Here is a 68,418-nt window from a genome sequence, read left to right as displayed (position 1 = left end):
AAAACCATCAGTAAATGATTCATTGGAACAAATGTAAAATATAGGTTTCCCCAATCTGTAAACATGACTTTATATCTGTAATTTTGTTTTAAAAATTGCATATTTTACTCACTAAAGCTTCTCTACATAAAAAAAAACCTTCATTAGGAATATATGAGCTGTGTACAAACATAATTACAGTACTAGACCCTGAAATTACAAAGAAAGTTGAATTCTAGTGCGGTCCAAGATTTTTGTTAAATGTTTCAATATGATTTTGGAGACTGAAGATAGTTTAACATCAGCATCCCTGTGTAAATGCAGACCAGGACTGTGTGTTCTACCTTTGTGTAAAGGCGATGATGAAGGACGGCGTCTGATAGCCACGGATGTCTTAAGGCCTCAGATGCCCCCATCCTCCAACTGATGACAAACACAGTCACACATTAATATTATTCATATGTTCAAAATCAACACGTGTTAACCTCAGCACACAGAAAGAGTGAGAAGGTGGATACCTTTTGTTAACAACGAGGAGTCTGGAGATGAAATCTTTGGCTTCTTCTGACGTATCTATAAACTCTTGTTCCTCAAAGTTCCACTTACAGGCCAAGATGTTATTCAGAGTCTCGTTGTCATCGTCACCCAGGAAGGGGCAGAGACCACTCAGACTAACGGGAAGAGACAGACGATCATTAACGTTGTTTGAGGTTTGTGTGTGTGCGCATGTGTTTGTGCATTTACTTACAGCATGTAGGTGATGACGCCGAGGCTCCACATGTCTGTGTTGAACGACACAAAGTCGTAGTTGATGACTTCCGGTGCAAGAAACTCTGGAGTGCCAAAATTCACACGCAGTTTCTCCCGAGGTTTATATCTGTGTGGGATACAATTTAAACTCATATCAATGACATTTACATTTTGTATGATTAAAGCGCTCGATAAAACTGCCAATAAAACAGAAGCAAATACCGGCACTTACATCCTCGCGAGACCAAAGTCGATGATTTTGATCTTATTTGTGACTCTGCTCACACACAGAATGTTTTCTGGCTGAAATTTAAAACAAAACAAAACAATATAACTTCAGTTATTGATTGATTAAACTACGAGAAAACGCAACGTCAGAACAAATACAAGCGGCTTTGTTACCTTTAAGTCCAGGTGTAGGATGTACATTTTGTGCATGTGCTGCAGGCCCTCGCAGATCTGCCTGATGAACACCACGGCGTCCAGCTCCATTAAAGTGTAGTTTTCATCAATGATCCTGTCAAACAGCTCCCCTCCACCAACACTAAGGTTCAAGACAAATGCATAAAAAAAACAACACTTAAACACCCCAAATTTAAAGCATTTTAAATCTAAAGTATTGTTTTATTTTAGCATAATTAAGTAATACTACTGCCCAAGACAAATATCCCCTCGAGGATAATATAGTATATCTTATAATTATCCACACTATCAAGAATACATTTGTCAAATAATAATATATAAATTAATTAATCAAAATTCTGCTGTGCATTGTTGAAGTAACTCTAGTTTAAAATCTATGAAAGACAACTACTTGGTATAAGGCATTAACAATAGGCTGTTCTGAAAGAAATAAACATATGTGCTGAAAATATAAAAGAAGGAGCATACTATTCAAGTACAAGGATGATGTCATTCCTTGACTCATAAGCTGCATAGAGCTGGATCAGGTTGGCATGGTCCAGATTATTCATGACCTGGATCTCATTCTTCACCACCTCCTACCAAAAACACAGGCGCAGACAGACAGACAGCCCGATGCAGAAGCAGACAAACACACACAGATGCGGACAAACACGGACACACAAACACACAGACACACACACACACACACGGACACGATGAGAGGTGTCAGCTGTTCTTCGCTATGAGACAATGCATCTTCTCTTCTAGGTCAAATATTTCTCACCTAGGTGAGAAGTATTCCCTCTGCTTCTGTTCCAACAGGCCTTGTAGTCTACTAGTATGTACTAAAAAGTGTAACTGAGCCCCTGCTTTTTATATCACGTTGCGTGGCTCTCACTGTAGTATGAAAATAGGACTAATTCATTATCACGACACTGAACGTTTGGCGCTGTACCTTTTCTTTCAGACTCCGGGCTTTGATGACCTTCGCTGCCAAAGTGAGGCCGGAAGAGTTTTCAACACATTTGTGCACCTGACCAAAACGACCCCTGGAAAAAAAGAATAAAAAAAGGGTTTTCGAGAGTTCCCTATCACCTCTAACTGTACGTCCTAGCAGCCTAGAAACAGCTGTGAAGCAGGACAGTGATAGTGTTTTATGTTTCCATGACAAATCAAAAACTGAAAACTGAGAAGTTTCAGGACAGTGTTGTGCTTAATCTGTTATTTCATTAAATCTGAGCTGGGCTGTGTCTCCTCTTTGAAGACTTGGATTAACACTTAGTGATTAGCTACCAGCTGGCACTAGGGATACAGTTTCACATACCAGTCAGTCCTGAAGTAAAAATAACTGCCGTGACTCTGAAGTTATGAACCAGGGGAGAGGAGAGGGGGAGGGTTACGCAATTAGGCTTCATGGGAATTGATGACCTTTTTCTCACTGCGTTTGATCTCTGATAGATCAACTGGTCGTCAAAAGCTTTCTTTTTTTCTTTTTACATTACATAGAGATTTGAAGTACGGCGCTCACCCGCCCAGGACCTCCTGCCAGTTGATGGTGTAGAAGTTGATGATCTGGTTGGGCTTGGCAGAAACGACACGGTGATTAAAAGGAGCCACCGGAGGAGGAGTGGTGTCTAAAGAAGGATGGGGGACCAGAGAGAGAAAAGATATAATCTGTTTTGATAAGTTAAGAGGAACTTGAGAACACAGGAGCATCGGCTACAGCGAAGCTTCTGAAAGGGTGCGTGGCTGCTATAATCAAGTTAGCACATTGTGTATTACAACATCCACTAGAGGAGCAGTTGTTGTCTAAATATTACAGAGGAGTAATCATGATTTAGAACAACACATCTTCAAGTACGAGTGCCAGACTGCCTCAAGGGCTTTGTCTTACTTTATACTACTGTGCTGTACCAACTTAGCAGTCTCACATCCTCCATGATGATAGGAAGAAAATATCTGACCAATGCTGGATCTTTGAGGCCAATAATGATCTGACATATCGTCTAATAGTAACTTTTATTTTTACATAAACACATAACATAAACTACTTTGATACGGATCCTGTTTTTTTTTTTTTTATAATTGTGACCAAGATACATACGAAGCAGGGCATTTTATAGTTGAAAATCAACTTGTCAGTGCTTTCTGGTGGAAAAATTATCAAACTATCAACACTGTTTCTAAATCATTAATATTTAGTTAGTCGTGTACCGTTTCTTGTTACTCATCAGCCGACATTTACACCAATACCGAGATACGTACAATAAGATAATATCGGCCCATTCATCAGTCTAGTTCTCGGCAAGTGAAAATAAAACAACTATAGACTCTTATATTTGTGCATTTTAATTCAAACTACTGTAGATAGGATCACAGTTTCTTGTCTTTAAAAGTCTCCAACATGATTAACTTACTGGCCTGAACAAACTGGGTTAAAACTGGGTAAATAAAACTCAATTGTTGGTGTCCTGACTCACCAATAAAGTAGCGCTCTGCATCTTCATCATCCTCCTCTTCTGCATAATTTTCTGCATCGTTTTCATTTCTCGCTCTCTTCACCTTTTGTTCTAGGTTCAACTGGAATTCAACTCCATCGGCCCTGAAGACGGCCCAGCCCTCAGACTCGAGCCTCTGTTCGTCCTCCTTGTTGTCTTCCTTCTTCTCCTCTTCCTCCTGTTGTTCCTCCTCCTCCACTACCTGGCTCTTTGTGTGTTCCTCCACTACAAAGTGTTCCTCAGTCACCAAGGACTTGGTGCTTGTGCTGCTGACCTCTGATATCTGGCCCTGCTCGGCTTCTGGAGATGGGGAGGCTTTGTTGTCATCACTACTGGAAAAAAAGTTGGTGTTTTTTATTCGTTTTTGTTTAGTTTTGTTTCATTACAGCTTGTGTAGTTTTTAGAAGATACTGTAGATGTGGCTAAGGGCACCGTTTGATTTCCAAAACATACAGTATACATAAGAGGCCAAGGCTAATAACAAATGAAAACCTTGCCTACATTAGCTGTGAATAGTCTGCTAAGCTTTTTGTAGGATCTAATAATATAACTGCTTCCATAACTGATTAATGAGGCTCTATTCCACTGACCTGCTGAATTAAAAAGATGAACATTAATGAGGGAATAAGCTTAGTATTTTTGTAGTCTAATGTGTAATCAATTTTTTTCTTGATTGATTGTTTGGTTTATAAAACGTCAGAAAACTATAAAAATCACAATTTTCTAGAGCACCAGGTGACATCATCAAATGTTTCTACTGTTCGACCAAAATAAATATTAAATTTACTATGACGCAACAGATGAACTGGCAGCTAATTCTCACATCAAATGTTTAATATTTTGGGGTTAAAAATAGTTGGATAGTTTGGGATTCATCGATTTATCGTCTAATCGTTGCAACTCTTATTCAGGTTAAAAATAATACTACCTTGTAGCAGTCAGCTCTTTTTTGTCGTCATGTGCAGGAGGGAGCTCTGAGGCTACTTCTTGAGCAGGAGAAGCAACCTCTTCCTTCTTTTCCTCAGGGACACAGAGCTTCTCTTCCTCTGTCTTCTTCACCACATCCTCCACATCAAGCTTGGGTTCCTTCTCTGTAACTGCTGCCTCCGTCTCAAGGACCTTTTCCCCAACCTCCTCCTCGCTAACAGGCTCAGCAACCTCCTGTTTCCCAGCCACAGCCACTTGGGAATCCTCACGCAGGTACAAGTAGCAAGCAGGGGCATCAGGTTGTTGACCTTTAAGGGGCACTCCAGCCTCCAGATCCAGATGTCCGGGGGAGAGCTGGTGACCTGATTTCTCTGCATTCTCCCGGTTGAGTTTCTGCACCTCTTCGAGAAGCAACACCTGCTTCTTCAAGGAGATGTTTTCTACTAAAAGTCACAATCAGAAATTGGATTTAGTCGCTCACAACCTGTTAAAGTATTCATTGAATACTTTTTTATGAGAGGTTATAGGGTTCATCATAACGCTGCCCAATATTTCACTCTGACCTCCTGTTGGTTTCTGTGTCACAGTATAAATGCTAGTCAGCCTCATGTAATAGAATATCACCCTAACACAGTAAGACGTATCTCTCAAATTCATGTTTTTATTTACACATTGCTGCTGCTGCCGTGTCTCGCTGATATTTTAACTGCACACCAGAGTTTAAGCACTGACATATTTTCATAGAACTGACAGTATGTTGATCTCAGCACCTGCTGTGTCAGGGGGCTTCATCTTCTTTTGAGCTTTCAGACCCTTAGGGCTCAAACAGGGCTTATCTGTCCCATCTTTATCTTTGTGGTCCTTCAGCTGTGAAATACAAACAAAAAACAGTGAAAAGAGAAATCTCGACAATATATCAACATTCAATTTTTACATTCTCAAAGAAATGATCTCAGTTAAAATGTTCAGCTTCATAAAACTGGTACAATTTACTGTCCCAAAGGTAAAGTAAAAGTTTTTTTTCTTTGCCAAATGTAGCTTGGCATAGCTCTGTTATGGCTATGCAAAAATCTCACAATGTGACTCGTTTCTTATCAAGAAAATCAGCGCAATAATATTCACAGTATGGAGGCAGCCCTTCAAGGTAAAACATGAAGAACAAGGCGCCAGCCTGAAGCCAGAAATGCAAAAGCACATATAGCACACATACATATTATAAATTAAAAGATAAGTTCCTGTATACATACAGACTATAAGCACAATAAACCTACAAAGTTTCCACATTTGCGGGAGGCGAGGAAATGCTTTGGTCCGTGGAGCTTTGTCTTGTGAGAAGGCTGTGGAGAACTGGCCTTGCATGCAGGAATTATCCCCTGATTCCCTTTACTGGCTTTATTAGAAGTAGGTTTCTAGTAAAAAGACAAGATGGCAATGCTTAGTAGGGTTATATGAATGCACATGGAAAGGAAGAAAAATCACATGTTAACAATGAATGTCAACGAGAGAGACAGGAGGTTGATATGATGAAGTTAGGGTCACAAGTAATGCACACACAACATGACATATTAATCAAAAATCAAATGAATAAGTCAATGAAATGATGTTTAAAATAATGAAAGAAGGCAAAATATAAGCAACACTTTTTCAGATAACAGATTAGCACATGTGTTACACGTATCCATGCGCAGACTGACTTGTATAATGGCATGTCTCTGATTATTCATGGCAGATGGATAGACAGCAGCAGGGCAGTGAATTTATAGCTTATCACTTGTCGCACTCAGCGAAGGTATGCAATGTCGACCCTGAGCGGAAAATATTACAAGCGGACGTAGGCTGTTGTTCAAATTTCTCAGCTGAGGAAACTCACTAAACACTCTCTGATCAGGTTAGCATGGAAAAACCTGTCTTGAACCCGGGGAGGTGGGGGGGGGGGGGGGGGGGGGGGGGGGAGTCTCACATTTGTTCTCTAAATGCTGTCGTGAGGTAAACAGCAGAGGGGATATTTCGAGTGCAGTGTTTCCCCAGAGACAGCTGTGTTTTCTGGAGTACAAAACTCTGGTTGGGAGACTGGGGAGAGCGCGGAGAGGCCGTAGTAACAGCGATTACTTGTAAGATATCTCACACCTCTGGAGGTGGGGGAAAGATGGAGCCACCACCTGACAAGTGCTCTGATGACCACAGAAATCCCCTGAAATGTGAGTCACACGGCAGCCATCAGATTGGTATGTGGTCATTAATCATCAGGATATAACCCAGCAATAAAATTAGGATCCAAACTTTTAGTTGGCTTGAATTCAATAAGTCAAATCTTAATCAAACACAAACATGAATACATAAAAAACTGACTGCACGCCTGTACACTGTGCACTACAACATAAGTATGTAATAACCTTGTCACATGATGCCACACCCACTCAGGTGAGTTTGCTCTTTGCTTGTAGGTCATAGAGGAAAAGAGATATGACTCTAACTTCTGCAGCTATGCAAGTGATAGGAGTGTGGTGATAACATGCTTTAGGAGGCCTTTAAGTGCAGCTCATGCCTTCGATGCCAAACAGCACTTAGTGACCTTTATATTAGGGTCATGGTCTGACTTATGATTGTATAATAAAGTCAAAAACCTTAGATTTGGAGGAGACTTCAGGAATTAGAAAGTATTTAATTAAGTTGAGCCAAAGTTGAAACTTAAGACATTAAATTACAAATGGAAATATGGCATCCTGACATGCTGAGCGACAGTAACCACTGAGATTTTATATATATATCTATATATCTATATATATAGATATATAGATATATATAAGTAGGCTACATATGTACTCTTTTAGTTCTCTGAACATGTCCCAGCAATTCCTGAAACACAGCATGCCGTGTTAAATATGGACATTTACAACCTCTAAATCAAAGCTGCTTTGACAGCATTATCGGCAGGACTCCAATAAAAAACTTTATGAAGTTAAGTTATTCGCAAAGAATCTCGTGGCATGGACTTTAGGCAGTACCCACTGTTACCCACTTTACCACAGAGGGTAACTAGTGATGTAAGACACCCCGTGTCCGAACTGGCACAGAATTGAATTGGACTCACAAAGCAGATACAAGGCAGAGATGTGACATGTGAGTCAGTGAGAGAAACAAATTGCTAAAGAGAGAAGGAGAGAAAGACTGACTCATTACAATTTGTTGACACCTGACTCCTGGAGGGCTGAAGGGGTTAAAGCCCTTTTGGACCACAAACACTGCAGCCCCGGTCCAAAAACAGCATTTCTAAACTGGGACACTCACATTTCACCCCTGGCCTTACACCGGCCCTCTCGTGCCCTGCCGGGGGACTCTCAAGAGTGAGCCTAATGCCAAGGAGGCAATGTTGCGTTCAGCATGGGTAGAGATCCAACAAGTATAAACGTGAGTTAAATCAGGGTTTTATATAAGCTATAAGTGACATATTTATTGTGCAGAAGTCTTACATAACACAATAAAATTAGCATTCTTAATCAGCAGTTGGCAAGTGCAAACACGCCAAATCCCAGACACTACCTGTTACCCCAGCCCCATTATAGGGGGAATTTAACACACAAGCCAAGTCGCATTCATCATTCATCATCGGCAAGAGAACTGTTGGAGAGGTCAGCTTTGCTGCTATGATCATTTTCACATGTTCTGCCAAGAACAACACGTTCTTTGTACGATCTCAGAAATCAAAGTCAGCATGGAAAATATAGAGCATCTTCTGCTACACTGACAAGAATGAGACGAGATGTCCATTGTGATGGATGGGCTGCGATACCTGGCAACACCCTTTATCAATATCAACACTATCTATATCTCCAAAACCTACTTTATGCAAAAGCATAATAATGCAGCCTTTTCACATTTGGCTGTAAAGCAGGTTTACACTTGAAGCAAAGATACTTCTGAGTTTCAGCATGTTATCTCACCTTGTCAAGCTTCTTGTTCATTGTGTCTGTAGATGATTTCCTCTTAACGGCTTGCTTGCCTTTGTTGTCTTTGGGCTTGGAGCCTTTCCGAGCTGCAGGGCCTTTGAACATCAGCTCCATAACCCTGGAACTCTTCACCGTCTCCCCAATGAAGCTGATCACCTGCTGCATGCTGAGGACCAGTTTTTCCATCCCTTCGAGCTTCTGAGCCTGCTGCTCGGACCGCTGGTTCACCACTGACATTACGGTGCTCATCTCCTGACATATCTCCCTCACCTCTCGCCCCATGACCTGGGTCTGGTTCACCATTCTGGGTGGAAGATGGATCTCCTCCTTGTCAACCTTCAGATTCTCCATATCCTTTTCAATGCCGTCAATGTCCTGAGACATCCCATCTAGACGATTGAGGACCTTTTCTTGAATGTTGATGAGCTTGTCCATCTTGCTGCTCAGTGACTCAATCCGATTTTGGATGATGTCAAAGCTTTCGCTTTTGCCATCTCCTACTGCGTTCATGACCAAGGAACTCATGGCTTCCAGTGATATAAAAATCACATTAAGGCACCAACTTGAGACAAAAAGAGGACCAATAACGTCCGTGAAATAGACAAAAAGACTTTTTCAAAAATCGTAGCCAGCTCTACCCTTCAGTGCTTCCTGTTGGTGTGCAAACTAATTAAGAAAAGTGTAACCGTGCAACAGAATCAAAAAACACCAATCGCCAGCAATGCAGATGAAGATTTGAAACCTCTACAACTGTAAACTCAAGTAAAGTGAGCTCTGACTAGTATCAAGTAAAAAAAACTCCCAGACTTTATCCCTGGCGCCTGCTTCTCTCCACACTAGAAATGGTATTAAGAATGGAGTGAGCCGGTGTCCCTAAATGTAAATGGACAGCCTACGTCAGCAGGGGTCAAGTGTTTGGGGTGGGGGCTTGGCACTGGTTGGGCTATGAGACATTTGAGAGCCTTTAAGTGTTAAGCCCACTATCGTCACTCGCCTGCTAGGTGTCAAAATGGTCACTGTCCACAGTACTTCTTCAGTGTGTAAGACAAGTGTGACAATGCGCATTCATTTTTACTGTTTTTTCCTATTCAAATGACAACGACATTGACTGGTTGTAACAGATGGACACGTCTGGTCCATATTCTTGAGTGGACTACATAGGTGTCCAAAAAAGGAGAAGGAGCTCACAAGTTTTTTTCATAGTAAAAAAAGAGATCTTATTGTTTCAATTTCAAAATACAAGTTGTGTTTACAATGAAATAGTAATATTCTAATAATATTCATGGCATTAAAAAGTCTGAAAGGACGTGGCTGCTGGTTATTTAGCACTGCTGTATGTGAGTCTGCCTGTGTACAATTGTGAATGAGAACCATGTCGCAATGCAAATTCCCTCTTTATTTCTTGAATGCCTGTAACTTGCACCCAGTGTCGGGGGCTCCTGGCTAAGGGGACCTACAGTAAGATGTTTAGCCCTTCTGCTGAAAGAAGAGATGGGTGACACGGATTATTCATGCGATACCTTTCTCACGGACAAAAACATCCACTGATAACCTTCCTTAAGAGAGTAAGGGGTCAATTTTAACTTGACTCTTGTAATATGACCGGAATCCATGTAGCATATAAATCAAAATATGTATGATTTATTATAACAACTGACGTGTTTATTTCAGCTCACATGGTATAAACAGCTATTCAATTCCTAAGCAAACACTGAACTCCATCGGAGAATAAATGCTGTAGTCAAAATGATTTAAATAACTACATGCTCCATTGTACTTACAGTTGGTTACTCAAGCAATTTCCTGACAATTTTGCCCTCACAAACTTCTGCAAACTCATTTTGCCCCCATAAATTCATGGATGAGAGAGTTTAGGAGGAATCCAGCTTTGCTCAAGCCACCATGAAATACTTTTGACAACAGAGGCACAGATTGCAAACTGAGCAACGGTGACCTCAGCCAAACTCGCCTCACTCCAGTGGCCAAAGCCAAAGTCTGGGCTCAGGGGTGCAGGAACCGAGGAGGGGTGCAAACTTGACAGATAAAAGTGGAGTCGAGTGGGGTAAGGTGAGGGAAGGGAAGTTTAGAGGGAAGGAGTTTACCTGTCAGCTCATGTTTCGTAACAAGTCACTGCACCAGCTTGCGTATTACGCTTGCACAAGGTAGCTACAGCGGAAAGAACAAGTGGCAGATGGGAGTGAAACCCACCATCAATCACTCAGGGAGAGACAGGGACGCTCACACCTGTCCTTGGATGCCAACAGATGACAGACAACGTAGGTCATTTGCAGCATGTTGTGGCAATTTGAGCGGCATGGACTGTGAACTTTCTTATGCAGTGGTGTACATAGAACAGACTGGATGTGTTTTCCACTCCAGTGCCAAGAAGAATGTAAAGTATTACTTTACAAATGGCCAAAAATAAAGTGGCACATAGCATTGTTAAAACTGTAATTTTGCTGCAGATTAAAGGATAGCACCCATGGCTATGGTGGCCCTCAATCACATTAAATCCTTCATTGCTTAAAGGTAAGGGGGGGACTTTAAGGATATCAAACCCTGCAGGGGATATAAACAGACCCTTGGCGTCTGAGGCCTATGACACAAAGCAAATATCGAGTGATATCACTTACACTTTACAGTGAAACTAACGCCAAAGAAAGTAACAGCATCATGACCGGTGCTCAAAGTCCTCTCCCACCGTCTTTGCCAAGCACAAGTATGTGTACACGTAGCCTGGCAGCTGAGAAATCACTGTCCCGTCTGCTGGTGCATGATTAAAATGTTGTTTACTTAATGTGACAGCAAAATTATTAGGATCTTTGGAGGCATTTGTCAAACTGCGTGAATGTCCAGAAAGCAAATAATAAACAAATAATTCCATGTTTGTGTGTGTGCGTGTGCCCTGGTTGACCTTGCAGTTTGAACACCTTCTACTCACGAAGAGTGGAAAAGATTTAAAAGGTAAAATGATATACAGCAGAGGGCTTAAGCTCCTTTAAATAGTAAAACTTCAAACTTTTAAAGGTCACCATGCATCCTTTGTAACCCTAATAATTAATAATAATAACCAGTATTTTGTATGTTTTGCTGCCATTTTATGTTGTAAAGTATCTTGAGTACCACATAAATGTCATTTATTATCAATATCATGGTAAATAGTAGGGCAATTAATTTTTTAATTATTTACTTGATTACTCGATTCATTTCTTGGTCCATGTAATGGCATTAATAGTAAAAAAAAAATTGCTCATCACAGTTTCCCAGGCAAAAAGGGGCAGAACGTGCACTTAAACTGAGACATTTTTCTGCACAATCAGTAGCCTACCTGTGGGAGATTATATGCTTGAATAACGTGACCTGCGTGGCCTTCTCTATTAGGTTATTTGTTTGGCACCGGGACAAGGTGAACTGTTAAAAATGGAGTGCGACCTCTCTAACAGAGAACACAATGTCCTGGGAAGCACCGACGCTGTGTGCTGTGGCTACTGTCCAGTCACCTCTCCAGTCTCCACTCACTCACACATCGCAGCGCCTGCCAGCTCTGGCCATACTTTCTCTCGGAAACTTGTGGGCTTAAATGTGTGTGGCAGCGATGAAACTTAACTCCTCGTGCTAATGTCTAAGACGTCTCTTCTGTTCTTTCCCCCGTCATCTCGTTTTCTCTTGGCATGTAAAAACATTTTTACTTCTGCCCTTTTTAGGTTTGTTTATATAAGGCTCTAAAAACTGCATTATGCTGATTCAATACATTGACTCCTCACATATACATATGCATATACAGGCATACAAATACATGCCTGTTTCCCTTGTGAAATGTGACAAATGCACTTGTTATCACATCCAGGCTAAGGTATCCAAATGTTGAGAGACTGCATAGGCACTGATGCCTTGTGGAGTTGGACATGCTCAGAAGAACTAAATGATGTGAAACTGTGAAATGTGTCTGGTCCAATTATTCACTAACTAGGTTTTTATTTTGAACTGTAGGTGGCATTGTTCATCTTTGTAAGGATGAACAAGGTAGCGACAAGTCTTCAAAAGTAACATCTATAGAAACTTCTCAAACCACGCGTGCAGCATAATCCAAGTTTTCCTGACCAGAGGTAGAGCAGGAGACACGAGTGTCTGCTCTCAAGCTTGAAAGGATGATGGAGGAAGGAGGAAGATGGTTATGAAGCAGGAGTGGTACATATTTTTGGTGCATTAGGGATGCAACTCAGGTTTATTTTCATTATTGATTAAATCATTTGGTTGATAAAATGCTGTGAAGCAGTAAAAAATGTCTATAACAATTTTCTTAGACCAACAGTTGAAAACCCAAAAGTACTCAGTTTACTACCACAGACGACTAAGAAAACCAACAACTGTTCACATTCGAGAAGCTGGAATCAGTGCATTTTTGTCACCTATTATATTTTGACTAATTGATTAATCAACTAATTGTTTCAGCTGTATAGTGCATCACTGTCACAAAGATTAAGTGTATTCAAGTGAGGAAGACACATTGAATTTCAAAAAGAGCTACTACAGTGCTTTAATTTCTATTCAGCACAAGTAATTTTACATGCACTAACTGCAGTCAAGTGCAGCGCCTCCACTTGAGGTAGATATTGCCAGATGCACTATTATGATGTAACAGTATGGAAATGTAAGAAGCGCTTTACATTGAGGATGTCAGAAAGGGTACAAATGGTTGGCGACAGAATGCAAAGAAAGCTTAATCACATACTTGTGGATCTACTACAGTAAATGTCAGTGTGGATCTCCTAAATGCCAACAGAGGAATGGAAACGCGAGAGGGTGCGAGGGCTGCAGCTTGTGTCTGAGGTGTACCACCACGGTATTAAGGATACCTGCAGTATGTGTGTATTTATATAGATGTGTAGTGTGTATTCATACTTTTTCTGTACAACCGGTCTACAATGTGAAACAGGTAAAGTGAGATTGGTTTTTGATGGAAACAAATAACTGAAACAGATATCCTACAGTAGATGTCAGACAAAATAACAAAGTGATTCTGTAAAGGTTTCAGGTCTGTTGCTTTTGCCACCACATGCAATGCAAATGCACCATTGTACTACACATTAACAATGCTACATCACAGCAGAAACGTGGAAATCACTAGATGGCAACAGAAGCAGGATTTTCATGCTGTGTTTCATCGCATTGAAACACTGCAGTGTGCCTGCCAGGCTCGGCCACTAGAGCTCACTGTACCTTCACAGCAGATCCTCTAAACTCTGCGCTCATAAATACCACGGACCCCTTATCTCAGGTTTTATCCTTCCTGCTGCAAAACACATATGCATCATAATTACCAGTCTCACCTTTCACTGAGCATCACATTGCTGCTCAAAGGATTATCCACCATATGTTGAGTGAACTAACTCAATTAGACGTGACATTTAGCTGGAGGAAAGGTGAGTGCAATCGTAAGCACTTAACTGCCCAAACATTGCATAAATACAATTAAACACAACACAGAGATGGCTTAGTATTCAGTTAATAAAAGTTAGTGCTTAGAGGTGTCTAGACAAAACGGAAAAAAATAACTAACCATAATATTTAAGCATAATACAAAATGAATACACTGTACCTGTCAAATAAACCTAACTAATATTAACAGCTGTTAAAAAATAAACAAGACGAAGCATGCATCTGTGGTGCTTGTTTGTTGTCTGAGGTGAAAGTAATTACAACACAATGGTTACAGAGGAAACTCATTTCTATCAGTCACCAGATTTGTCCCTCTCATAGGAAGCGGCTGAGAGAGTCCTCTACATGAAATCTGATGCTACAATACAACACGACAGCACTGTGCCTCTGCTCCCTGCTGGCAACTCATGTCTTGTGTTTAATAGAACTTGTGGGCTGGATCTTGCCCACAGAATTCAAAGTCCTGTCGTGCATCAAATCATGTACGTGCATCATAGCCTCTAAGGAAACTAAGAATAACATCAATGGGAATAAACAGAACAAATAAAATGGAAGGAAGGACGCTGCTGTCTCTGGTGCCCATTTTAATAACAGGGCTATAATGTTTAACATCCTCAAGTTGCTTACCGATTATAACTCACTGATTTTACAACTCTAGATGCTTTTCACAAATTAAGTGCAATACAATAGTTGTGTCAGTAAATACTTTTTGAAATGACTATTTCTCCAGCCTAATGGGACATTCCTGTGAGGACAGTGAGATTATCAAGTACGGGACATTATTAAATGCTGCTGCCATCTGCTCAGTCCAACACTGTCGACAGGATCTAAAGTATCAGTAACTGGCATTCTGTTTAAAGGCCACCAAGAAGCTATCACACAACTATTATTTCAGAGAAAAAGCAAACTGGGCTTTGAATACAATAAATTATGTGATTTTCTGCAGTATAAGGTAAGTAGAAAGGTAAGGTAGAAAATTGTCTTTGGCCCATCTGGCAGTTCATTAACACATTAACACAACACTGACAGTATGAAAGATATTTTCGGGAGTTCTTGGTCCATCCAGCTCCTCAGCTAATGTTTGCGTGTTATTCAGCAAGTCAAACAGCCTTGTATCTACCTGAATGGCAGGTGGAGTGGATGCTCTGTGCCTCCTCCTGTAGCAGAGTAAATCGCACAGCCTGCGCCAGAGGTAGGAGGCGGCCAGACACATGCTGTTGACTAGCCAAATGTCCCAGCCTGCTACAAAGTTCTCCATGGCTTTAACTTTACTCTTCATTCCTCCTCTATAGCCTTCCTATCTTTAACTACAAAGGACCTCTTGGAGCTTAGGGAGAAGAGTCTCAAGTGGAGACTTAGAGGAGATGACAGTTCCCTCTTGGGGTACGGACCGCCCAAACATTAATACTACACTATCCTCCACAGCCTCTTTTAATTCAGTCAACGCCCCACTCCCCATCAGCACTTAAGAGTCAAAGGACTGGCAGTTTGACGTTGTGACAAAAGAGTGACAGGTGCCAGCAAAGGGTGTCTGAGAGCGAAGCTCTCTCTCGCTTTATATAATCCTTCCTCCGTCGCTAGAAAGCCGGACTTTTATTCTCCTCTCAGAAACCATCTGAATAAACTACAAGACACAGTCCACCAAAAAGCAAAATGAATCTTCAACACAGTGCTGACATTGAAAACTGAGAGAATTGTGATAGGGGGTCTAGTCTCCCTGTCAACACAGACACTTGAATCTGGTGTAAATAAATAGCATGTGCTATTGGATTACTGCTCCAAATGTCAAACAGACTATCACATGGGGGCTTACACAGTCTCAACTGAGGCGATTCTATATGAGCTTTCATTGTTTGAATCCTAAATCATAGCATGTTGTGCGCATACAAATATAACGGACATGATTAAATGCCAATCCAAATGAACAATTAAGGCATAGATTATTTAATAAATGAGGGATGGCATCTCTGAGGACTTTTAAACTCAACCACATAATCTGTGTTGTGCAACAATGACACTCTGGGTGTGAAAGGCACATGGCCGCAGTGCCAAGAATGCATCTCCTGGCTGACAGAAGCCAATCACAGCTATGTATGGCATGTCTGGAAATCTCCCCGGCCTCCTCTGGCTTCACCATCGGCTCTGCCAAATACAATAATGAGCTCACTTCTGGACGGGAGCTGTGCTCTCGCTGCTCAAATGAATCTCCTGGCTGCCATGGAGGCAAAAAAAAGCAAAACTGGTCTTTGATTACACACAATGTCTCAGTTTGCTTTATAGTAGACTACTTTAGTTACATCTGCAACATTAATTGAATCCCAGACTACTATTTTTGGCACTCTTTGGTTATGATATGATTTGGCAATATACCAGTCATAAAATTGACAGATTCAAAGCTATCGTAGCACCGAGTAGGCGTTCAACATCTTGGTATCATTTTTTATACTTTTGTTTTTGACCATCTACATAAAATATTATTAAATAATTGCTAAAAAAATACCTGTCAAAGCTGTCTCATATTATTGTTTTTACTATACATGGAGAAGCAGCAGTGGAGTACAGTTACAGCATTCCAGTTATTTAAAAATGTGGCTTTTACCACCCTCTGCTGGTGCTCCTACAGACTCAAAAGGCTGATTCAAAAAAGACACTATATATCAGTACTCCTTGACATTGCCTGAGTATGTTTTATTTGGAGTTCATGAGCTACATGGATACCTCTGGATCAAACTTTGTCTCCCAGAAGCAGCGCATGGTTTTCACATTCTCCAAGTAGGGGAATAAGGCCAGCTTGGTCATGTTTCGGCTGTTGGCACACTGATGAACTGACTTGAGCTTGGCCATCCTCCCTGAGGGGGACACTTGGCTGCCAGCCCTTTCCTTCTGAGCTCTCTCTCCGTCTTCCCGGCCTGGTTGACCTCTCTAGTGTGTTTCTCTTGGCCGGGGGTTTTATCTGAGCAGAGAAGGAGAGAAGGTCAGAGAAAGGCTGCCGTTAAGTACCACAACTAATGTCTTGAAACTAAATTTTGACACAGGGCCCTCTTCAAGTCAGGGTCTCAAGATTATGTACTGAAGGAGCATCCATAATAAGGACCTTATCATTTCAATCAATACACTTTTACAATACACATTTTCAATTAAATGACAGACGTTCAGTGGTGGAATCTAATTAACTTCTACTATACATACATCATTATTCCATTTCAGCAACAGCTAATATTTTTTAACTTCAGGACAAAATAAAAGTCATTTGTCAAATAATATTTGGCGAACAGTGTGGTTAGTCAACATTACCAGGAAATGACTCAGAAAAATATGAAATATCATAAAAATGCCAAAATGCACTATGGGGGGCTTTAAGTACAAATTTGAGGTCCTTGTACTTTACTTATTACTGTACTTTACTTGTATTTTCTTCTCATGGCACTTTATACTTCTACTTCATTTCAGAGGGAAATATTTAACTTTTACATTGCTACATTTATTTGACAGCTTTAGTTACTAGTTATTTTACAAATTAATATCTTTGCACACAAACATATGAAAATGTACAAGTATAGCTGAAACAATTAGTCAATCAATAGACAGAAAATTAATTGGCAACTATTTTTCATGCAAAAACATTTCATGGTTCGAGCTTAATTGTTTTAATTTATTTTTAATAATTTGGAAATTTTGTGTATTTTTGTGTTGTGGCTGCATTTCTCACTATAATCAGAATGTTTACTAAACAATCAATCGATTAATGTAGAAAATAAATAGCAGATGAATCCGTAATTAAAAATAATCAGCAGTTGCAGCCATATATCCAACAAAATAGTCAAAATTAGGTCCACCTCATCCAGCTGCAACAGTAAAATGTTGCTTTTATATTAATGCAAGAGTAATAATAATATACATCTATGATATAATATATAATAGTGTAACAGTCACAGGGGCCACAGCCATGTTTCTGCATAAAGTACTTTTACTATTAATATTTTAAGTACATTTTCCTGATTATTTAACTGTTAGAGAATTGTTGCATTCAAGTACCATACGAAGAAAATGTTTTCCCTGACCCACATTAAAGTTTTGAGAAGGCGGTTACAGTCACACTTCATTTGCAACATTGGCAAGATTTTTCACCCCAACGGTTTAACTAAAAACAACCCAACTCTAATATCAGGGTGTCCATCTTCAGGGAACGTTAGCCGAGCGTTTGTTCCGCAAACACCACACATTTCCTGATGTCGGACCGTACCATCAGCACTGCATGCATACATCAATGCATACGGACAGCGAAGAAATGAAAGTACATTAACATAATCTTAATATAATAATAAACGTCACGTCCAGGTGGTAAACATGGAAAGTCGCATCTGGGTATAAAGTTTAGGCAAACGCAACTTTCCAACGGTTAATCTCGGGGAAATGTTTGGTCACGTGATTAAAGGTCAAATGTGTAGCGGGAACCAATATGGCGAACGAGATGACATCTACAGCCCCGGACTCGGTGCAATGTCCCGTTTGTTTTAAAGACTTTACACCGGCCACAATTAACGGACACCTCGACGCGTGTCTGCTGAAAAGCGTTGCGGACAGCGGCCCGTCGACAGCAGACGAAAGCGAACCTCCTTTAAAGAAATGTCGCACAAGTGCGGAGCGTGAACCACCAAGCCCCAGTGTCAACACAACGGCGGCCAGCTCTTCCCCCACGGCTGCTACGTCGTCATCTGCGGTATTTTCTCTATTTCAGACAAACAAGAGTAAAGGTTCAGTTCAAAGTAGTGAGCGGAGTGGGCTGTTGTCAAGTAAACAAACTGCTGCCGCTGCTGTCAACAGGGGAATTAAACGTAACTTGCTGAGCGAGGCAGAACCCGGACCAGCAGGTACAGAGAACCCGAGGAGCCAACCCTCCGTATCAAACGGACAGACCGTGAAGACATGCAATGACTTATCGCCACGGACACTGCTAACGATAGGCAAGCCTTTGGCGGACACACTGAGACCAAACACACTGGAGGAATACTTTGGTCAAAGTAAAGTTGTAGGCCAGCAGACACTCTTCCGGTCACTTCTGGACTCCCAGGAAATACCGTCCCTGATCATCTGGGGGCCGCCGGGATGCGGAAAGGTGGGGTGGTGATGACTGAGATGCAGCATCCGTGATGCAGCATCCCCTACCCTTTAATAATTTCCCTTCTGTTTTATATGTAATGGCTTACGGTTTTAAAAAGCTTTAAAAATGAAATATTCTTCAAATCACATCTACTCCTTCTCCCTCATTAAAAGAAATATAGAATCTGTGAATCGATCAATCGTTTAATCTATAAAATGTTAGAAAATAGGTTTAGAAACTGTCCATCATGGCATCTTACATGATGATGGTGGTCCATTTAACAGTTATACATCCAAAGATATTTAATTTACAATGATATAAAACTGAGGAAAGAGAAGCAGGAATCAATAAAGTATTTCTGATTCTGATTCTGATCAATTACTTCATTTTTGCAATCAGTGAATCGGCTAATCAATTCAGCACTACATAGCTGTAACAAGAAGTTCCTATAAGCAGTAGGACTATAAGAGTACACAGAAGCACTCTTTCCATAAACAATATCCTACAATAATTCCCATACCTGACTGTTTCCTGTTTTATTCTTCAACTAAGACTTAAGATACTGCATTTTCTCTCAGTGTATATTTTTATTCCCTCTTATGCACTTGATAAAGAGAGAGTTGAACCTTTTACAGCATGTTGAAAGATCAAGACATTCCCTCTCTGCCCGCCAGGTTGGTGCGTGCGACCTGAATACAGCATGTTAATGACTTCTTAGGTATGCCAAGCTACTAGTGTGGATTGTCATACAGCAGCTTGCCATACTTAGACTTTGTCAGCATGCTTTAGTAACACTTTCCCTCTTTAACTCCCTCCCTCTCAGTTGTCTCGCAGCGGTCAGGTGTCACAATTGAAGCATTATTTTTGGAGCTTGTTGTAAGGATTTACAATGAAGACTGTCAAAGGAAGGTGCATGATATGACCGGGAAAATCAAACAAATGGCTCACAAACTGAAGATTAAAGATGCCATATAGGTATTGCATATGTTTTAAACATATTGCTTTGTATGTGTTTGGTTGTCTTTCAGACCACTCTAGCACACATAATTGCCAGCTCCAGTAAAAAGAAGGGAACGGCTCGTTTTGTCACTCTGTCTGCCACCAGCACGTCCACCAATGAAGTCCGAGAGGTGATCAAGCAGGCGCAGAATGAGCTTCGACTGTGCAAGAGGAAGACCATCCTGTTCATTGATGAAATTCACCGCTTCAACAAATCCCAGCAGGTGGAGTGTTGAACCAGAAAGATGTGCTTTTTATTGTAAGCTGCAACTTCAAAATCCAGCCAGTGTATAATATAACTGTTGAGGCAAAATGACAAAACTGGTATTTAATAACTATAATTTGATACAGTTCATCAAGCTGGTGTGTATTTTTTCTAAATTTCTGTGTCATAGAGGTTAAAAGAATAGTTCGCCATTTTGGGAAATATGCTAGGAATTAGAGAGGAAGATTAATACGACTCTTGTGTCTGTCAGCCAAGAGATGGTTAGCCTAGCTTAGCATGAAGGCTGGAAGCAAGGGGAAACTGCAAGCCTGGCTCTGTCAAGTTGTGGTTGTAAGGGGGATTATATGCTGGGCTGTTAAAATAATGTGTTATTTCCTTTGCCAAACCAGGTAGAATGTCTCTGCAGGAATAGCTGGTTAGCTTGTAGCCTAGCCCGTCTATAGCCTATTATGAGAGTGTGCTCACTCAAAATAAACACTCAGTTGATCCTCTCTCAAACAATACCCACCAGGTCCTTTCTTTGATTCTCAGAAAACATATATTATTGTTTGTGGGTCAGTAGAAGAAGAAATAGATCCTATTTTGCTTCTAAAACTGAATATGTGTGTACAGATAATTAATTGTTATTATTTCATTTTAGAGCATGCGTAGCACTAATTGTTTTTCAGTTGTAACATTGTAATTTATGCACACATTTTTTAAGTTAAACTGCCAACATACAGTAGCTCAGGGATGTGCTTGCTTCCTACACTTTAACCTTGGCTGTAGAAAACAATTCTTAGACTGTAGTCTTGTGCTACACGACAGTAAACCCCTATGTCTGCTAGCAAGGAGGCTCAGTCAGGCTTGATGAGCTGATAAGAATCAAAGCATGAAAAGACATAGTAATGCTAGTGTTGTTAGTTACATTGTCTTATGATCATGGTAGGCAAATAAACCAATGAAGTAGTATTAAAAAAAAGTACTTACTCTTGTAGGACACCTTCCTTCCTCACGTGGAGTGCGGGACGGTAACTCTGATCGGGGCAACCACAGAAAATCCGTCCTTCCAGGTGAATGCCGCCCTGCTGAGCAGGTGCAGGGTGCTGGTTCTGGAGAAGCTCTCTGTGGAGGCGATGGCCTCGATTCTGGACAGGGCCGTGGCCACGCTGGGGATCAGAGTCCTGGGACAGGATCCAGCAAATCCCAAAGATCAAGACCAATCAGACGGACACGAGTAAGTGCTCCCTTGGGGACAGAGCCCTCAGTATCACACATCATGCCCGGGTGTCACCCCACAACTCAAAATCCTTTGGTTGAGTGGGAGGCCTGTTCTGCTCTTCTGTTTCTGGCTTAGTGGGTTCAGTTAGATAACATATGGGAGGAGTGTACTGGTAGTTGTTGGAGCCGCAGGAATCCCCTCAGCTCTGATCTGGTCTGATACGTTGAAAGAAAAGAATTAACATATGAGTTATAGACCGTGAGACAGCTGCTAACTGCTGGTATGCGATGATGAACACCGGAGATATAATCAAATATTTGAGTCAGATGTATTGTTTGGGATGCACTGAAATCTGGGCCTGTAACATGTGGCGAGATTAAAGGGTTAGCCAGCTAACTTGGGGTTTAAACCAGAACAAAGCCGGCTCATTTTTATCCGGGCTAAATCACCATGGTAACCTATGCTACACAGTTAACCTACTCAGCAGGTTCACTTCAGAGGAACGCTTTAGTTTATAATTAATCAGCTTTCTGGAAGAAATAGTCGAACTGCATTTATACAATAAACATCTAAGTGATGAGTAGGATCACTTTGCATTATTGCAACAGAGTGATGTAATATAATAGTGTTTCTTGTTTGTTTTTATTCATTTTTTTTTACTGTACTTGGAGAAAGTTATTGTTGGGCAGTTATCAGCAGAAATGAAAATTGTTGAAGTGCTGGCATTAAGGCAGGCACCAGGGATGTTGACTATTTTTCCTGTGCATACTTGAAGAGAGCCGTGGGTCGAATTCTGTCACCATTTGAGGTGTCTGGCGTTCTGAGGAGCTAAAAACAGCAGCACCCTCCGGAGGGCTTGTCAGCAGGGACAGTTTGACATGAGGATGAGAAGAAGTCTTTGGCACTGCTGTAAAAGTCTGATTTCCTTGGTGGATTCCTTGTAAAAAAACAATTATCTGAGTTTGTATCTTTGAATTCATGTGATATGATAATGCTGCAGTGACTTCGTTGTCAGACTTGTTAAATGAGCAGAAAATACTTAACATTAATATTTGGGATGTAGTACATGTTGTCATTATTCATTCAGGGAATTTTATTTATTTATTTCTATATTAAGATTATTGACACTGATGTAATATATCTGATATATGTTATTGTTTTCCCAGGCCAAAGATTTTCATTGAACAAAAAGCTCTGGACACCATAGCCTACCTTTGTGATGGTGACGCAAGAGCAGGACTCAATGGTCTGCAGCTGGCTGTTCAGGCTCAGGTGAGCTTGGCTCGGCCCAACCCGTTAGGACAAGATGGTTCTCAGGAAATACTGATAAAGGAGGACCACATCAAGGAAGGTCTTCAGAGGTCCCATATTCTCTATGATAAAGCTGGTAAGCCCAGATTTGCTTATTTTGTCAATGTTACAGTTTTTACAGACCGAAGTAACCCCCTCTGAACCCCAAAGGTCTGGGAGGTGCAACTTCAGGGCTCCCTAGATTTACCAAAGCACCCAGTAACTTCCCATATGTGAAGTGAAGAACTTCCACACACTTCTTTTCTGTTATTATTTAAGTATTAGTAATGATGGCTGTGAGACGCTATCAGAAAAAAAGATTGCATTCTTCTTTTAAATTTGGTTCCTGATTACAAGTGCAAAATATTTTTTGATTGTTCCGACTTTATATCGAAATATATTGAACAAATATTAATTTACTTTGGATTTTGTTGCAAATTATGAGCCACAGCATTTTCTTTTTTGAAGTTTTGGAGTTTTTTTTTTTTTTTTTTAACAATTAAGGGAAATGTGCATCCCTAATAGAAATTAAATTTAATTTATGCCATATAAGATGGTTTATCTATAGTGACTACCTCATTGTACATAAAACTTCCAACTAATAATACCATGTCATTGCTACATATTTCACAAATCCACGTCTTTAAATCCTCTCAGCACTCATCACTTTAAATAACATCTAAATAACTTGAGATTTTGAACTTAACAGCCCTATCATATTACTTCCCAGGGACTGTGATCACTATGCTGTCATGCGGCTTTCGTATGAAATGCATTAATGATAAGAGGGAAAAAAAGACTCCACAATGCATATAACCTGGGGGTGTTTATAGCCGTGCTCACGGTTGCTTAGGAGTGCCACGTGTTTGTTTTGTGTGTGTAACACTTGGGGATATTGCAGTACACACATTTAAGTAGAGCCCCAGTATCTTTACAAAATGATATATAAAACTATGACTGCTAAAGATTGATGTGCTGGAAAGTACTATAATTAGTATGTTGTAAATCAATGTTTATTTACTCTTTCTCCAACATCGACATACTGTAGTTTCAGCCACTCCACTCCAGTCATTTACACTTTCCCACCCTACCCCTCACCATGAATAACTCCCTCTCACTCTTTCATCCTATCTAAGACTTCATCAGTCCTCCACGCTGTCCTGTTACATAACACATCAGCTGTCCCAAAAGACTGAGATTTACTGTTCCCTTCACAGGGTGATGAAACCGTCCCTCAGCTTGACTAATGACCTTAATGGATTCATTATGGCTTTACATGGTCTGATCAGTCTTTTTTGTTCCTTTGTGTTTGTGTGTTTCTTCAGACCATGGAATGATGTGTCTTCATTTCTTGCCACATGTATTGATGTATTTGTGTTTGTTACTCAAAGGTGAGGAGCATTACAACTGTATCTCAGCGTTACATAAGTCCATGAGAGGCTCCAATGAGAACGCATCTCTCTACTGGCTGGGCCGCATGCTGGAGGGCGGTGAGGATCCTCTCTATGTGGCTCGCAGACTGGTCCGCTTTGCCAGCGAAGATGTCGGTAAGTGAAATGATCAGTTATATCATTTCAGCTTTTTGTTTATTTTTGAGCATTTACTCTATAATACTGTATAATTATCATTCATTTACTTTACAGCACTTTCTTTTAATAGCCTGGTGAACCTGAAGACTTCAAGTATTTTCGTACGGGCAAATTGCTTATTAAAATGTCCCTAACGATTATATGGGAACACTATATGGGACCATGGACAGCTTGCACTATTTTATTACAGGAAAGAAGATATTGGCTTGGCTGAAATGTAGTTATGCAGAGAATTTTTACAGAGAAATGAGAAAGAGAACATTTTGAGTAAGAAAAAGTATCTTTTAATGCAGTCTGATTGGATGTCTCCCGTCTCTTCTCTCATGTCTCTCTCAGGTATGGCCGATCCCTCCGCTCTTCCTCAGGCTGTGTCCGTCTTCCAAGCCTGTCACTTCATCGGGATGCCTGAGTGTGAGGTAGGCTTACACATCAACCTGATTTTTCAGCCAGTCTTACAATAGTTGTATCCCAGTGTCTTTACTTCTGTTACCCACCTTTCTTTCATTCACTGCTCAACAGGTGATACTGGCTCAGTGTGCAGTCTATCTGGCACGAGCACCCAAGTCTGTGCAGATCTACAAGGCTTATGCTAATGTGAAGGCCTGTTTGAGGAACCACCAAGGCCCCCTGCCTCCTGTCCCCCTGCACCTTCGCAATGCCCCAACCAAGCTGATGAAACAACTGGGCTACGCTAAAGGCTACAAATACAACCCAGCCTTCAGCGGTCCTGTAGAGCAGGAGTACTTACCTAAGGAGCTTCAGGGAATCGACTTCTTCACCTGGACACCTTCAGACCCATGAGGGTCTGTTGTAATGACTGACACAGCTCGCTGCAGTAGTTTAAAAACCGAGGTGGCCGAATGAAAACAATCTTGTCAAATGATCAGTTGTTGGGATATAATGTAAGTTTTATGTTGCTGCTGGTCCAAATCCAAACTTCCATCAGTCAACCATCATGTTCAAATGTATCTACAAGTTTACTTTAGTCTGTTGTTTTTGAATACTTTTTAAAGGGCACACAAACCACATACAGTTGATTTACTTCCAGATGTGTTCATAATAAAGTCCTTAATCCATTCAAATAAATAACAAAAACATACATGTTAAATACGTATATGTTGGTTTATCTTTGTCCTGTCCTTTTTCAAACGTTTAAACTGATTAAAATGTTTTTCTTTGTTATAATCTGTATATATTTTGATGAAATACAAGACAGATATAACCTGAAAATGTCATTATACAGTTTATTGTTGTATCGTCACTTCTTCAGTTTTGGGCCATGGTCTGAAGGGAAATAACACTTAAGATTAAGTCTGTACATTTCACAAATAGCCTTTATTTACTATCTGTCTTCATGTGATGTGATTGATTATTGCTATTGTGGCTTCCCTCACCTCCCTGATCTAGGGGATGAAAGTGGCCACAGAAGTAAAGACTGTGGGCCTCTGAGGGGTATTACAGCCCCATCCATCTAAAAAACCTGTCACTCCTTGTACATACCTCTTACCATCTCTGCCCTTACAGTCACCCTGGAAGATATTGCAACGTTGTCATTGATCACAGCACTTTTCTCCAGCTTAAGCAGGGAAATGTCATTCCTATATAACAGGATGAAACACAAATAATTAAACATTAAGTTCATTTGCTCAGAGTTTACGTAACTGTGTAGAATACCTGTTTTTTTTCTACTTGTGAATGTGTATTGATTTATTCATGAAACTTCTATTTACTCAGCTGCTGTTCAACAGAAACTCTCAGGGTAGGCACCTTTTTCAAGGACATATTTACTGTGTTTCTTAATAATCCACCACCATCTGGAGCGGTTACAGTTGAGAAGAGATGCTGAGCTACCTTCAAGACACAGTTGTCCTTCCATTTGGGATGGATATTTCAAAGTAATGTGTAAATTAAAGGGAAAGTCATGCACCCCTTAAATTCTACTTAACTTGGTAATTGGGGTTTGGTGTTTGCCTTTTGAGAACTTAATGAATATATTAATACATAGGACAAATATTCCATATTATTGTGTAAATTCATGGACAGATTTTTCTGGGCTAAATTAAAGATTAATTCATTATTATAGTTATTTTAAGGGATTAGTTTTAATAGCGCTAACTTGGTATACCCATGAGTTATAGTATTCACCAAAGGGTGTCGCTGTGGACAAACGGTGTCACTGCCGCAGAAGAAGAAGTTGTAGTTTAAAGATGGCGCTACCCGGTGTTTTACTCGTGCGGCTCAGAGCGCTGTGCAATATTGCCAAATGTGTTCACACAGGAGGCAAAACTGCGTCCAACTGGGGCAGCGAAATGCGGTGGTATCGGACAAAAGCACGAAGCGTTCAGGGACACGACACATCATATTTACAGACTAAACGAGGTGAGTGAAAACGGTAGTTAGCCAAACAGGCTAACAGGTGACAGCTTGCAGCAGCGCTAAACCTCAAGGACATCCATCGTGTTAAAACATGCCACTCAGGCTTGTATCTCGGGGTCTTTCTTACCAGTTTGCCTAAGGTTAGAGTGGAAATAAAATATCGTTGGCCTTGCTGTGTGTCTGACCTTTTTGTTTTTACTGTTTAGGTAACGTAAGCCCAAACCTCTTGAAGGAGTTCCCAGATCCTAAAGGTCTCTTGAATAACACCATCTCGCGTTCACTGGGGGTCAACGACCTGTCCCAGCTCATCCAGTACAGCTGCACGGAACATGAAGGTGTCAAGGTCAGAGCTGAGGACATAATGAGATGAGGGTTTCTGGACACATCATGTCATTTGAGAGCTAATGCCTCTCGTAGCTAAATTTAAGTTTCGTGTTTGTAACTTTGTTCCCGTAGAAAGTCACTGTCACACTACAGTGGCCCTGCAAGATTGAAGAGGAGGGTCATGCCTCCAAGAAGATCGATGCAGAGCGGTTTGCTGCAGCTGCTGCTTGTCTCAAGCTCAGAGTAAGCTGCAGTGACTTCAGACTGTAAAAAGTAGACACATATTTCCATTTTGTCTTGCCAGTCTGGAGTGGTATTTGCTCCTCATCTCTCCCCTTCCCCTCTCTCTTTGTGTACAGGAGATGGGTGTCATTGGTCCAAATAATCAGCTTCCCAGAAGAGCTGGCAGGGGGAGAGGGGGGCTACATTCAGCTCTTTATGATAAGGACGATGACTCGTGGACGCAAAATGTCCACGTGTCTAGAGCGAAAGCAGATGAACAAAAACAATGGATGTCTCCCGAAGAAGACACCAACATCTCTGAAGCTCTTTCCCTGTTTCCACAACCTAAATCTCTCCTCACCAGGGTCATCCAGGTGGCCACATCTTCCAACAGGAACAGGGTCGGTAGCTTTCATCCTTTGCCCAAATCAACGGTAAGCACTCTTAACTCCTCATGTATTCTAAACTTGTCTCTCTCATATCTCTACAGGAGCTAATGCAGTACAAAACTACGGGAGGGAAGCTAAAGAAGTGTGAGCTGACCCTGCACTGGCCAGAGGAGATGACATTCTCGGCCACAGCGAGCAACCGAGTGACAGCAGAGAGGAGAGCGGCAGCTCTTGCCTGCATGAAACTGAAGGTGAGGATAACTTAGGAAAACTGCTATACCTTTTACCTGCATGTCAGAGCCGTGTTAACATATGTATCATCTGGTCCAGGAGCTGGAGCTGCTGGATAAAGACAACAACCCGCTGACTCATGCCAAGTACCATCGAGAGGAGGTGAGGGAGGCTGGAGAGCGAGAGAGACGCCCCCTGAACATGGAAGTCCCAGAGTACCTGGAGGAACGCATAAGAGAGTACCTCGCTCAGGTCAGTCTTCACCTCATGTGAGGAAGATGGATGGAATTAGAGCTTTTCTTGTCATGTATATATGTAAATGCGCTACGTGGCCAGAAGTTTGTGGTCTGGGGCTGTTTTTCATGGTGTTTGGTCGGTACCCTTAAAGCAATCTTAATGCTACAGCATACAATGATATATTAAACAAAAGTGCATGATCCATGGGTTTGAAAGCATATCGGATGCTGAAACACTGCAAAACAGACTGCCCTGAAGGTTGTGGGGAGGAATGAACAGTCTGTTCTCTGGCAAGCACAGAGAATATTGACTGACCCATCTCTTATTCTCCACGCCGAGTGTGAGCTCTTACCCTCTGGGGTTTTTAAAAACCTATTTGTGCCTACCTCATTTAAAATTTTAAGAAATGTTGCTTGAGGCTTCAGGGGTTGTGCATCAGCTTCATGGTGTTCTCATCACTTGTTGTGTAAACTGTGCAATATGTGTGATTGGGGGTTGTGATTTGCTACAGTATGTGCTGCATTGTTTATATGTTAGTAGTTATTATAGTTTTATTATTACTACTATGGAGGCAGCTACGTGTGCAGCATTTGCTCTTCGTTCAGTCTGTTGCTAGTCCAGGCTGTCACATTCATTTGAGTACAAAGCCCATATTTTTGGCTTCAAATGTTCATCTTTCACATATGGTTGTAATATTCGAGGGTCCACATACTTTTGGCCATGTAGTGATGTATTAATGTCGTGTCTCAGTACCCAGTGGCAACAGAAGTACAGAAGCTTTGGGAGGAGGAAGAGGCGAGAGGACAGCAGACAGCGAACCAGGAGGATGAGGAGGAAGAGGAGGACTTGGTGACAGACGCCATCACAGGCAGACCATACAGGCGTCTGTCTAAACAGGAGGTCCGGCAGCTCAACGCCCACCTGCAGGAGCAATGGGAGAGAGCAAACCCTGGGTTGAGTGTGGAGCTCCCAGTTGATGCCCACCGTCAGCGCGTGGTCTCGGCAGTGCAGTCCTCCAGGGTGGTTGTGATCGCTGGTGAAACAGGATGCGGTAAAACGACACGGATCCCCCGCTTCCTTCTGGAGGAGAGTGTCAGAGGTGGCGAGGGAGCCGAGTGCAACGTCCTGGTGACCCAGCCTCGTCGGATCAGCGCTGTGTCCGTGGCCCATCGTGTTGCTCATGAGCTGGGTCCAGCTCTAAAACCCTCTGTGGGATATCAGGTAGATGTAATATGCTGTATTTGTTATTAACTGTATGTTTACATTTTGTCAATAACTATTTTTATTGCAATAATCCACTATGGCCTCTAGAGGGAGCACCTTCTCTTCTGTACTGAAGTAGAGATGGCAGAAGTAGAGATGGCAGAAGCAGAAATATCGAAAATGTAATGCTATCTAACTGTTTTAGAGTAACTTGGTTTCATAAACTGAAATATTTTGTTACAATTAATAATTGTTGGAATTGTTGTTTTGTAATGAAAGAAAACCTTACTTTCGTAATGTAATTGGCAACATGAAATTGATCATTTTAACCACAGTAATCATACTGAAAATTAACATGTGTTGTGTCTCACATTTTTCTTTTTATTAAACCAAATTATTTGATTAAAAAAGAAAGTGTAAGAAGATAGATTGTGACTGCTCGCCATATATGTGAATTCAGTGGATTTTGCTCCTGGCTGGTAGCACCATAAAGGATTTCAAAATACGCAAGATAAATGCGACAAGTGGAGCTCCTACTTCCTTTGTTATGCTGTTATTTTCATAGTTATTTACATTCACATGAAGTCTCAGTTTTCACATTATTTTCTGTGCCCAGGTGAGACTTGAGAGCCGACCACCAGAGCAGAGCGGAGGAGCCTTGCTCTTCCTCACAGTGGGCGTCCTGCTGAGGAAGCTACAGTCGAACCCGTCCCTGAGGGGAATCAGCCACGTGGTGGTGGACGAGGTTCACGAGAGAGACATTAACACAGACCTGCTGCTGGCCCTGCTGCGCTCCAGCTTGAATGAAAACCCTGACCTACGAGTGGTGCTTATGAGCGCTACTGGGGACAATCAGAGGCTGGCCCAGTACTTCGGAGGCTGCCCAATTGTGAAAGTGCCCGGGTTCATGCACCCAGTGAGGGACAGATACCTGGAGGATGTGCTGAGAGAGATGGGACGCCGACTGCCAGTTCAACAGATAAGGGAGGCAGACAAGCAGGTGAGACTCTAGTCTGTCAGATTTGTCAGTTTTTGATCTGTGGCATTGCTTTCAGATTCATCCCACTCTATAGTGTGTTCTTTTCTCTTGTCCTGTGTCTCATGCATTTGTATTTCTTTCTTGTTTAAGGGAAGAAGACAGGAGGTTACACCAGATCTAGATTTAGTAGCTGACGTGATCGAGCACATTGATAAACATGGAGAGCCAGGTAACTAACAGACTACCTCTCACCTTTTTTAATTATGCTTTTACAGCTGTGTTAAGATGATGGCCCTCAATCATATTTTAATTCTTTCCCCTCATGCTTCAGGTGCAGTGTTGTGTTTCCTCCCTGGGTGGCAGGACATCAGGGCTGTTCAAGAGAAACTGGAGGCGAAGCCACACTTTTCCTCAGGCTCACAGATGATCTTGCCATGTAAGAGCGTACAGACAGATGAACAGAGGCTGGGGTTTTGTCCTCAAAGTGTAGAGATAGGATCTCTCTCCACAGATGCATTCATGATTTCTTTTCTTTTTTTTTCTTTTTAGTGCACTCTAGTTTATCAGTAGCAGACCAGCAGGTAGTGTTCCAGCACCCCCGAGTGGGCCAGAGGAAGATTGTCCTCACCACTAACATTGCTGAGACCTCAATCACCATAGATGACATCGTCCATGTGGTGGATGCAGGAACTCAGAAAGAGCAGAATTACGACCCACTGACTAAGGTTAGTGTATCTGTTTCATTGTAAACCATTTCAGATCTGCAAAAACTACGCTTGCTTGATTTGTTGTGTTTTTCTGATCCAATCTGTTTTAATTTTGGTCTTCCAGGTCTCCTGTCTGGACACAGTTTGGATATCTCATTCTAATGTCACTCAAAGAAAAGGGAGAGCAGGGCGTTGTCAGCCAGGACAGTCTTACCACCTGTTCTCACGAAAGCAGCTGGAATCCATGACTCCCTTCCCCATCCCTGAGATCCTGCGTACCCCGCTGGAGAGTTTAGTAGTGCAAGCCAAAATCCACAGTCCTAATTGCAAGGTATTGAAAGAGAACAATGGCTTATGTGTTTTTGTTTCTTGTTTTGTATATTTCTAGCATATTGAATGATGGCCATTTTGTGTGTGTGTGTGTGTGTGTGTGTGTGTGTGTGGAGGCTGTAGATTTCTTATCCCAAGTGTTGGACAGTCCAGAGCAAGAAGCTGTGAGAGATGCTGTCCAAAATCTACAAGATATTGGTGAGTCACTTACAACTACCAATGCTCTGGATTGTGTGTTGAGGTTTTAGCCATCATGTGTGTCTAATTCAACATTGAACATGTAAAGTTAATGTCTAAGCTGTCGATGTTTACTTCTGTAGGAGTTCTGGACAAGACGGAAACCCTGACGCCTTTAGGAGAGCGTGTTGCCTGTATGTCATGTGACCCCCGTCTGGGCAAAGTGCTGGTCCTGAGTACCATGTTCAGGTGTGTTCTGCCCATGCTGTCTGTAACTGCTTGTCTGACCAGGGACCCTTTTCACAACAGCCTGCAGAACAGAGCACAAATCAAAAAGGTGAGATGTTTTAACACCCACCTGTTGATCCATGTAGTTTTAAAATGCCAACAGGGCACAAAGTGTAACAATGAACTGATCATTCAGTCGTCTGTGCTGTTTGTCCAGGTGAAAGATGCTCTGAGCGGCTGCAGCTACAGCGACTATTTGGTGTTCATCAGAGCTGTGTTGGGCTGGAGGAGAGTTCAGCAGGAGGGCGACAGAGAGGACCGAGATGAATATCTGGACACACACACTCTGTCCAGGGCCGGCCTTCGATTCATCAATGGTTAGTTTGAAATTTAGATATTGTCTCAGTACATTGTTGGAATTTTAAAATCACAACTTTTTACTTTTTTTTTTTTTTTCACACAACGGTTTTTGTTCTTGTGCCATCTTGCTGCAGGTCTCATCTCTCAGTTCAGCGAGAACCTGCATGAAGCCGAGCTGGTGTCTCGTGCCAGTGAGTGCCAGCATCACACTTCTCTCTACAACGAGCACAGCAACCAGGACGAGCTACTGAAAGCTGTACTGCTGTCTGGACTCTATCCCAACCTCATCCAGGTACATGGCAACAGAGGAGTCTGTTATAATACTACTTCATACAGTCTATTTCCCGCTTGGTTGAAGCCAGAATTGTGAGATCTATATGTGAGTTCTTGTGGTATTAATTGTAGTTGTGGACATATGTCTTTGTCTATCTTAGTGTTGTAAATAAAATTTCATTATAATAATTTCTGCACCATCCTAGTCAAAGCCCTCATTAGATGTTCCAGCATAACATGGATGAAACAAAACACTTTTTCTTTTTTTTTTCCTCAGGCGAAGAAAGGTGTTGTGACCAAAGCAGGGCGCTTTCGCCCCAACAGTATGACTTTCCGCAGTTTCAGTGGGCCAGTGCTGCTTCACCGCTCCTCAGTGAACAGGTTTGAACGTGCTCCAAAATTCAACTACAGCAGGCATTTACTTTCACAGTGCATATGTCAAGTTATTGTCTTCCTTTTGTGTTACAGAGGAAAAGAAGAGCTGCCTAGTCGCTGGTTGACCTTCTTCAGCGCTGTCAAGTCCAGCGGGAATGTCTTCATCAGAGACTCGTCTGCAGTCCATCCACTCGCCCTGCTGCTGCTCACAGACTGTGATATCACAGAGAAAGGTAGGACATGTTCTGCTCTCCATAAAAATAAGTTTACTATAATATTATCTTCATAAATAACTCTCTGTCCTTTCTCTCATGTCCCAGTGTACGGAGACAGAGTTGAAGTGTCACTTTCTAGAAACTCTCTGGTGCGCTGTGAGTTGTCAGTTGAGACCTGGGAGCTGCTGTGGGAGATACGCACTTCCATTCAGACCATGTTGTACCGCAACCTCAACAATCCCAGCAACGCAATCGTCAACTCTTCTCAAGATGGAAAGCTCATCTCCTTACTTGTAGAGCTGCTCAACAATACAGACTCGAACCCTTTACTTCAGAACCACCAGAGTGACAGTGAGGTGGACTGATGACATCGAGCACTTTCTACGCGTGTATGTTGGATCTGCTGGCTGGTACATAGGAACTGAAGAGGATGATGGTATCTTATATATGTTTTTTTTTTTTTTTTTTTGTTTTTTTGAGTACTTGAGTCTGTCCTTCATGTGCTGGACTATTCAGGACTCTTGAAGAGCTGAAATCCACAGTGGACTGTTGTCTGCTACTGTTATTTTTCAGGTAAATGATGAACTACATATGGTGTGAGGAAATCCATCGGTTTGGATTTTGGACTGTGGTTTATTATTTATGGTTATGTGCTTTCTGAAAAGCAGAAGTTAAATTTTACTCTAACGAGTAAAGACAAAGGACCATTGGCCAAAGGTCATTAAAAATGGACTGCGTGCAGTACATAATGTCATATTTATTGCAATAAATATTCACATGCCAACATGAGGAAAATGATCGGATCCTTTTTATTGTTTGTGATGAATTTATTGAACTGCATGGACATGCGAGAAGAAAATAACTTCTTTGTTTAAGAAAAATCCTTCATAAACTGCATGTGAAAGCAGGTCAGGCGTCTCAGTATTTCTTCCATAGTGATCTGAGGTGTCATAATGCAAAACCTGCAGAAAGAACGGAGGGTTAAAGATCTCGTGTGTAAAATACATTTATTTACAGTGTACAGTTACATGTAATGTTCCATGAAATATGCAACAAATGGACCATTTATTCTCATCAAACCATGGTTTATGGTTTATTAGAAAACATGCTTTGTTGTGTAGTAAAGTCCGGTATTTAGAATAATGATGCTTGGTTTATAGGATCTAGGTATTATACCTGATGTGGTAGGTTCCCTCCTTTTGTCCGTACTCATAACCAGGAGTGATGATCACACCAGCCTCCTCTAGTAGCCTGATACAGTAGAACATATCTGGTTGCATCCCCACTTCCTAAAACAAGCAAAAACACAACCAGATCTGAAATATATTTTATGACTGAAATGCCAGATATGTGACAATCTTTTTTTGATGATTATATTGCAATGTATACTTGGCTCTGTGAGATAGTATTGTAACCTTGGCTTTCTGAATGGCTTTAGGTGGAAGACATAATTTGGGGAATGCAAAGGCTCCTCCTTCCACTGGTTGGCAGCAGAAACCTGGCAGACTGTTCAAAACCTGATGGGCTCTCTTCACATTATGAGCCAGCGTGGTCCTGATGTGTTGTGTCTCCTGCAGAAGAGCGTTAACGGCAAGAACAAAAAATCAAAAAAATCAAACTGGGGCTTTAGAGTGATTTCTTAGACATTGCATATCTCTGCTCTTACCACATTATAAAGGGGGTATGAGGGATCTCCTGGTTGTGGAGGGTTCGTCATCAGATCCAGGGCTATCTGACCCAACACAGGCGCACAGCTGTCTTTCGAGAACAGTTTGTAGATGTATTTCATAACAGCGGGGTCAAGATTTACCAACTCCACGTATCCGCCTCGCAGACCACACCTGGTGGGAGAGAGAAACAGGAAGAGTCCAATAAGTAGCTGTTCTAGAGCTTTCCGTCAAAGCACACGATCTTAATCAGCAGATGGAGTTTGCCCAGTTGTCATGGTAATTGTAGATTGTCGATCTTGTGGTGAGGTTGTCTTGGCCAACAGCTGTTCCCAACATCAAGACTGAACTTTCTATCTTAAGTCTGCTTTGATTTGTTTGAATTACAACTTAGCCTCTGTCTTAAGTAGCATGTCTACAACTTTTGTGAAGGTCACCTAGCACAAAGTAGTTGACACACTCATCAGGATTGAAAACGTACTCTCCCATGAGGCCTTTGGATGCTGAGTGGAAGGACGCCAGCTCCACTGTGTCTGAAAGAGGCGGGCCCATCTCAGACAGGACCTTCTTGTAAGAGACAAACTCACTTTTTTCCCCATAAATACAGTCCTGATAGACCTGTGGAGGAGAATGTACGGAAAATCAGAGTGTTTATTTACACGTTTGTTAATGTTTATGAATTTCTCATTGTGCTTTAAAATATCCACCTCATCGGCCAGAAGGAAGAGCCTCTTCTCTGAAACAAACCGGATCACCTCTTGCATTGATTTTCTGCTTTGAACATGACCTATAGGCAGCATGGCAATACATATTCTTTGATACAAAAATATACTTAGATTTGCTCCATTCTGGTGAGATTTTACTACCTGAGGGATTCCCGGGGTTGATGGCATACAGAACTGCAGGGTTACAGACTCCCTTTGCAGATTCCAGCGCTCGATGTAGCTCCTCTGCCTGCAGCTCCCAGCCCTGCTCCTCGCTGAGGTAGTAGGGAACGGAAACTGCTCCCAGCTCTTCTATGGACACGGTGGTAATGCAGTGGCAAGGCACTGGAGTCAGCACGCCTGTTCGGAGTGAACCTTCGTTGTTCACCAAGATTTTGAGAATGTTCTATAAGTACAGTAAAAGATTGTGTTGACTTGAAGAAGATGATCATCTACGTGAGGAAGAGACTGGATGGAACATGTACAGTATGTCAGTAATGTTGACTGTTACCGTGAGCGACCACTGCGAGCCCGGGCTGATGTATATGTTGTCGGGGTGAGAAAGAATTCCTCCGTCTCGTCTCGTTATGAATTCAGAGACTCTCTGGACTATTTCTGATATACCTGCTGTAGCTGTGTAAGAACCTGAAGAAATAACACAGATTCTGATAAAAGCTGATAATATTATGATTGTTGTATTTTATTTTATCTCTATTATATGCTAAATTATTGCATTGTTTTCTATTCCTGTTACATATATTTCATAGTATTGTGTAGTGTGTGACTATATACTGCAAATATACATTATCACTCTATACACTTTATAACAATATATACTATACACTATATGTTTATGTATATTGTATAAATTATTCATACTTATACACCTACACTTATATTATGTGTAGTACACACATGACTGCCCCAGTTGCACAATGGAGTTTCTGGATTTTTGAATTAATATACAGTCTTTCTCTGTTCGTCTTTTGGTCTATAAAATATCAGTAAACAATGAAAAATGCAGATCACGATATGCTCGAGTAAAAGGTGACATCTTCAAATATCTTGTTTTGTCCAAACAACAATCCAAAACCCCAAAATATTCAATTTACAATAATATGAAACCAAAAAAGAAGCAACAAATTCTCACATTTTGGAACCTGGAACAATCAAATGTTTGGCTTTTCAAACCAAAACGTTTTTTAAAAATCCCAAATTTACATTGTTTAAAGGATCCATTCACCCATATTACAAAAACAAAATCTACAAAATCTATTTACATACCTTTAGTAGCTATGCAGGTAGCTTTGCCTTCATTTGGCTTTCAGATATCTGTCTCAAAGGTTTCTCCACCTCTTTATTACTACAGATGGTTCTCAAATAAAATGTATATTGCACTTAAGAAACAGTGTAAAGAAACATTTTTACCAGAAACAGTGTCTCAGTTACTCCAGATAATCCAAGTAAGGACAACTATCAACAGATGTTGCTGTTGGATCTTTTTAAATGTAATTTTTAGCCATGCTAGCGGCTCGTCTCTAGGGATGGCAACGTCGGTCAGTCCACCACTTTTATCCAAACTAAAATATCTTTATTCTATCAAATAACAACAACTAGATGGATTACCATGAAACTTTTGTACAGACATTCATGACCCCCAGAGGATGAAGCCTATTGACTCTGGTGATCCCTTTTCCTCCACCAGTCGATTTACAAAATGTTTCGAAAACTATTGGATGGATTATCATGCACCGTGCATCTCTTTACAATGAGCATTAAAGCCTCACAGAGCCACCAGCATGGCAGTAGACTCAAATTCTATTCACTTCTATTGTGTCGGGGATGGTGGCAGAAATCTGGGAGACAGATATCTCAAAACCTGGACAAATAAAACCAAAACTATCTGCTTGGCGAGATACTCGTAGAAGTCAGTAGAAAAGTAGAAATTCTTTAGTAATTTGAGTGGGCTGACTCTTTAACATCTTCTTACCTACACTCCCTCCAGCACATCCCTCAAGCAGCCTCTGAGCCCTCTGTCTGACGTCCACAGGCAGTTTGTCGCTGTTCACAAGCTGAGGGTAAAGACATGCTGCAAGAACCTGCAACATATGAAGACATGCAGCAGAGTGAGTCAAAAGAAGATGCACTAACTTGCTCATGCAGTTTCAATACAGCTTAAAGATGAGGAGTCTTTGAAGGTCACAGGTTACCTGTCGTACAAACGTCAGAGGCTTCACACCTGCCATGTGCGGGTCGCCCCAGGAGACATCTATCACCTTGCTGTACGGCTTTCTCACTCCCTATGGATATGTGGATGTAAAGCAGAGGTTCCAGATATCATCACAACATAGCTTGGAAAAACTGACTCTGGAATCCATATTGCAGATATGTAAATAACTTTTCTTTACTCGTCTGAGTTCTTCCTTGATCTGGCTTGATCGTCTGGCCAGGATTGCGTACTCTAACTGCTTCATGTTCTTCACTTTTGGGCTGATCTCTTACAGACGTCCCTGTAATTCCTCCTTACTGCTATCAGACCAGTGACTGTGTTGAGCTGAGCTGAAATGAGCTGTGTTGAACAGGCCAACTCGCTACAAGCTCAATTATTTGCATGAAGATAAGATTTCTAGTTAAAGATGTACATGGAAGGTGTGTGTTAATTAGTGCCTTTTTGTCAAACAGTGCAGTTTTGGGACAATCTGCTATTGTCAGGGTGTCGTTTCATTGTATTACTCCACTTACTTGTAAAACCCAAACTGGAGAAAAGTGTACTTCTTTGTTATATATTAACTTTTAGTCCTGACCTGACACCTGCTGAAATTACAAATACCTACTCTCAGACTATAACCGCTAAAGTGTCGGTCTGTCTTTGTTAAATGTAGTTTATAATTATGGAATGAATTAGTCTGCAGTTTAGTTTGATCTACATACTGTGTGGAATAAATCCACATAAAGAGATATGTAGTAAAAAAAATCTAAATTAAGTAAGTCTCATATATGTTCCAAGGCTTAAAGTTAAGAAAGAAGAAGAAATGTGCTGCATTAAACTGGTAATAAATAACTCAACTGGCTATACTATACTATACAAGAAATGTGTGTGTTATTTTTGAGTTTGGATGAAACCAAAGTTCATTACAGTATGTTCAACTACTGCAATGCGTTGCTCTCAGGTGTTCACAAAAAGCTAAATCAATTACAGCTCAGAGTTTTAACTGGCACAGAGCAAACAGCTCATGTCACTCCTATTCTAAAGTCCTTACACTGGCTCCCACTTAGTCTTAGGATCTATTTTAGGATCCTATTATATAGTTGATATGCTGCCAAAATATATTTAGTACTTGTGTTAATGCACCTCAAAATTAGACGAAGAAAGCAGCCATCTTTAGTTTTTTCAGGGAGGCGTCTTTTATTTCTCAACCTTGATATATATATTTAATTTCAGCCTTTCCTTGTGAGATTTAATGTAAAAAGTTGAATTGACGAAATTGCTTTTGTGTGTGCCATGCAGCTGTTTTCTGTTAATAGTTTTATATTTCTTACTAAGTATCACCTCTTGAATAGTGTTGTTTTATTGCTTACTGATTGTTTTGCTTTTGAGCTGTTTTATTGCTTTTTGTCTTCAGTGTGAACCTGCTGCAGAGTCAGACCACCAGCTGGTACGCATTACTGATATGCATTACTTTGCTGGGGGTTTTTTTGTTGATAAAATAAAATAAGAATGGAAAATACATGTTTTAATTGAATAGGTCTATGTTGATGATTGATGCTTTTTACAATAAGGTGAGAGTTTGTAGATGTGGATGTCATAATATCTGTTTTAGGGTGGCCTTCATGGTACAATAAATGTAGGCATTAATGTTTCATTTTAAAAACGAATTAAGAATAATTATAATTATTCTGTTTTCAAATAAATGTTTATATTTCAATTTTTTTTATTAATTTCATAATTAAAAATAGCTTGACAATATTCATTAAAAATATTTAAATAATGATCTATTTGTTTGTTTGTTTTTTCTTGTTTTTATGCTATTTTTATTGCTTTTTTGTGAAGGACAGCAGCAAACAATTTTAATTTACAGCTGTGTTTTCCCGTTTCTCTGCTGTTGAAAAACAAACATGAAATTCTATATGATATTTTTCACCGCGTGTGCCTTTCATATCCTTTTGAGAACTGCTTTATTTGGGCACTTAGTCTATCGGTCGGATGTTCCACGGCCAAGTTTCTTTACGGACATAAATAAGAAACGTACCCCCCTACTTCCTGTTTTGTTTTTCTTTCGCTCCGTGTCTACTCGGGTCGGGTCGATATGGAAGAATTTGCGAGGCGAGGAGACAACCACAGCCTGCCGGTGAAGAAACGCGGTCTCTCCAAACACTGGTGGACCTTATAAACCAAACAGAAGCAGCGGGCAGCAGCAACACCTGCCGCGGGGCTCCCGACACCCTCACTCCGCCTCTGGTGTCCGCGACATGGCTCTCAGCTCGGGCGGCTGGGCTCCTCCAGCCCCGGTTCCTGCCTCGTCCCAGCAGCCTGCATGCGGCGGGCCTGTGCTGACAGCTTGCTGCAGCACTGTTTTAATGTCAGTCCGGGTGTCGGTGTGCCATTCCGGGATCCGGCCCCTGTGCCTTCCCGGAGCAGGCAGCGAGGCTCTGCGCCTACAGCTCAGCATGGACCCGAGCCGGGCCGGAGAGTTCCGACTGGCGCTGCGAGATACGAGCGGAAGCCGCAGTGTGGTGAGATTTCACACATACACCTGTATGTTAAGAGGAGGCTAATCTGCCGTTACCTGCTTTGATATGTGTATGATGAATCATTTTTATATTTTATACCAGTATAGGCCTGTACACGCCATTTTATAGAGCCCCAATGCATGCAGCTCAGATTAGGGTATAAAATCACACCAGATTTCATTGAATGCATGTGGATTTAAAGACACGCAGCTGCAACATCACCTAAGAGTTAACTCTAAGTGCTATGAGGATCTACTTTAACAGACATCCGCCAAACATAGTGTAGTTCGGGTAAACTTTCCTCTCCTTCTGATTTGCTTCTTAAATGTACTCATCTGGCTATAAATCCAGTTTAGTGCTAAAACAGTATAACTTAAATGATACTAAAAGCCTCACATTGTTTTTAGTTACTAATGCTGAAGTTAAGAGGGTTTGGGTTTTTTTAAGTTTCACTTTCATTTTCAGTCCCATAACATTTACACATTCAGTTTTATTCGAATCATATCATCACTGGAGGAAGTCACTCAACTGGACAAAGTGATAAACAGCTGCAGGGAGACTCTCCTGGTCTTAATGGCAAGACAGAAGGGGATTTTCCCCTCTCAGTTGTCACCTCTACAAACAAACAAACTACCACTTTTCACCCTTGTATTATTCATATGTAGCATGACAAGCTTATCATACATGTACCACACTGTGTCACACTGTGTCTTGTTTAAAGTCTCTATTTTAGTTTCTGGAACTCTATTCATTCGTCTTACCATGTAATAGTGAGACTATGAGACCTGAAGAACTGGCTAGACCTTTGGAGAATGGTGGATTTTGTAATTAGTTTTCAGCTGGGGGTGGTGAATAGAGCCTAGATAGAATAGATGAGGAGAGTGTTGACAGGTGTAATTGTGAATGTAGACAATAACTGAGACATAAATAACAATGTGGAGAAGCAGTGGGCTTAACAGGAAGCTTTGGCACACCCACACTTTCAACACAGATCACAACCTGCTGTAGATGCTTCACCACCACCTCAGCTTACACGCAGGTCCCACGGGGCTAAAAGTTATTTTGAAGCAACAACAAGAGTTTGTTGTAAATCTTCTGCATTCATAAAGCACTTTTCAACCTGAGCAGGATAAACTGCTTCACTTTGGCCTGAAATAGCCAACTCATTTTGAGCTTTTCTATCGCACGTGAACACATTGAGGTGTTTTAGAGGAAGTTTTTGTGTCCCACTGAATAACCTGTCAGGGGTAACGTCTCTCGCCCAAGTCCAGGTGCCATCTCACTCCCTCTTCATGCAGTAGTTCAGTGTTGTTGCCTGTGGCTGCTTTCGCATACAGTATTTTGGTGTTAAGGTCTGTGTAAAACTCTTGTAAATGGTTGTTAATAACGATTAGATATAAAGTATCTAAGCCAAAAAGCAAAAACCATGAATGTCACCCAGCGTTTAGTATGATGTCACTGTATAGGCAGAGTTTCTCTCAGCACCCACAACTTCCAGCGTCCACATGTACTACAGATTATTTAAAAAGAACGATTGAAGCGGCAGAGGCCGAGGTAGGAAACACACGGTCCTACAATTCCCATAATGCAACTAAATAGTGTCACCATCAATCACTAGACTCTCCCTGCCTGGTTAGTGCCCACGTCTTTCAAACTCCCCACTACCACGTTCATTAACAGACGTTCTGTTAAAATGTAAAAAAGATTTTTCACATGTTGAGTAATTCTCACCGCGACAAGTAAACTGATCCTCATCTGTAAAATTGGTGGCGTGCCCCTTTAAATAATCTAAATGATCAATTCATTATCAAAATTGTCATAAAGTAAATAAATCAGCATGAGTTAGTGAGATATTGTGTTTCTTTGTATTTGCTGCTTTTGTTGCACGCAGGTTTCATTGTGTCACATTCTTGGCCTTTACAACCTTGACGTTTCTTTACAATTGTGCTTGTTGAAGAACGTCTTTAGAGGACTAATTTATCGGCTGTAGAGCTAAAACAATGAGCAGATTGGCAGAACATGAATCTGCAACTATTTAGACAAATTTTTAAGGAAGAAATTCCAAACATTTGCTGTTTAAAGCTTCTCAAATGTGATGATTTACTACTTTTCCTTGTCATATCTGATTTTGAACTTAATATTTTTGGGTTTTGTACTGTTGGTCAAATAAAACAGGCAATTTGAATACATCACGTAAGAAAGAAAACAATCTGCAGATCAATGAATCTGTAATTTCAGTTCTTCTCAGTTGCTAAACTGAACTAAACTAGCTTATTAGATTCTTCAAGTTAAATATTAAGTGCTGCATCGCTCCGACTCTGTGGGACTCATTTCAGTACAAGGACGAGCTTTCTTCTTCTGTCAGTGTGATGGGTGATTACAGTTAACGGCCACATCAGTCCCAAGTGCAGACACACATGCTTGATCGTGACTGAAGTTGACCTCTCTTTGCACTCTGTCTGTCTCACCTCATCCTGACTTCACTCTCAAATCTGTCCTTTGTTTGCCAAGTTCACTGTGTGCCGTCTAACTAAAATCTGTCCGGCTCTGAATCAGCTTTTCATCTTGTTAGAATCTCAAGTCAGACAGATTCCCTCCTGACAATTGAGATGCCTCTTGATTTGCATGGTTTCCCTTTGATCCCGGCTTCTTTTAGTTTGTCTTGTCTGAGCTGGCAGACTTTTCGTACAAAGTCACGTCAGAGTGTATGTTCACACTGTCTGGCAGGAGGCAAATCCCTCTTTGCTGCGTTTGTCTACTCACAACAGACTTCAGCGCTCTAATGATTCCCGCCACTGCCACAGTGAATGTTAGAGGGAAGATTATGTATGAATTCTCTGCGCTGCCAAACTCACTCATTTATGAAGAGTCTATCTCTGTCACGATGAGAATTTCACTTTCTTTCTACCAGATTTCAGGGGATTATTCCCTTTTCTCATACTGTAATACTTGCAGAGTGTGTTGCATTTTGCACCCACATGTTGGACTTTATTTATTTCCATGTTCATGTCAAATTAATGGTGGATATAAACAACTAAGAAAAGGTCGTCAGCAATGTTCTGCTATATGCAGTATGTGTATTTGCAAATGTCCAAGGCTGCCATGGCCTTCAATGTAATTTAGCTTTTTTTGATTATTGGTTAACTGACTAGTCCATCAACAGGAAACTAATCTACAACAATTGATAACTGATAAATTGGAGATTTGCTAGTAAATTGAATATCTTTTGGATTTTGGACTGTTGGTCGGACAAAACAGTCAATTTGAAGATGTCACCCACTGTAATGGCCAGTTTTACAATGACATTTCATAGATTAAATCATCGTCAATTAATCTAGAAAATAATTGGCATATTAATCTATAATGAAAATAATTGTTAATTGCAGTCCTACAGTGGCTACAGGGCTAGAACTCAAACTGAGATTTTTTGAACTTGAACCGACTTTTTCTTTCTTTTATTTTTGTAAGAAGAAGTAGAAGAAATGCAGTTCTCCTCCTACAAAACAAAACGGCAACATGCATTTTGAGATTGACTTGTTTTTGTTCTTTACCCTCAGTTCATTGCAGAGTTTGACCTGCGCTCTGTGCAGTATGAAGTCAAGTCCCCTCGCAGCCATGAGATGCGTCTTGCTGCTCCGCCCCACGACTGCATCCGCTTCAACTTCCGCTGCGACCGCGAAGCCGAGGAGTGGGCCACGGTGGTGATGTCCTCACTAAGAGAGGCACATAGAGGTCAGTGTGACTACTATTTCGCTTTGTCTCTGACCAAATGTGTTTTCTGTTCAAAGGAATGGGACAACTGATGATGGACAATTGGGATGGGACAAAATCTAATACGTTATTAAAATAAATAATCATTTATATCACAGTCAAACATAAATGTAACAATTATTCAAAAACAGGACTTACATCTACTTATAGATTATATCAATTATTAATAAAAAAGTGTAACACTGATAATGATGCTGACTCATTAATTTTAGAGAAAAACAGACAGACTAACTTCGTATGAAGGGGAAAATGTAAAAAAAATAATGTTAAAAAGACACCACTTTTTACCTGCAAGCAAAGTATAAATTTCAAGGACAAAATCGTTGCCCTCAGTTATAAAATAAAGAGACCAGATGCTTTGTACCTTTAGCTCTTTAGGCTATTCATCACTGGCTATTAAATATTTCAGAAACGCACAGTTGAGGCCATTTTTCAAAGTAAAACGAGCGTAGTGCTACTAGGAGGATGTAAAGTCTCTTTCGGACAGGCACAATTTCTACAAGAATCTTTCAAGGCAGATTCTTGTTTCAACTATAAACCGGGACATTAGGATATATTAAGGAATTATTCGTTCAAGTGTAATGTGTGTAAATTGAGTACACATAAGGAAATGCTCAAGTGTGTTGTGACCTGAATATGAAAACTGTTGAAACCTTTTCCCTGTTGTTAAAGGGTTTTGCTGATGCGTACGTGCAGCCTTTATCAGCCAAGTGCAGCTAGAATAAATACTGATATTGGCTGATATTGGTGTGTGTTGACAACCGCATGTTTTGAGAACTTTTGTAACACAGTTTCTTGTTTCTCCTCTGACAGTTGCAAATATTAACACGTGCGAATCAGATGGCAGACACACAGCAGCAGCTCTGGAGCAGTGGAGCTCAGCCTCGCTGCCGCTCACCGGTGGGTGTCTCTGTTTACCGCCATGTGTTTTCTCTTTCTCTACCCCAGAACATGCTCTAAAAATGTCACTTTTGATTGCCACCTCTTTGTTTTCAGAGGAGCTTTGCTTGGAGCTCGCCAGGGCGATTGAAGCAGGTGACACTCAAGCCGCTTCACAGCACGCATCCGCTCTGGCTCGGCAAAAAGCAGTGCTGACGATTCAACTGTCTGAGAAGAACTACGCAGACGGAGAGATCGGGTGAGAACTGAAGAGTGTTGAGGATTCATTCAAGGTCGCTGAGACTGATATGTCTTATGTTTTTGCAACTTATTGTGCCATATCTGTGTTGCAGTTTATCTGTGGTAGTGGAGGATGTTTCATCGTCCTGTTGTGTCACAGTGAAAGTCTTTCCTTTCATGACTGTGGCTGCACTCAAGCAACAGGTTAGAACATTGTCCATTAGCCAGTAATTAAATAGATGTAGTAGGTTTTCATTCACTAACTCCCGTCGCTCGTGTTCTGCAGGTGTTTCTCGAGTACGGCTTCCATCCTCGCGTGCAGCGCTGGGTGATTGGTCAGTGCTTGTGCACCGAGCCGAGGTCACTGGCCTCCTACGGGGTGCAGAAGGACGGCGACACGGCGTACCTCTACCTGATCTCTGCGCGACAAGCCCGCATCACCCGCCAGCTGTTCCAGCAAGACCTGGAGAGCGCCCTCCTCGCCCCACCTCTCCCACCAGGAAACGGCCCCACCTCCCAAGACTGGAGGGGTTACAGCACACTGCCCTCGAGGCTACCCCACAACAACCAGGGTGAGTTCAACAAATGAAGCGTTACCGTCACAGTTTAGGCTCAAAGTTACAGCAGTGATGTTTCTCATTATTTTGACTCCAGGACTTTGGATTTAAATATAAATATGAGGTTTAAGTGCTGCCAGAAGGGTGGTCGAGGATTTTCACATCCATGTTGGGTGAACAGTGTAGCCCTTTTCATACATAGTCCCCCAGACAATGCAGCAGGACAGTCACCCGACCTCAATCCATCCTATCATGCGTCTGATTTGCTGAAAACCAGACTGAAGGCAAACATTTCCTGAATAAAGTAAGACGTGAGGCCCAGCAGAACATCACCAGAGTAGATATTAAGTGTCTGGTGAAGTCTGTGGACTAGAGACTTCAGTCACTGACTGCAAAAGATTTGCAACTAAATTTTAAATGAGATGGCTTAATTTATGTTTATGTTAACTTCTCTAATCTTAAAAAGAGCTACGTTTCCTACAGTGTAAGAATTGTACCCCTACAGCGGTTTATTTATTTTTGGACTTTTTGTAGTATTTGAAAATAAAGATAAAACCTAGTTTCATTCAGTCCTTCCTTCCTACATTGTCCATCTGATGTGGGTGTAAACACTGACTTCAAATCCAATGTGCTGAAGTACAGCAGCAACATATGAAAAAATATGCCGCTGACTATTTTCCGAGTCATTGTAAAGATTACATTGAAACTAGAGAAAGCACAGCTCTATAAACGTTGTTGTTTTTGTCATCTTCAGGGAGCACAGGTGGAGGAAGCGATAGACCAGGTGACATCAAAGATGTCCTCGACATTGAGAATCTGCAGCTGAATGATCACACCAACAAAGCCAGTAAAACACAGGTATGTTAGCAGTCCATACTGTTGGACTCTTGGACAAACTCATGGGTGCCTTTTTTTAATATCTGTGTGCAGTTTAATGATGTGCTGATGGGGTTTTCACCACCAGTAGCACTATGGAGCAATGTTTTGTTTGTATTCCGTGCACACACACAAGGATGCCAATGAATGAGAGGGTGTCAACACTGGTGATGTGATACACAGCCCTGCCGATGGGTCAGTTGGTGGCAGTAACATGCCAAGAAATGTGGCAAAACACCAACAGAGGGAAGGAAGAAGAATGCTAGCAGGCAAACATGGTTGGAAATATTGTAGGTGGAGGAAGTGTTCATTTAGCCTCAAGGATACACACAATATGTTTTGGTACACTATGTCTTGTAATCCATATATTTAAAGAGAGATGTTATAATATCAGTCTTTCTTACATGCTCGCTCAGCCATGTTGGATAAAAACAAACAAGCATATTGATATATATTGATCCTGTAGACATCCAGTATTTGAGCTAATAATACATACAGACAGATGAGGAAAATGTATCTATGAGCTTTGCCTGACTTTGTGTAAATGTTTAAATCTTTTTTTAAAAATCTGTGTTATCTGACGTCCTCTCAGCAGACAGAGTGGGCTTGTCCCTCATGCACTTTCATCAACAAGCCGTCTCGTCCAGGCTGCGAAATCTGTGCTACGGCCAGACCTGACACACACATCCAGCAGGTACTGCATAACATTTGGCCGTCAATACCTTTTGTACTGCTCTTCGTAACGTTTTCCCTCAGTGACGGTCACCTCTTTTTATCTCTACACAAAGGAGAAAGGAAGGAGAGAGGATCGAGGAGAGTCCGGTTTAAGCAGCAGCAGCTGACTGCCCATACACCGCTGTCTGGTCGCTATGTCTCACTCACGTACACACACACACACACACACACACGCGCGCGCGCGCGCGGAGTGAGGACGCTAAATCTGCCGCGTACATGTTGACAAAATACTCACTCAAAGACTGTCAAGTGCACTGAGAGTCGTCTGACAGCTGGCTGGCTGCTGGAGACTGCAGCGTTTGAAGCACTGTAGCATGACACAGAGCTGCACTGGTCGAGGCTCAGACGATGAACTGCAAACAGAGAGCGTCGGCTTTGACCGCTTATATGGACATGACCATGACATACATCTGAATTTGGCCTGACCTCTTTATTTATTTTACAGGGTGCGTGTGCGTGCAAACAACACAGACTATTTATTTTAGGGGAGAGAGACGTGATGTACGTTCGTTGCATTTGATTGCAGCTGAATATGAGGGTTTTTTCGGTTTCTGACAACTGTGAAGTGAGAGGAAAGGTGAAGCCTTGTGCAAAATCCTGCTCTGTTTGTTAGTGTGTCATCGGTTGGTGCCATAAATAATGTTGGAGGCCACGGCTGAGAAGAAAAGGTGTGCCGCGTTTACAGGGTTTGTCAAGTGCTTTTATTTTTTTACAACATTGTATTAAGTGTATTATTTTTAACAAGATGCATTGAGTAATTGATGTACATTTTAGCAGTCGATCTAATTTTACTCAAGTCGCTCTGAGCTGTGACAGCAATGGAATGATCTGTTTTCAGTACTTAATACTGTAAAAACTTGCATTAGCTGAATAAACATAACGGAACTAAACAAACCCTGTTTGTCTATTGGTTTATTCTTCTGAGGTACACATGGGGCCCTCTCCCATCTCTACCATCTAACCCATGTTACGCGAATGCAACATTAACCAGATGGGGGGGTTATCAAAAGACGCTATTGAGTTGAATAGCGGGAAATGTAGGATCCAGTGTTTTTGGAGTTTGATACACACTCTGAACTAAAAGTCAGGATATCTCGGCCACTGATTCTTACATTTTTTGCCCTTGTTTTTTCACTGTCTCTTGTGAGCCCACCAACCTAAGGATAAGGTGAATGTTTTTTCCACACAGAAAAGCCATCGTTTAATCGAAAGGTTCAAGTCTAAGTTGTGTAAATGCAGGTAGTGTTGCTTATAATCCAAATTTTTCTTGTCTTTCAACAACCATCTTTATTATCCATGACTCAACATCATTTTTTGTTTACATGATGTAAATCCTTTGTGCAATGTCTAATGTAAAGATCTTCAATTGAGTGAATGCATTTTAGGAGTTTTATGACTTATTGTCAGATTAAGTACAGTATCTTGCTCGAAACGTGAGAACCAAATTTTTTCAGTCTTTTAATTTGGCATTTATGAATATGAAATAAACACATTTAAAAGAAACGTATCAAAACAAGTATAAAAATATTAGGTGTAGTGATGGCTTGTTCAACAGATAGACGTCTTAAAAGGAGGCAGACTACCGACAAACCAAGTAGTTTCTTCCATTTCAACAGCCGTTTCATTTATCACCGTCCTGTTTTGTTTTAGCTCTTTTGTTTTATCAGGATAAAACAAAAGAGCTAAAACAAAATGGTGCAGTCTTTTTCTTTATGTACCACAAACAAAAAATCCTTAAACCAAATTATTTTTCAGAAAGCAACCCAACCATGACATTTATGGTTACTTGTGAAAAGAACGACCCCGTTCCCACTTATTATTTGTAAGTGAGATGAACAGTACAAAACAGTATTCTGCTTAGTTTATCAAGAAAACCTGATGTTTTAAGAATGAAATACCAACAAAATGTCAAAAAAAAAAAAGGGGGAATCACTGCATTCCTTCCAAGTCAACTACATATATTCCTCTTCTTTTCCAATCTCTCCAGTGGATTTAACTGTCACATTTCCCCCAGTGAAGACAAACCTGAGAACACCATGAAAGCCTTCATTAGTCCTGTATGGCTGCCATTTACTTCCAGAAGAGGATGTTCCAGAAAAGCAGCCAGCAAGGGTAAACCAGCAGGGCTATGAGCGGGTAAACCAGAGAGCCGTACAGGAAGTGGTCCAGGATGCCCTGCGAGATGACTGACAGGTAGAGCAACCAACCCTCCTGAAAGCTGACAGGCACTTCCTGCAGCTCTTGGAAGAAGAAGACCGAAAAGAGGAGCGTGCAGGCTGGGCTGAGGATGACCAGGATGAAGGCTGATAGAACCCTAAAGGGGGGGGGGGGGGGGGGGGGGGGGGGGGGGAAGAAGAGGAGAGTAAGGTTTTACTTCTTTTTGACTGACATATGGCAGTACAGAGCTACAATGGCCAAAGAGTCATGTGCAAGTGTGTATTACTTTGGTACGTGGGGAGTGACGAAGGCAGCCACGGGCACCAGGGTGAGAGCCAGGATGAAGCCCAGGGAGAAGTTGATGAGGGCGGTGCAACCCAGCAGCACAGCCAGGTACAGCACAGCCACCAGCTTCAGCACTCTCCAGCCCTGCTCCGTCCCCTCGCCTGACAGGAGCCTTCAACAAACAAGACGTGACAAACGGTTCACTCTCCTGCATCAAAGTGCTCACCGTCTCAACTAGTTCTGTTCTTCTTGGTCTCTACTAGCTGATGTGCATGTTATTGTTATTTTCAATGGCAAGGGTCAATAACATTTTGAGCGTGTAACATGATATCCAGGAATAATTTTAAAGCTTGTGTTTGTCCATCACCTTTTATAAACCCGTGAAAACAACTGCCAGTGTGTGAATGTTTAAAAAGATTTGCAGTTTTGAGAATATCTGAATAAAATGTGTGCACAAATTTGATCAACAATGAGGTCACACAGACTCATAATCATACTTAAAATGTGTGTGTGAGAGAGTACTTCTTTGTCACACAGTGTGGAAACTACAGTGTTATGCTTTTAATTTGTTCTCACATGTTAACAAAGTAGTTATTTTCTTCAGATTCATGTGGAACCTCAATGTTAATATAATTGGTACATTAATGTCCAGTGTAAATAGTTTGGGTGATATGATCTCTGTGAAAAAGCCATTACCAATGTAGATAACAAGGCAAAGAAATGAGGTTTAGTACATTACACTCAGCTAAAAGAGCTCAGAATACTCTAATCACTTAACATGTGATGCTGTCTTTAAGACCAAGAAAATGTAGCATTAAAAGGTGAAATATATGTTAAAAGATCAGAATCAGTGTTGCAGGTGCAAGCAGCTACCTGTGCGTGTTATGAGGCAAAGCCAGGCCTGCGGTGTAAACCGCAATAGCTGTCAGGACCACGGCCTCGGTCTCAGACACCGGGAAGTGTTCCACAGCCATCTCCTGGAAATGGATCGGCAGCGTGTAGAGGGCGACTCCAGTCAAATGGCTGATCACCAGAGGAGTCAACACTGACAGCACTCCTGGACTGGAGGGCTGAGAGGAAGCAGATTTGATTAAAGAGCTGGTTTAATAGACTCAAGATAAATAAATAGTTTAATGTCTGACCCATTTGTCATAATGTGTGCATCTAACCTGCTCAGCGTCAGCGACTCCATCTTCTGTTCTTGGGGGTGGAGTCGCAAGTTGAACCCACAGGTCTAAGGCCTGTATCATAATCAAGGGCAAATCTAACAAGTGCATATCAATAGCAGTGTTCAAATCACACTGTTGACATGTAATTAATAACCTGGGCTGCAATAAGGGAAGGTCTACATACGATGAATTTGTTTTCCTCCATTATATGTTCAGTCAAACTGAAAGAGAAATAACTGTGAAAGGATACACGAAGCAGCAGGATGACGGCGAGGAGGCCGAAGGCTGGCATGTAGTAACCAATGGAGACAAAGTGAGAGAGGGACGGCATGAGGTAGAAGAAGTAGGACTGGTGTAGGCGCTCGAGGAGGTTATTCAGCTTACGATACATTCCTTCCAGGAGCCTAGAGGACATTCATTAAGACAAAAAAAGACAACAAAACCAGTTAATAAGTGTCATCTTATGAAGGTGAGATCTACATTTTAAAAAAGCACATAAAACGATTAAACTTAAATACTAACAAAAGTCAGTATACACTTGCTCTGACCTGCCAACAGTGGTGCTGTCAGTCTTGTACTGACGGAAACTGTTGACGCCCTTGATGGTGGCAGCCTCTATGTGGTATCGCAGGAAAAGGCCATGATCCCCCCAAGGCCGCCCACTGGCCTGCTTCATCACCATCAGCATCATGGTCTGGACTGAATGGCTGTAGCCTGACACGCTGTCCCAGTCGTTCCTCTGCAACTGTAGAGACATCAACAGAAAGAAAAGAAAGAAGCAAAATGAAAATGATCCTACACCAAGACAACCACTGGTTATCTAACCCTTCTGCTCACCAAACACATGGCGGAAGAGAAAATGTGTTTCTACTACTCATCACAAGCCTTCACCTTGCCCTGGATGGTGCAAAGGACTCCGATCTTCTGACAGAAGGCATAGAAGAGGTTGGCTAAATCCAGGTTGGGGAGCTGGCCGTTGAGACCCTCCAGTACCAGGTCCAAACTGGTGATGGCGTCACTGCTGAGCTCTAGGGACAGAGCTGCCTGGATTGAACCACCACGGCCTTGAAGTGGCGACCAGTCCATACCTAGATTGACCATTGCAGAAGAAAAGTCAGCTGAGGAATCCAGTCTTGTTGTTTTTTTGAGTAATTTGTTGAATGCTTGTGATTACCTGTAGTGTTGGTGTGGTGGTAGCCCTCCAGCCAGGCCTGCATGCCAATCAGATCATGCTCATTCACGAGGAAGATGATGTCCTTGGCCCAATAAATCTGATCTGTAGATGAACACAACAGCCATTAAAAACAAGAATGTCAATGTCATTCAAATGGTGGAGAGGGCAGTGGATTCTGTACTCACTCCTGAAGTACTGTGCCAAGCCGAGTAACAGCCCCACTGCCTGGTTGTTGCTATCGCCTGGGGTGCAGGGGGCACTCAGCACCAGGGCTTCAGTCCGTGGAGCTCTGGGGGCCCGAAGGATTCCATATACATTTGTGCCTTTTACCATCTGAGAGGAGAAACGATAAAATGAAGAGGAGCCGTGGAATATGCATAGAAATAAAATAAAAAACAGTTGAGAGCAGATATGTGAGCAAAAACGTTCCATTAATACAATTGTATAAGTCTTCAATCACAAACTTACATATCTCTCTTTGTTTTCATCAGGGAAGGGCAGCGTGCGAGAGAATCTCTGGGTAAACACCTCCAGCCCTCGAGCCTGCATGGTCTTCACCAGCCAATCCACTGGCATGCCACTGCAGAGAAACAACTGGTCACATTAGACTCGTGGAATAAGAACAAATATCAATGGATTTGTCTGAAGCTACAAAATAATCAGTGCTGGCTGTTCATCATACCCAAGCCTACTGGGCATAGATCAGTGCAGACCCTGAAAACCAGTCGTCATGATTCAAATCAGCTTTACAAACTGACTTTTTCATTCATGTCGTGTCTTCCTGTAATACTGTAAATACTCAACTTTTTCTATTTCAAAAATGTACCTTTATATTTTTACATGTTTGTTGTCTGTCAGATTATATGTTAAAGCACCATCAGACCACGGCAAATTCCTTGTAATGTATGTTACTTGGCAATAAACAGTTTCTGATTCCTTCTTTGTAGCGTTGTGTTGCTTACCCGGCTTTCTTCTTATGAGCTGAAAACTCTCTGCCCGTGGCCAAAGCCCTCTCCCCCGCCGGAAAGCGCTCCTCCACCATGGTTGACCCCATGGCATTCTCTGACATGTACGTCCGCAGAGTGAACGGCTCAAAGGCTAACCCCATGAACCAGGCCACACCTGCCATGTAGCAGACCACACTAAAATGGAGGGATGGAATTAAAGGACAGAAATCATATAAGTTATAAGCACAGGTGCACATTGGGTGTTGTAATAAAGTACAAAACGGGATTTCCCAAAAAGGTACAGATGCATTTGACATTTAATTCAGGCACATTCATCTTTCAGTGAAAAACTCACCAGATTGGGGCATTAAGGCGGGTCAGCAGGCTGATCAAAGCCCGTCTTCTGTTTGGGTCAGACAGCAGTCCCATGTTGTTGTCCGTTGTAACGTAATCAAGCCTGGATACACTGGACCCTGAAGGCAGCACACACACACACACACTGTAACTGTACCAATCAACTATACACTTGAAATACATGATTATAGATCAATTATTGGTGAGGCAAAAAAACGCAAAACAGAATATCATGTTTAATCTATATCTGACGGTCCAATATATATTTGCAGATCATTATTTGGGTTTTCATACAGCTCGAGCAGAGAAATCTTTTTTCTGCCACCCATTGTCATAGCATCTATTGACTGCTGTGGTTAGCTTGCTGCTAGCTAGCTAGCTAGCTGGCTGGCTTCGCGAGATGGTAAAATGTTTGAAACCGTTGTCCTCTGTGAAGGCGATTATTATTATAAACTGTTACGCTGTTGACTCTTCAATATTTAACATAATATGTAACAAGACATACCTCTTTCCAGTGTACAGCGAGACACATTCACCTGCAGAGGTGGGGCTTGTTCGCAGCAGCCGCGGATAAATGTTTTCAATTTCCTTGTTCCTGCGGGAACTTTAATGCGGCGGACTGACTTCCGGTCAAGAGATCGAGAATATTAAAAATGATCCCAACGAAAACAGCAACAAAAACAGTAAAAAAAGGAAATAAAAAATGAAAGTACGAACAAAATTCCGTCTTACAAATTAAAATGTTATTGTATAATTTTATTTTAACCATTTGGTTTCTGTGTGCATTTAAGGCCAAATTGCTGTTAAACAATGCTGGTGTACACAAACATTTCACAGCATCGAAAACATGAATAATCTTTTGTTGTAGTTGTATTATGTAGGAGTTTTTTTCACAGCACATCCCTTTTATTTGCATTAAGATAAGATAAAAGGTTGCACCCTTTATATATTTGAACGAATAATGCAACCACTCACAAATGAGCAAGCAACACACAGATCATGCAGGGTTGACATTTTTATTGTTAGCTTCACCACATATATACTGTACAAAAGTATAATTGCCATGAATACATAAAAAAAACATTCAGTCCTCCCATCATTCCTCTCCAATAAGTCCAAAAACACTTTCCGGTCGGCAACCAAAACCACAGTCCAGGTGTTCACCCCTCCTCCCTGCATCACTCTCCGGAGAGCACAGAAACTTCTTGGAGATGTTGTCGCACCACCTCATCCAGCACCTTGCTCACACCTTTACAAGCTGTCATGGCAGCTTCGATCAGAGCCTCTAAGTGATCTTGATGGAGTCTGGCGTCCATTTGCAGCAGAGCGATCTGTCCGCCCCGGGGCAGCAGCGCTAAGGCCAGAGAGCTCACACCTCCACTTTCCTCTGCGTAGCAAAGGTCAGCGAGGGGTGTCTCATCCACGAACCCAACCGTGCAGGCGCACACGTAGTCCCGCATGGGGATGCCGGCGTCAATCACCGCCAGAGTGGCTGCATTCACACACACGCTGTAGTTCCCTCCATCTGACTGCAGAATCTGTTGGGAAAAGAAAGTTTTCACGTGTTTGAGCGCAAAAAAAAATCCCAAATATGGTGATCCCAACACATCTCACTGTTCCACACTAACCTTGACATAGATGTCTATTTGAGAGCGTGGGTAGAGCTGGGTCATCACAGCAGCTTCGAACGTCTGCTTCAGGTGGAGGCTCATCTCGGTAGACTTGCGGTCCCCATGTGGTCTCCTCTTCCTCTCTGCTGTGCTGAACGTGGCCATGCTGTACTGACAGTTGATAACAGCTCGATCGTGACGAGTCCGGCTGCGCGAACCTCGCATCTAGGGTTGACACATACATCATCTCAATCGCTATTTGCTGCTCCTAAATAACATTACTGAGATATAAGTAGGGAAGGTTGTCAAAACTCTGTTGCACAAATGAATGATTTCAAGCTAATTATAATTACTGGTTACAGTTCATTGTATTGAATATCAGTTGAGCAATATGATTTTGCCTACATTTGCCATAGTGTGATGCACACTCAGTGGCCACTTTATTATATAAAGACACCTGTAAAATCTAAAGAAACAGATTTCAACAAAACGCCGTCCAGAAAAACACCACCACTGACTACGACGTCGGTAATAAACACATTGTTGAATGGACACCCCTCGGAAAAATGTGCCATTATAAGCTTTGTAAAGGAAAATGATGTTAAATGTTGCTCATGATCAAAACATATACTGGACTGTCCAAGACAACAGCAATAACAGGCCATTACTTTGAATGACACCTCCTCTGGATGAACAGTGATGCACAGAGTGAATCACATCTACAGTATATTTACCCTTTTAGGGCTGATGAACACTTCCTGTTTTACAGCTATTATAAATGCTTGCTGCACCAGCGAATCATTCATGCTTGTTTTAGCACCAGCCTTGCCCCCTCCATCCCATGCTACTTACTTCATGTGGGCCGTACACCACAGCCAGAGCTTTGGTGTTTCCCTGCTCTAAATACGCGGAGCCGTCCGCCTGAGCGAACACTCCCATACGGGCCTGAACTTTCCGCAGCTCGGTGGCTTTCCTTCCATCTAGACGGTATCCCTGGTCGGACAGCAGCTCCAGGCCCGCCATGTTTCCGCAAACTTCGACTGAGCAGCGACGCAACGCCCCACGTGTTTTCCGCTGTACTGCATTACCCATACACCCACTCACTGGACTACGGAAAAGCAAAAGGCCCAAAAATATCAAGTTTGGATTATTAGTTATAAACATTCAGCTACTGTGTGTGACCAAATCAGAGTATAAAAATATATGTATGGACATAACCTTTCTCACCAGCTGAAATAATTTCTTAACTAAAATTTTAAATAAAAATCAAGAAATGTACAGTTGTATGTACTTTTTTTTTACTTACTTTGGTCCTCAGATTCATAATTTTGAACCTCTTATTTTACTTTTCTCACTGTTAATTACTCCTCTTTTGTATATTCAGTTATTTCTTATTATTCACTTAAAGTCACTCATGCCTTTGACACTTTAATCTTATGTGTATGTATGTACATTTCTTTTGTATCTGTTCTGCAATAAATGGTGGGTAAACTTAATAAAATTGGCAACTACATTTTTCAAAAATAACTATTTACCTACTTTTTGGTAATTGCTGTACTTGTTAATAAACAATTAAAAATATGAGTAAAAAAGCTACTGCATTGCACATGTATCTCATTTAATCCAAATGGGGCAAAAAAATAACCATTTAGCAACTATAACTGTTTTTACTTTGTCAGGATTTCTATTCTTCATGTCTGGGTACTGAATTACAGAACTATGCACTGTGATGTAACTATGTTTGCAGTGACACAAGTGAAAAGTTGGAATTTGCTCTCATTTGCTGACTCAAGGTAAATGCTTGTTTTCCTGGGTACCCCCTGGAAATGTGTCAAGGACCCCTGAACCCCTGGATCACACATTAGGATCCGCTACCCTGCAACAAAAAAAACCCATCAAACCCTGTGTCTTTATTACTTTTATCAGCTACTGTGGACTACTATGTGGTTGAATTCAGACCTGGAGATATAATTTCTAAGTGCACTACTGAAAAGAATGGCACAACAGTCAGTCTCACAATGCACGGAGAGTTACACAACTTCAACACTTTTAAAAATAAAATTTATTAGCATCTCTAATGTGTATAAATAAAAACATATATGAAACAATGTATATACGTATGATGTAATGAGTTTAACAATAACAGGGTTACATGTGATACAAAGGAGCAGTCTTTATTTTAGCCAGTGTATTGTGAGGAAAACTGTACCTTCAAAAATCAAGCTTTCAAATATGCATACCTATAAGTTGCAAATCTACATTCTTCGATAAGAATTAAACAAAGAAATCAGTTCGGGGGTGGTAACAGGGAGAATATGGTAAATATGCAGTTTTGCGTTTCTGTTTCTTAAGATTTCATAACATCTTTTGATTTAATACATTATAAATTATTTTTAAGGTTTCACTAACAATGTTGAGGCACAAAGCTGCAACACTATTCACACTGACCTCCTCAACTTAACATTACACTCAATATAAATCCAAAGAAGGATTTCACCTCACTCTTTTTCCCCATTTACTGAAGTCACATTGTTCCACAGACTCATAAGAAAGGGTCTTTATAAGCAGACCTGAAATCTAGGGACAATATGATTATAATGTTAGACACAGTGACAAAAAAAAATAGGAAGATACCAAATGACATTTTTTTACATGTAACCAACAGATCCAAAAAGGATCAAACAAACAACTGGATTTGCATTTTACTAATGTAACAAGGTTTGTCATTTTCTGCAATGGCTTGCTGTGCCTGGGTCAGAATACCAAGAAGACTGTGAATGGATGCTTTTGTTGGGGTCTGAGGACTCGGCTCTCTAGGCAAAAAGCAAAGAAAGGAAAGGACCTCTCTTCTTGTGTCACCCAATGTTTTCTATTTGGTCATGCTTTCAACACTCAACGTGTTCAAATGTCTTACAAAACTGACAGATATGCACATAAGACGAATGCTACCTCTGAAAGCTGGCCAGAATTTTACAATAGCCAATGCGATGTGGACTTGTAACAGACCATTAAATATACACCGCTGACGACTACAGGGGATAGTCTACAGCTAACATGACTGTGTGTCAAACTGCCACAGACAAGTCAGTTACAATGTGTGGACTATTGTTGGCCATTGTCTCAGTTTCTCCTCTTTAATTGAAAAATATCACATTTTAAAAGGGGATAACAACATCCAAGACGAACTGCTTCAAAGTAAAAAACAGTGGGTAGGTACAAAAAAAAAGAAGAAAAAAAGAAAAAAGTGGTGTGTCTGCTTTAATACGCAGGTGTACGTGACAGTGAGAGGTTATCGGCACCCAAGGATCATGGCGACCTCATTCAGCCTTATGGAATGAAGGGACTATGTAGTAGATCTGAAAAACGATGGTCTCTGCTCCATCCCAAGTCTTTAGAAGAGTGCAAAGATCCCCTTATTTCCCTGATATATCCATGTTCTCGCAACCTAAAACTCTGCAAACTCCTTCCCGCATTTTTCCGTTAAAGAAACGCGGATCTCCTCCTCCTCGTAATCGTCAAAGTTGCTGGTGTCCCCTGGGCCTCTGCACTTTGGTATGAACGGGGCTTCCACCTGCAAGAACAGGAGCAATACATATTTTAACAGGCAGGATTTATATTTATATCTACATTGCCAATCACAAGAACACCCATGACAGAGAAAGAGGAGGCAATTATTTATCTGAAGATGGACTGACTGTCTTTCAGCAATGTCCGTTACACTGTCAAAAGGCGTCTAGCCTCCGGCAAGAACGAATGATACTAAAATACGCTGGATTCTGACAGCTTAAGGGGGTCAGTATGCTTTAAAGGGAGTGCTTGACAGAAGGTCTGTCTCTCCCCCTCCAACCATCTGGATTGGATGGCTGGATCCAACAATTTTGGTAACTTTCCAAAACTGGCAATCAGGCCCACTTAACGCAGCAATTTACCCGGTAACACAGCATGATTTTAACTTGTCTTTTCTTTTTTTCACTCACACAACTACCTTCATCATTTTTCGTGTGTACAAACAAGTGCAACACCATGAATGTCTTTGAGGAGAGATGCCCGAAAGTGTGCACCTTAATCCCCATTTTAACAATTATCATGTCTTCCCCCTCTCTTCATCCCACTTTTAATTGTTACCATTCAAAACATCTATAAACACTTGTAGCTTTAGACATGGTCGGACGGCACTTTGTACAAACTAGTTCATCTCATGAACACCACAATCCTAAACAGCACCTAATGTCATGGATTTAGTTTCACATATAACTGTAAACCTTGACTTGAAGGAGCCATGGTTTTTCACACTTTGATGATTGAGATTAACCATCACAATCATTCCCATTGTTTTTACCAGCCATTTAGCCACACTGTAAAGTGGAACGTTTTGCAGATAATTCCTAATAACATATTTCTACATTCACTTATACCTATTCCTTGTTAATATGGTTGATTGTTTGACATTTAATATTTAAAACCTGTGACTGGCAGGGTGTATAAAACAGCATATGGACCTCTCTGCTGTGATACCGTTTTCACTGTCATGCTACAATACACCTTTTACTGAGCATTCAAGTTCCTGAGCCTTCCTCCCTCTCAGGTTAAACTCAGGTCTATTGTCAGTAAATGTCAGTGCCATTTCTGTGTGCAGAGTAATGTTCATATTCTTTGAGGCTAAAGCTTGAAATGACACAAGCTTCTGTGTACTATTTCTTCAAAGTTGTCAGTCCACCTCCCTCAACTCTAGTATTTACTGAACATGTAGTGTGTTTGCCTGTCAGAGAAAAGACAATCAAAGTGGAAAGCTACAGAAAGATATGGCTTTAGCTGGAATTCAAAAACACAACAAGGATGTGTTTGTGTGCAGGCCGAGCCTCCTGAACACCCCTTTTAGTCCTTTGCAAAGTTCAGGACAATTTTTAAAGCCAGGATTAACTCAAAGTGTGTCATCATTAACCCTGAAAATGTAGTTTAATGTAGAGATGGCCATTATAATTATCATGACAGGACGTCACATCTTTCTCTTTCATCTAACATCTTATTGACTAAATAATTATCAAGAATGGAAATAATCGCTGTAAAGACAAAAAAGAAAATGTGAATGAAAGTGGGTCAAAAACAGCTTACTGCAATAAAACTACAGTCTAACATTGTCATACAGCAGTATTCAAAGAGCAAAGAAAACTTCACTCGCTGAATAGAAGCTGTAAATAGACAAGAAAAACAAAACAGGCTTCCTGATTTATGCGTCAAATCTAGCTTAATAGCTCTGCTTTTGTATACTGTTTCTACGCCACAGAATCCCACAACATTTTATCATGTGGAAGCAGTTATCCGGCGACCAGTAATTGTTGTAAAGCATGGGGGCAACACTAAATCGGGGGAAGAACGTAAATAGTCAATAAAAATGGTGCTGAAATAAAATGAATTACATCCTATTACAAATCACAGCTGTAGGGTCAGATCTACAGATGCATTTGACAACAAAGAGCCAGTCTAAAGTTTATAAAATCATAGTATGATTGTACAATAATAAGGTTAAACAGAACCAACAGATCAATGAGATTCAAGCCTGAGCTAAATATCTACTTTGATTAATCGAAGAACTCCATTATCATTATCATCCTGCAAAACAGCATGTGGCACTGATAGCTCGCAGCCAGCCGTGGAGCTGGGTGATTTCCAAAAAACAAACTCTCTGACTGGCCAGTTGTGAAATCACTGTTCAAGTTAAAGACAGTGCTGCAAATAATGACACGGGACCTCGCAGCAGTCCTCAGATAACTTTCTACAAACAAAATAGTATACAATAATAATGTTGGAACATCATAAATGGGAATTTTACAAGTAGTAAAAAAAAAAAATCAATATCTGCACATCAATATCTAATTAACTTGGTTTTAATAGGGCTAACAGCGGTTGGTGTCACTACAAAATGTGTATGGCGTCTTGCCTTTCTTTCGTAGATTGCAATCCAGTCTGTTGTGGCAAACCATTTGTGGCCCTTGATGTCGTTGACTCCGTTCTTCAGGTTGCCGTAACGTTTGGTCAGATCCACCTGTAGCAGGTTTCTCAACAGATCCTTCAAGTCGGAGCTGAAGTGGGAGGGGAATCGTACCTAGAGAGAAGAAGTAGAACAAAATGTGGGTTTTGTACATGCACACTTATACCTAACATATTCTCAAACTACAGGGAGGAAGCACATTACATATTAAAAGGACTTTTATTTCCTTCAAGTAGAAATATCCAAAAACAAACACCTGCTTACCTTCCCAGACACGATCTTCTCATAGATCTGAATAGGCTGATCTGCAAAGAATGGAGGGTAGCCAGCTGCCATTTCATAGATGAGGACTCCGAGGGCCCACCAGTCCACAGCTTTGTTATAGCCCTAAAATGATTCAAGGCAGATAACACTGCTATAACTGAGAGGACGAAACAACTAAACTTCTACTACTCATAGAAGTCATTGACCGGCATATTTACAATCATAAACTGCCTCTTGCTTCTGATATAACTGGACCAACTGGACCCGATGCTAACATTAAGCTAGTCTTTGTTTGAGCAAATATGCTCTTTATATTAAAATGTACAGTATGAAAACACAAACTTGCAAGTGACATTTCTACCTAAATGTCTTCATACGACGATGTCTTCCACAGTCTGAGATATAATATATTCATGATACATTGGTCTGTTCTAATTTACTTTTTGGAGTTAACTTTTCCTCAACCGGTTCTAGCTATAGGTTTTACTTGCCAGTAGAGAGGGCTGTTGCCATAGTGTACAGTGAGTTTTCCCAGTTGATAAAAAGTTGGATTTGTACCCCTTATAAAAAAAATGCAATGTGTCTTTTTGCCGCATTACATTTATGTCTACTGGAGGCAACTGAACAATTGGTATCTCTTCCTTGTAGAGAGGATTTTGTCCTGTATGATTGTTCAGCCAGCACAGAGGCAAGTCTAGAAAAAAGCCAGAAAAGGACTTCTTGACATCTTTTCTGCTTTGTAGCTGTGCTGGAAAACCTCAACACGACTAAACATGGTCTGTGTCTAACCAGTTATCTACTTGGGGAACATAAATTACGCAACCAAACAACTACTACTCCCAAAAATGCAAAGCTAAAAGAGGCGTGTTACAAGAGTTTAAATGTGGACTTTTTGTTGGAACAACATACTTTGCTGAGAATGATTTCTGGCGCCAGGTACTCCGGTGTCCCACACAACGTCCAGGTCCTGCCTTTTACCCGCTTGGCAAATCCAAAGTCTGTCACCTAGAAGTCAGGAGCATATATACCATACATGGGCAACGTGCAGACGTGACAGAGCAGCATTACATATTCATTTGTTGCGTGCTAGCTCACCTGAATGTAGCCGTGGTGGTCAATGAGAAGGTTCTCAGGTTTCAGATCTCTGTATATGAGATCTAGTGAATGGAGGTACTCAAATGTCAGCACTATCTGGGCGGCGTAAAACCGTGCATGTGGTTCACTGTAGAAGGGGAGGAAAGAAGTGTGTTCACACTTGTAAGTAATCTCAATGCAATGCAAGAACTAATCAATGCATGTTATAATAACAGAAATTAGTTGACGGCAGGTTCAGTAAAATACTCACCTGAACCTTCCAATTCGTCTTAGGTGTGAGAACATCTCTCCTCCTGGAACATACTCCATCACCATGTACAAATTGGAGTTGTCCTAACAAAAGTAAAAACAAAAGACACTAGTAATAAAAAATATATAATAGTAAAATAGCACACTTTATTTATAATAATAAAAAAGCACACTTACCTTAAACGCGTACTCAAGTTTGACGAGAAAGGGGAAGCTCACAGCCTGTAATATCCTCTTCTCATTTAATGTGTGTTCTATTTGCTTGAGTTTCACCACCTGACAGATAAAAAGAGATAAGACAACCTTGTCGTGCAAACCTCACTTCCACTAGCAATAGAGATAACAGACACTGAAAGGAAAGGCAGCTTCTACTTATTTATTTATTTTACTTGTGTCCCCTAGTAACACAATGTAATGCTACAATGTAATGCTACAAGAACTTCAGAGTTTTAATGTCATTTTTTAAAAGGGAGATAAGAAGGTATTTGTATTAAGTGTTACTGCACGTCATCACGATTATTTATTTGAAAATGTTCCAAGAGGCTTGATACATGCTTCCACTGACCTTCTGCTTGTCCAGGATTTTCATGGCAAAGTATTGCTCTGTTCCTTTGTGTTTCACCAGCATGACTCTTCCAAATGAGCCGGTGCCCAGGGTCTTTAATCTTTCAAAGTCATCTAGGCACGTTGTGCTCTGTGAAAATAGCAACACGTTAGCCTATTCTGTGGATGGCAGCTACCAAAAACATTGAGTTCAAGTTGTCACAAGTCTTACCTGAGGTGGGCATTCCCATTTCCGTAAGAAATCTTCTTTGGCTTTGGCTAGAAACTCTTTTACTAAAAAAAGAAAGAGCACAGACAGATAAAGTTAGCATAAAGCTCTTGTCTGGTGGAATACAAACACACATTTGGGTTTTAGATTAAACTGGCAAAAAGACCAAATGCTATCATATTAGAAAGGGAAAAGAACAAATGTGGGAAATGTAAATTAAACTGTAAATCAATGGAGAAGAATATGGGTAAAGTCAACTCTCATCTGGATATAAATTAAATGGGATACTAAAAACATCACAAACTTTGTTCTAAAGATTAGACAAAACACGAGACAACAACATCCAAGACAGGCAGACTAGTGATGCATGCCAAGACACTCAGTATATTCGTTTCGTTATTTAGTAGCCTTATTCAAAAAGGGAGGGGGAACACAACACTCAAAATTACAGGAGAGGTTTCCCTGAGCATCTTGTGCATCACTTAGTACAGTTTGGGGGAAGGCTATTAAACACAGTATAAAAATGGTAAGCAAAGACAAACCAATGTATGGGAAATCCAGATTGAGAGAATGCGGATAACAAAAACACGGACTTATTATCAAAGCACATAATAAAAGCAAGCACATCTAGCAAGTTGTCACAATGAGACCAATGCCGTTCTGCCATTCTGGTCATCTTTTGGAGGAATGAGCATACCAAAAGTCTCTATTGATCACCAAGGTTTTGCAGGAGCAATCACCCACATGGATGGTGATGATACGGAAGAGAAGACAGAGAGAAATATAGAGTTCATGTACACAACAACAAGTATAACACGTCAACAAACATGAAGCATATGTAGTGAATAAAAGCAACAGGAATGAAAACAGAGTTTGACATTCACCTGAGGAATTTAAACTGAGACTGACTGTCTGCTGTGGGATTCGAAGAACGGGTGTACCAAAATGCCATGTAGCAGAAATTCAGTCGTGCATATTAGGTCAGATTGACAAGATAACACTGGATGTACTAGAGAACAAAATGTTCAAAACCTGTACTGTAAGCTACAAAGCTTTAGACTTTTGTGACAACTACTCTCCCTATAATAGCTTTGAAATTATGATGACTGCTTTGAGGAAAATAGAGCTGAAACAATAAGTTGTTGACAGAGAAAGAATCTGCAACTATTATGATAATTGATTAACTGAGAGTCGTGTAATTTTTCAAGCAAAAATGCAAAACATTTCTTAATTGTGAGGATTTGCTGCTTTTCTTTGTCTTATGCAGGACTGCAACTAAGAGTTATTTTCATTATTTATTAACCTGACATTTATTTGATCAATTATTCGTTTGGTCTATAAAACTTAAGAAAATAGTAAAAATGGCCATCACATTTTTTCCAGAGCCCAAGATGATGACATCCGACCAACCAAAGGTATTCAATATTTAATGATGTAAATCAGAGAAAAGCAGCAAATATTCACATTTGAGACGCTAGAACCATCAAATGTTTAGCAATTTAGCTCTAAACATGACTTAAACAATAACAGTTGTTGAATAATTTTCTGACGGATGACTAATTGAATAATCAACAAACATTACTAAACATGGTAGATGTAGTCTGACATTTTACAAACCAAACAATGAATTCATTAAAATGAATTGAAAGAAAATAACCCGCAGATTCATTCATAATACAAAAAACTGTTAGTTGCAGCCCTAGAACATAACACAATGACAAATTATCCCCCATGCACTCACAAAAATGTTAACCTGCTAAATAATATGAGATTTTTGTGCACACAAGCGTCACTCTAACATTTTGTATCTAGAGGGACAAATCAAATTGTCCGAAGCCAGCACAGTTGGCCAACCCCTCCTGACAGCAATGCCAAAATCCAGACAAGCATAACATGGTTCAGTTATGTCGGTCTGTGCTGTTACACTGCAGTGCAAGACACAACACATGGGCACGGTGAAATAAAATAGGTGTCACGGTGGCAGCTGTTTAATCTCCCTGTGCAAGTGTGACTATGTTGGTGCTGTTCCAACTGTTCCAGCTATATACAGTAAACACAGGTACTCTAGTGTATATATAAAGCACTGTAGGTAACCAGGTCGTCTTGTCAGCTACACTCCGGGCAAATCTGCAGCTCAGGGCACAGTGTCAGCTTAAACAGGTTTAACAGATAGCCACGCCGCAGGATCTAGGGATCATAGTTACACTCAAAAGAAATGCTTGGCAGTATGGGAACTATTGCTGATCTGATCATCTCTGTCTGTCTGAGAGTGTCTGGTTGGCACTGTTCACTGTGCCTGCCTGGTCTCGCTCAACAGGTCAATAAATCTCAGAGGAACGTATCCACTGCATCATTCAGTGACGTTACTTTAAACAAATGAAGTGCGTAACTGAACACAGATGGTTCTCTGCATGTTTTTAAGATTGTAAAAATGCATGAAAGTAGATGACAATTTCAGTAAAGTGACTGATTTTAGGCCAGGAAATGCAATTCATTTACCCACATCTTTTATCTTTACAACCAGGCATAGGGAAACATGTATGATTTAACACGCAGGATGCTCAATGATGACAAGCTGCACACATCAAAGTATATGAGTGCAAAGTAACACTGGCCCAGGCCTAGTTACGTCAAACCTTTCAAAGCTTGTAATACCCCTTATCCTCTGACGAAGGTCTGATGACAAGCTGCTCCAGTCAATGACGAGCCGAGTGTGAGACGTGAGCCTTGATGGATCATTACCACAGCAAGATTAAAAAAAGGGGCTCTAAATAAACACAAGGGACACAATTCAAGTGCATTTGTGTGAGAGTGTGTGTGCCTATGCCGGGAAGACAGTAGTAGGTCCTAGTTTTATGAATGGAAAGAATCATTTGTCATTTCTTCACCATATTTGGTCACAGTGCTGTACAGAGGGGAAAGCTGTGTTTATGTAGCCAAGAATAAAATGTGGCAGTGAAGCCCGAGGCAGAAACAGTCCCACACTGCCTTCAAGTAAAATGTATTGGCTATTTATAACAATCTCTCATGGGTTTGTGGTTTATTGCTGCAGATTTAAGATCATCAGTACCAAGTTTGTGTGTGATAACAGCTAGCTGTGCTGACTGAGGCTGCAGCTAAACATACAGCAAGAACCACATCCTGATTGTTATCCACCTAAGTTAGGGATGACACCACATCAGAGATGATGAGGTGATGCTAGCCTGAAGATGTTTAGCCATCATCTAAGGCTTTAGATGGGAAGCGACTACACGCCACGGCTAACTGTATGTGCACAGGCCTGAACAGCTACCACCATCAAGAGGCAATGAAATGACAGGGGCCTTCTGAGGGCTAATCCCCCCCTCATAGCTAAAGTTAGCAGGCTAACTGGTCATCAAGCTTGATCCTTCTTGTGCTCCAGTTGGCATGCAAACAGCCTTTTGACGTGTGAAAGGATCGATATGGGGGGATTTATCGATAAGCATTGCTTCCACGGCTCTGTAATAGGCTTTAATAGGCTGTTAACACAGTCAGTGCTCCCCTTCCCCTTGCAGCCAAGACAACCACAACATCCACGGGGTCTTCTCGCTACTAGCTAACTTAGCCAGACATTTTATTAATTTTAAGAGCAAAAAAAACACAAACAATTCCCTGCATGGTCATTTATCGTCAACTAAAGGGCGAGTGTTTGCAGCGCTGGTGGGATAACCGTGCGGGGGATGACGGACGGACGGACGGCCCTCTCCAGCTTTACTGTAGCTGCCAGTTAGGACACTTCAAGTGTTCTAACAGGCTAGCTATCTACGTTGAGGGGGCTTGATTAAGTGTCAAACGCATAAATACAACATAAAACCCCGTTGAAGCCAAACAACAGCCCGGACTCACCGCTCTCTAGCTCGTTGCCCTTCTTGGCGGTGGCAGCGTTCCCCATGGTGTGGAAGACACGGCGGTCGCTCCGACTGAGAAGAGATGGCGGTTGCTAGCTAACCTTCCTACAGCTGATATTCCCGAGCCCCTTAAAAATAGGTAAACCCAAAACGATATAAATGTTCAGTCGCTTCAAACGTGAGGAGATAAAGTCCAGTATCCCTTCCGGCGGGCCCCCTCACTCTCCCTCTGTCTTTCCCTCTCCTTCTTCCCCGTGAAAGATTTCCGCTCTTCCTAGTTCAGTAATGTCTGTACGGTTGACATGAAGCTAGCGGTCACTTCTGTTTCGGACTAGTCTGCTCCCCCCACCCTCCCCAGCCCTCAACACTCAGCTGCATTCACGGCATGGTTAGCATTAGGATTGGCCAAAGATGTCTGTGAAGATACCAAACTTGACTTGCTTCCGCATTTTTGGGGCATCACGATTGCTTGACATTTGAGTACTCGTTTGCCTGACTTTACAAGAGGCTAAATTTAACTTATGCAGGCAGAAATGCAGTCGGCTTTGTTTGATTTGTTACACATCCAGCTGTTAATGTAAACAACTGCACCTTCAGGAGTGTTTATATGGCGCAAAGACTGACAGACTGGTGCCATTATGATCCAACATTGTAGCATTTAGCAGTCATGTCATTTTGAAGTGCTCCTATAAGCTTTTATCCCATGACAGTTATTTTATTAGGTGCATATATGGTTTGATTCTGTGCATTACAAAACTGCAAGTATTTATGTATGACAAACAGGAAGGATTTGTCAGAGATATAGATAATATTAAAATAGAACTTAATAAAAATTAATAAATCCCTAGCCAAAATGAATGCTTGGGCCAGAAACCGTAGAGGAGGAAGTCAAATCAATTTTACGTAAATAGCCCAAAATACCTGCAGACGTGCAGGTATTAAAAAGTGATACGATCACTCACAGCATTTCAGGTTTGTGTATTTATATATGACAAACATGAAGGACTTGACAGAGAAACAGACGAAATGGAACATTATAAAATTACATTTCAAACAATCAGACAAAAGACAAAAATTAGGCCAGAATCAGTGGAGAATGAAATCTATTAATTTCATTATAGACCAAAATCACAAATCACAAATTAGCTTCAAAAGACAAAAAATAAATACTGATATCCTTTATTTAAGTAATATCACAATGTACAAAAAACATGTTATGTACTGAATAAAAATGCCACATATTAACTTTTCATTTTCAAGGTAAAACTCAAGAACATGACCAAAAGTTATCCAGTTAAGGGAATTATGAATTGTGCCTAAAGTTTGGAGGAGTCCTGTCTATTTCCA

The 68,418-nt window shown here is 41.1% G+C and overlaps 8 protein-coding genes across 10 annotated transcripts in view; 3 read left to right on the top strand and 5 right to left on the bottom strand.

Moving 5' to 3' along the window:
• mylk4a (myosin light chain kinase family, member 4a) overlaps positions 1-9,031 on the bottom strand; it is a 9,490-nt gene extending 459 nt beyond the window's left edge. The window contains exons 1-13 of the mRNA XM_070919419.1: positions 8,501-9,031; positions 5,831-5,968; positions 5,330-5,426; positions 4,561-4,999; positions 3,615-3,961; positions 2,663-2,768; positions 2,090-2,183; positions 1,621-1,730; positions 1,132-1,273; positions 962-1,032; positions 728-856; positions 498-650; positions 324-402 (exon numbers count right to left, since the gene is read on the bottom strand). Coding sequence (XP_070775520.1) covers positions 324-402; positions 498-650; positions 728-856; positions 962-1,032; positions 1,132-1,273; positions 1,621-1,730; positions 2,090-2,183; positions 2,663-2,768; positions 3,615-3,961; positions 4,561-4,999; positions 5,330-5,426; positions 5,831-5,968; positions 8,501-9,031 — 2,436 coding nt within the window. The remainder of the gene's footprint in view (positions 1-323; positions 403-497; positions 651-727; positions 857-961; positions 1,033-1,131; positions 1,274-1,620; positions 1,731-2,089; positions 2,184-2,662; positions 2,769-3,614; positions 3,962-4,560; positions 5,000-5,329; positions 5,427-5,830; positions 5,969-8,500) is intronic.
• Positions 9,032-18,404: 9,373 nt separating this feature from the next.
• On the top strand, positions 18,405-25,482 carry wrnip1 (WRN helicase interacting protein 1). The gene is made up of 7 exons (XM_070919524.1): positions 18,405-19,061; positions 20,075-20,269; positions 21,249-21,487; positions 22,639-22,859; positions 24,154-24,309; positions 24,688-24,767; positions 24,871-25,482. The coding sequence occupies exons 1-7, from the start codon at positions 18,405-18,407 to the stop codon at positions 25,150-25,152; spliced, it is 1,830 nt and encodes a 609-aa protein (XP_070775625.1). The 3' UTR covers positions 25,153-25,482.
• Positions 25,483-26,558: 1,076 nt separating this feature from the next.
• dhx30 (DEAH (Asp-Glu-Ala-His) box helicase 30) lies at positions 26,559-33,433 on the top strand. Its single transcript, XM_070919073.1, has 19 exons — positions 26,559-26,730; positions 26,934-27,070; positions 27,184-27,294; positions 27,411-27,674; positions 27,764-27,913; positions 27,993-28,145; positions 28,881-29,351; positions 29,950-30,333; positions 30,463-30,541; positions 30,644-30,748; positions 30,862-31,037; positions 31,144-31,350; positions 31,466-31,547; positions 31,670-31,863; positions 31,972-32,131; positions 32,249-32,406; positions 32,665-32,768; positions 32,856-32,995; positions 33,083-33,433. The coding sequence occupies exons 1-19, from the start codon at positions 26,559-26,561 to the stop codon at positions 33,340-33,342; spliced, it is 3,507 nt and encodes a 1,168-aa protein (XP_070775174.1). The 3' UTR covers positions 33,343-33,433.
• Positions 33,434-33,848: 415 nt separating this feature from the next.
• LOC139296531 (alanine aminotransferase 2-like) lies at positions 33,849-37,837 on the bottom strand. Its single transcript, XM_070918948.1, has 11 exons — positions 37,757-37,837; positions 37,559-37,648; positions 37,339-37,447; positions 35,860-35,993; positions 35,511-35,754; positions 35,352-35,431; positions 35,126-35,262; positions 34,644-34,818; positions 34,393-34,548; positions 34,154-34,266; positions 33,849-33,939 (listed from the first exon to the last, which is right to left on the bottom strand). Exons 1-11 carry the CDS (start codon positions 37,820-37,822, stop codon positions 33,849-33,851), a joined length of 1,395 nt encoding a protein of 464 aa, XP_070775049.1. The 5' UTR covers positions 37,823-37,837.
• Positions 37,838-39,654: 1,817 nt separating this feature from the next.
• On the top strand, positions 39,655-48,025 carry sharpin (SHANK-associated RH domain interacting protein). 2 transcript variants are annotated; one of them, XM_070918576.1, is made up of 9 exons: positions 39,655-40,082; positions 43,637-43,811; positions 44,664-44,750; positions 44,847-44,988; positions 45,083-45,173; positions 45,256-45,541; positions 46,281-46,384; positions 46,998-47,096; positions 47,191-48,025. In XM_070918576.1, the coding sequence occupies exons 1-9, from the start codon at positions 39,819-39,821 to the stop codon at positions 47,242-47,244; spliced, it is 1,302 nt and encodes a 433-aa protein (XP_070774677.1). In that variant the 5' UTR covers positions 39,655-39,818; the 3' UTR covers positions 47,245-48,025. The 2 variants fall into 2 exon arrangements, with proteins under 2 accessions (XP_070774677.1, XP_070774676.1); XM_070918575.1 differs by having other exon boundaries at positions 46,995-47,096.
• gpaa1 (glycosylphosphatidylinositol anchor attachment 1) lies at positions 47,728-53,338 on the bottom strand. Its single transcript, XM_070918574.1, has 12 exons — positions 53,225-53,338; positions 52,885-53,064; positions 52,391-52,502; positions 52,108-52,255; positions 51,923-52,024; positions 51,640-51,836; positions 51,297-51,493; positions 50,999-51,152; positions 50,749-50,820; positions 50,453-50,649; positions 49,581-49,751; positions 47,728-49,451 (listed from the first exon to the last, which is right to left on the bottom strand). Exons 1-12 carry the CDS (start codon positions 53,296-53,298, stop codon positions 49,208-49,210), a joined length of 1,848 nt encoding a protein of 615 aa, XP_070774675.1. The 5' UTR covers positions 53,299-53,338; the 3' UTR covers positions 47,728-49,207.
• Positions 53,339-54,251: 913 nt separating this feature from the next.
• On the bottom strand, positions 54,252-55,868 carry exosc4 (exosome component 4). The gene is made up of 3 exons (XM_070919483.1): positions 55,686-55,868; positions 54,852-55,058; positions 54,252-54,761 (listed from the first exon to the last, which is right to left on the bottom strand). Exons 1-3 carry the CDS (start codon positions 55,854-55,856, stop codon positions 54,402-54,404), a joined length of 738 nt encoding a protein of 245 aa, XP_070775584.1. The 5' UTR covers positions 55,857-55,868; the 3' UTR covers positions 54,252-54,401.
• Positions 55,869-56,877: 1,009 nt separating this feature from the next.
• On the bottom strand, positions 56,878-67,378 carry prkacbb (protein kinase, cAMP-dependent, catalytic, beta b). 2 transcript variants are annotated; one of them, XM_070918352.1, is made up of 11 exons: positions 67,070-67,378; positions 63,900-63,908; positions 63,206-63,267; positions 62,996-63,124; positions 62,608-62,706; positions 62,432-62,514; positions 62,182-62,308; positions 61,996-62,091; positions 61,087-61,209; positions 60,772-60,936; positions 56,878-58,404 (listed from the first exon to the last, which is right to left on the bottom strand). In XM_070918352.1, exons 1-11 carry the CDS (start codon positions 67,113-67,115, stop codon positions 58,279-58,281), a joined length of 1,065 nt encoding a protein of 354 aa, XP_070774453.1. In that variant the 5' UTR covers positions 67,116-67,378; the 3' UTR covers positions 56,878-58,278. The 2 variants fall into 2 exon arrangements, with proteins under 2 accessions (XP_070774453.1, XP_070774452.1); XM_070918351.1 differs by lacking the exon at positions 63,900-63,908.
• Positions 67,379-68,418: the final 1,040 nt, after the last annotated feature.

Source organism: Enoplosus armatus, chromosome 14 (assembly GCF_043641665.1).
Source record: "Enoplosus armatus isolate fEnoArm2 chromosome 14, fEnoArm2.hap1, whole genome shotgun sequence".
NCBI lineage: Eukaryota > Metazoa > Chordata > Actinopteri > Centrarchiformes > Enoplosidae > Enoplosus > Enoplosus armatus.
The sequence above is the reverse complement of the archived record's forward strand: the minus strand, read 5'-3'. Positions and strand labels throughout refer to the sequence as shown.

What these genes read in the sequence shown, in the direction of transcription:
- exosc4 (XM_070919483.1), bottom strand. Translation starts at nt 55,856, where the DNA reads ATGGCGGGCCTGGAGCTGCTGTCCGACCAGGGATACCGTCTAGATGGA. An exon ending in TGGTGTACGGCCCACATGAA is followed by an intron (nt 55,059 to 55,685) that starts GTAAGTAGCATG and finishes TGTCAACCCTAG; the next exon opens with ATGCGAGGTTCGCGCAGCCG. An exon ending in AAATAGACATCTATGTCAAG is followed by an intron (nt 54,762 to 54,851) that starts GTTAGTGTGGAA and finishes TTTTCCCAACAG; the next exon opens with ATTCTGCAGTCAGATGGAGG.
- prkacbb (XM_070918352.1), bottom strand. Translation starts at nt 67,115, where the DNA reads ATGGGGAACGCTGCCACCGCCAAGAAGGGCAACGAGCTAGAGAGCG. An exon ending in ACCACCACGGCTACATTCAG is followed by an intron (nt 62,092 to 62,181) that starts GTGAGCTAGCAC and finishes CCTGACTTCTAG; the next exon opens with GTGACAGACTTTGGATTTGC. An exon ending in TTGCAATCTACGAAAGAAAG is followed by an intron (nt 58,405 to 60,771) that starts GCAAGACGCCAT and finishes CTGTTCTTGCAG; the next exon opens with GTGGAAGCCCCGTTCATACC.
- dhx30 (XM_070919073.1), top strand. Translation starts at nt 26,559, where the DNA reads ATGGCGCTACCCGGTGTTTTACTCGTGCGGCTCAGAGCGCTGTGCAAT. An exon ending in TTGCCTGCATGAAACTGAAG is followed by an intron (nt 27,914 to 27,992) that starts GTGAGGATAACT and finishes CATCTGGTCCAG; the next exon opens with GAGCTGGAGCTGCTGGATAA. An exon ending in TCTATCCCAACCTCATCCAG is followed by an intron (nt 32,407 to 32,664) that starts GTACATGGCAAC and finishes TTTTTTCCTCAG; the next exon opens with GCGAAGAAAGGTGTTGTGAC.
- sharpin (XM_070918575.1), top strand. Translation starts at nt 39,819, where the DNA reads ATGGCTCTCAGCTCGGGCGGCTGGGCTCCTCCAGCCCCGGTTCCTGCC. An exon ending in GCTACCCCACAACAACCAGG is followed by an intron (nt 45,542 to 46,280) that starts GTGAGTTCAACA and finishes TGTCATCTTCAG; the next exon opens with GGAGCACAGGTGGAGGAAGC. An exon ending in ACAAAGCCAGTAAAACACAG is followed by an intron (nt 46,385 to 46,994) that starts GTATGTTAGCAG and finishes ACGTCCTCTCAG; the next exon opens with CAGACAGAGTGGGCTTGTCC.
- gpaa1 (XM_070918574.1), bottom strand. Translation starts at nt 53,298, where the DNA reads ATGGGACTGCTGTCTGACCCAAACAGAAGACGGGCTTTGATCAGCCTG. An exon ending in GCTCATAAGAAGAAAGCCGG is followed by an intron (nt 52,503 to 52,884) that starts GTAAGCAACACA and finishes GTTTCTCTGCAG; the next exon opens with TGGCATGCCAGTGGATTGGC. An exon ending in CCGTCATCCTGCTGCTTCGT is followed by an intron (nt 50,821 to 50,998) that starts GTATCCTTTCAC and finishes ATTATGATACAG; the next exon opens with GCCTTAGACCTGTGGGTTCA.
- LOC139296531 (XM_070918948.1), bottom strand. Translation starts at nt 37,822, where the DNA reads ATGAAGCAGTTAGAGTACGCAATCCTGGCCAGACGATCAAGCCAGATC. An exon ending in TCAAGGAAGAACTCAGACGA is followed by an intron (nt 37,649 to 37,756) that starts GTAAAGAAAAGT and finishes ACATATCCATAG; the next exon opens with GGAGTGAGAAAGCCGTACAG. An exon ending in ATGTGCTGGAGGGAGTGTAG is followed by an intron (nt 35,994 to 37,338) that starts GTAAGAAGATGT and finishes TTATTTCTTCAG; the next exon opens with GTTCTTACACAGCTACAGCA.
- wrnip1 (XM_070919524.1), top strand. Translation starts at nt 18,405, where the DNA reads ATGGCGAACGAGATGACATCTACAGCCCCGGACTCGGTGCAATGTCCC. An exon ending in GGCCGCCGGGATGCGGAAAG is followed by an intron (nt 19,062 to 20,074) that starts GTGGGGTGGTGA and finishes GTTGTCTTTCAG; the next exon opens with ACCACTCTAGCACACATAAT. An exon ending in TCGGGATGCCTGAGTGTGAG is followed by an intron (nt 24,768 to 24,870) that starts GTAGGCTTACAC and finishes ACTGCTCAACAG; the next exon opens with GTGATACTGGCTCAGTGTGC.